We start from the raw sequence: 72,089 nt of genomic DNA on the forward strand, positions 1-72,089 counted from the left end.
ACTAAGCTTAATACAAACTATGTGCAAGCCCTAAGAACATGAAAAACCACCTAAACAACAAAAACAACAAATTAATCTAAAAATTAAGCAAAAAGCATTCTTTTCAAAAACAAAAAAGAAAGCTATTCTACATCAAATCTCACACAAATCACCATCAAATACACATCTTTTTCATGGAAAACCACTAATCAAGATAATGGACAATGGGTTATGCGTAGATTAGAGACAAAACGATAAAAAAAGCCAAGGAATGGCTCTCCGACAGTGGCGCTAAAAATGTTATAACTCACTCTAACCCTCCTTGAAACATATCCAAAAAGAGATTACCTGGTGAACCGCAACTGTCGTTGGAGGATCTTTCCAATGGCCGAGCTTGTAACCCTTGAGGTCTCCAAGCTCTACAACTCCTTGAGAAGCAACTCCATCGCGTCTCCCGTGAGCATTGTCACACCACCGCGTTGCACTACGGGTCCTCGTCCTCCTCTCACCTCACTTTACTCACACACACTCACTAGCATGCATTAGGGAGAGAGATTAGCAAGAGGATTAGTAAGAGCAAGACTCAATTGCACAATGGGAGAGTATGTTGTATTATGAGAGAAATTCACTTATATACATGGCCATAAGTGTTCACACTCACTTAAACTATGACCGATCGGGCACTTTAGGCTCATAAGAGACCTAATGCTATTATAATGACTACTCTCATAATATATCCATGAAGTACATCACTTAGGACTTTATCCTAACTTGCTACCACATGCTCTTGAAGCGAGAATCGTCTCATAAATACTCCGTCACACCATTACGGATGCCCGTCCAAGTTGTAGCTTTGGACACTATTGCTTTATATCTTGAATGTATGACCCTTTGGTGTATCTACCATGACTCCTTGATGTAAGATAATGGCGGTAGCTCTTGTTAATCCTAGAATTGGATTAACAGTGAGTCAACGATTTGTAAGTATATGGGTATAATTGTGGATTTCTTGTGTCCACAAAAAATGTTCATCGAGAGACATGGTATTAGTGTACAAAATGGTGACCATCTTAGAACCTATCATATCAAATTTTGAAGCATTGACATATTTGCCTAACACGTGTGGTGTTGTAGATGGTTCTTACATCAAGCTTTAACGGAAGCCTCCAAAAAGGTATTTCTCTACCCAATATATGTGGACATGGATTCACTAAGGTATTGTGGTCTCTAGAAAGGCATTCTAGAGTATCGTATGCAATGCTCCGGGGGGAATGCATAACTCAACACACTTTAAAGAGTATAGGCTATATGAAAGAAGAGAGGTACTTATGTCCCTATGTTGCAATCACATGGAGAATCCATATGGCCATATATTATAGCAGATGCTACATATAAGCCCACTACTTTCTTGGTCAAACCTTTTAGGTCAAAGGCAGTAGAACCCTTTAAAGAAGAAAATAATTTTTAATAAACATTTGTTAAAGGGTAGAGTTAAATGATTTTTTTTCTGAGCAACACCCCTGCCCCCCCTCCCCCCCACCCTTCCTTTCATTCTCATTGTAAGAAGCTTCTCTAGCAGAGCATGGCACGGGCTTCCTTTTCTTTTTCCAAGAATAGATCCTTCTATTAGTAAAAAACAAAGCTTCACTCAACCTTAAATAGCAAAGATTTGAGCAAGACTAGGAAATAGTGAGTATTCAATCCTTTTTTATATCCTTCACTGATAATAGCATCCTTGCTTCACGCTATTCTCAAATTATATGTGACATCTTCGCCACAAGTAACAAGACGCTTGTTGATACAAGCATACAACTGCATCTTTCTTATTCATGGATCCATGTGTTTATGTGACTTATGTTCATGTGGGATTCTAGTATGCTTCAAAAAGTATGTCTACGTATCGATACTCATCTACTTTGCCCCTTTTTCATGAGTTTGCAACATTGACTAGATACATGCTTGTTATTAGTTGCCTTACAATGTTTTCCATAATCATAGTGTACTTAGAGGAGGAGGGTTGAAGGTATGGGCCGGAGAGTGGTGGTGAGACCTTTTGGCGAGCTATCCACTCTAACATTTGGTCCGAGGCACGATTAGAGAATCAGCACAAGTTCTTCTATGCATATAGAAAGCCATACGAGTCGTTTCATGTTTTGCATACATTGATAGAGCCTCATTTGCCTTGTTCTAATAATTAAAAGACCGTTCGAGATCCCATATCAAGCGAGCTCCAATAAGCAACACTATGGAGATAAGCACATGGACATTCATCCTCTAGTTTGTCCCAACTGTTTGGTGTGGGTAAGTTAACAATTCGTAAGTATATGGATATAATTGTGGATTTCTTGTGTACATCGAGAGACATGGTATTAGTGTACAACATGGTATTAGTATACAACATTGACATATTTGCCTAACATGTGTGGTGTTGTAGATAGTTCTAACATCAAGCTTTAACGAAAGCCACCAAAAAGGTATTTCTCTGCCCAGTATATGTGTAGACATGGATTTGCTAATGTTATACTACAAGGTATTGTGGTCTCTAAAAAGACATTCTAGAGTATCGTATATGCAATGCTCCAGGGGAGGGATGCATGACTCAACACACTTTAAAGAGTGTAGGCTATATGAACGCTTAAAGAGGAGAGCTACTTATGTTCCTAGGCTGCCATAACATGGAGAATCCACGCAAGATCAACAAGATCCTCATGCAAATGGGAGAGACGACGGAAGGACTAGCATGGGGCATCAACAAAACATGGGCATGAGGATGCAAGGCACGTTGTTCCACGACTTCCGTTTGAGAATGCAACGTGATCGTAGACTAAGCGGTTGAGTTTCTTATTTCTGGTTTCAATCTTTTTGTTTACTTTCTTCAAACAATTACTGACTTGGGAGTGGGTGGTTGGAAAGCCTCTTGGTCGCAGAGTAGCAAACATGTTACTTTGAGGCTCGAATCCCCATACGCTAGAATGGTTGGTGTTTGAGTGAAAATCCTTATATGGAAGTGAAGGTCTCTTGTAAGAAGTCGGTGGTGATAAAAGGTAATTCTAGTAATTGTTTATTTTACAACTGAACTTTTTCGAGGACTGATCAAATCTTTCCTTTCACGTGCAAGAAAGGCCTTTGTTCCACTAACTCCGGCCAAGTCACTTGTGGGCGGAGATAGTCATGTGCACAAGCGCTCGCTCTCTCTCTCTCTCTCTCTCTCTCTCACACACACACACACACACACACACACCCACCCACCCACATGCACAAACAATCCTACCCAAAACTCTTTTCTTCTCATATGCCTTGCTCTGGTAGTAAGAAGGTAGCGTTGCTCATAATCAAAGATGTCACCTTCAACCATCTCTTCAGAGTCCATGTTGATCTCTCTAAACTCCAACCATACTCTCTCCCCCTCTCTCCCTCCTTCCCAAAACTCATTTTCTCTTGTAGGACTTGTTTACTCTTGTAGTGAGAAGAAGGCTCCTAATCGTAACCAAACAAGTCACTTTCAACCATCAAAATTTATGTTCTTTTCTCTAAGGCAGATAGCTAGATATAGTGATTTTATTGCTCATACACTACATAAGCTTTAGCATCTTGCTAATCTCTTTTGCAATGCCCTAAAAAAATCAGTGCATTCAAAAAGCTAACCACCACTCTTATGATGATGGAGCTATTGTCATGATTGTCGCTTCTATTTGTGTTTACAATACACAACTACTGCCTTACCCGACATGGAAGCTTTAGATAAGACAAAGGGGTAAATATGGAATATGGCCAAGCTAGGTGCTTAGAAGAACAGAGTAAAAAAACTATTTGAGGGCATGGTAGGAAAGATTATCAACAAGGACATGGTTAAAGAATAAAAATTGCAAATTGAGAGAGAGAGAGAGAGAGAGAGAGAGAGAGAGAATGAGAGAGAGGAAACACATTTCATGATTTTCTGTTGGTATTTCCAATGTGAAAAACTACAACCCATGAACAACAATATATCATATATATATATACCTAGATGAATCCAAGAACATGCCCAAATTCACCTTTTAGGAACGTGCATGTTATATACTCATGGTAGTCAACCCACAAGACTATACAACTATCAACTCCATTATGCATAGTATAGACTAGATACTACGACATCCCCACTAACTTCATCAGTGCCCAATAGTGGGTATAGAACTCTGTATCAAGATATGCTCTCTCTCTCTCTCACACACACACACACACACACATACACACGAGCATATATTCAAACAAAGCCCTCCATACTGAGTTTCTGTCAAACCTCCGGAGATGCAGGGCAGACTCAACCATAATGAAGCCTAGCACTAAGGGAAGCAGCAAATAAAAAGAATTAGTACAGCAAATAAGTAGTTGATAGGGCAAATGCACCGCTAAAGATAGAAAGAATAAGCACAATATCAACTGGCCGCAACTCGGACGAAAACTTCACAATGTGAAATCTGCATGTCCGCTAATACTTCATACAACTTGTTTGGCAGCCAAGTTGAGCCTCCTTTCTTCATATACACTCCAAGTACAACTTATTAAGTAGATAACTACATTGGCAATTAAATGAAGAAATTTTGAAATGGAAGCTGACTTTGTAACTCCTTGACGAATGAATTTACTCGACGCAACTCTTGGACATGGGGTTCATCCGCTTCCACAGGAATGATCCTAGCTAGATCTCCTTCCCCAAAGTACTCGACTACTCGATTGGCAGCCTCCAAGCCCGTGACATAAGCCTTTTCCTGCAGCAAAGCATGCTTGTTTGAGTGATGTTTTATATAAGGTCTTCCTTACGCTCTTGCAATTTAGTCACTAAAACCAACGATGTGTCTTTCAACACCAAGAAACTCAGTAGCTCTCAGGGCAATGCAACCTGAGACCATGATCCATGACGATTGACGATCCAATCCCCTGACATAAAGACGTTTGGAAAGCTTGTTGTTCCACGCATAAGGTACTCGTAAGAACCTGCACAAAGAAAATTGTCATAATTAATTAATCACAATGCTTCTCTTGCAGATAAACCGGTGAATTTCATGCAATGAATCTTTTCTTCCATTGAAACATGACGACTGGGCAAAAATTAGAGGCATTGAAGTGCATGGCCTGTACTACAGGCCGCCTCCTTACTCCGTTATCCGCTTCATTCGCCATGGATGGCACCTCACATCCCAGCATACTCCATGTTAAGGCTCCATGCGATCAAGAAGCCGACTCGGCAACTCGTACTTGTACTGTCGAGGACAACAACATAGTTGGCCTGGGATGATGACTATTAGCACATGGTGAGGAGTACTGTTCTGAAAGGAGGAGCAAGTAGTGCTCAAAAAGATGTTTCTCCCAACCAATAAAAAGTGTCGACATTTAGCACTTAAATTGGCAGGACAAATAACTAAGATGTATGATTTTTCCTGTAGGGTTTACGTCTCCCCATCCACACTGTTGGGGAGCTCCTTGACCTAGAGCTTGTGGATACTACAACATCCTACTATGGAGGGATGGGGAAAACTAAGGAGATTTGCAGCTGCCGTTGAGGTCTTCTGCTTCGCCTTAACAGCAAAGACAGACTGAAACAAGTCTGGTGATTTTGGATAAGTAGGAATCCCACTTCTACTTGGGCAGGGGATGTGGGGTTTTGGTTGATCCCTAGAGGCATCTTGATCCACTATCTTGGATACTATGTGGTGCTGTGAGAAACAAAACGCAGAAGTGTAGAGAGAGAGCTGCTGTATAAACTCTGCTATATAAAAAGATCCGGTACAAAAAGGAGTGTGGGGGCAAGGCCCTATGGTGCTGGTTAGCCACCCAAAAACAGCCGACAGCATCACATCATGTCCACGACTGGGAAATAGCCAGTCGGCCAGCAAATACACAGTCCGCCAAGGCAAAAAAACCAAGTCGGTCAAGAGAGGAGTCGTCGGCCAGCAACAGAGGGCCCCCACGACCAAAAATATTGGGAAAAAGACATGGAAAAATGGGGAAAAAATGGAGAGAACTCCTAGGTGGGCACACCTACAACAAAGGCCCTCACTGAGTAATATGGTACACCGTACAGACAAGAGATGACTGCTAACACCCCCTCTGAGCTCCTGGATGTGGAACCAACCCCAGTGAGCTAGAGTGTTGCCGAGCATTGCCTAAGGTAGAGACTTCGTGAAGAGGTCCACCACATTGTCCTCCGTCGAACAATAAACAAGCAAGATGTCACCAGCCAAAATCTTCTCACGAACAAAGTGATATTGTATCTCTATCTTGCGCCTTTGTGTTTAGGGAAACTTACCTTTGCCTTGCCTTGGCAAGACCCCATAGCTCAACAGCCTCTCTCAAATCTCCCCTTTTATGGCCACTCCACCAACTTTGGGCACCAGATGCTGCGTTCAAAAGCCATCATCCTCTGCACCTAGGAGCACTAGCAGGCACAGGGCATGACAGTTCCATCACCTCTAACTTTTCCAAATCCCCCAACTTTTCCAAATCCCCTCTAACTTCTCCAACTGTATTTGGGACAGTTTCCATCCCTGCAAGATCTCCTAGATTTTTATGTGCACTGCTCATTATGGGCTTGCAGTGGTGGGACATGGCTCTAAACCATGCCCAAACCAGTTGGCCACTGTAATTGCAAAGCACCATGGCAGTCCTAGCAATATTGTCTCTGGGATTGTTGCTAAGCTGCTCAGCGATTTTGGCGACGTAACGTAGGCCTCTTCAGCTAGGGCACAACGATCACCTCATCACATGGATGATGGGGTGCAATGGCATGATATAGGTGAGGCCAGCCATTCACCATGAGGATGGCACTGATTTGGCACTCCATGTCTTAACCCCAGATAATCATGGCAGCTCACCAAGCATCCATGATTCATAGGGTTGCAAAAGATGGCCCCTGATCCTGACTTAGAGCTGATCAGCAGCCTAGCAGCATGGCAGATTTGGCCAGTACAGTGTCACGAGACCATTAAGGGCTCAGTGACCCCTACTGTGTACATCTGACTATATGGACTGCCTCATCCCCACTCTTGGGAACACCTCCAAGGTGCTTTAGGGCTGTGCAAGAGAGGGGGGCATCTTTTCTGTGCATCTGAAGCCCTCTGGCCCTTCCTTGACAACATGCCAGAGTGACATCATTTGGCATTATTACTGTGGCTCTTCCCCACTCCCACTTAATGTATTATTCTTCCTACAGTGGCCAGCCATAGAGGGAGATCCCCCCCTTAATTGAATACTTTACCTATTTCTCAGGGTGGTTGTCTGTCTTCTTTTAGAGTGTAGTTTGTGTTTAGTGATGGAAGGATCTTGCTTTTGGCAGAAAGGAAAAAAAGACCGCCCCCATAGTAGTTTCATTTCCTAGCCCAAGGAGATTCTACCAGGATTATGCTATGAGGATAGCACAGACATGGTGCTACCCTGGTGGAGCTCCTCCCTCTTCCACTCCTTCAACCCATATGATGCCCTGAGATTCCTCACGTTACGGAATTGCAGGTGGGAGACAATCAACAGCCTCACTCCTTGTGTGCTTGCTGCAAGGAGGCTATCAAGGGGAACATACCCCTCCCTCCCAAAAAAAAAAAAAACACCTTCCCCCTGCAGCCAGATGTCTGATGCCTTGAGATCCCTACATGCCTTGGAACTGCAAGTGGGAGGCGCACCTCTCTCCTAACAGTGTTCAAACTGCAAAATATGTAAATTCCAGGTGTCTAGACACGGAATGCAGGCAGGCTACCGCTGTCAGGAGTGGGGTGCCCAAGGTCAAAGAATTTGGAGTGTATTCACACTTGTATGCAGGCTCCTCCAGGTCATGTGCACTTTGCAAGCATGTCCACACCCTTCCAGGCAGCATGGGAAAGCCAATCAGCCAACGGACAGGTCGGGACAGGGTACAGCAGCCAAGCAGGCACTGTGGGCGGCATCCAGGTCAATGCCGGCAGGTGAGGGCACCCAGTTGCAGGTTCTGCTGGTCGCGAGCACCCAGTTGCAGGTTCCGCTGGTCATGAGCAAGCCAACCATGCTCTGAGAGCCCTATCAAAAGGTCTTCCCGTCTCCCCTTTCCAGCATACTTTTTGTGCACTTTCACCTCTTGCTGTCCACACTCCATCCTTCAGTTTGTGAGAGGCCTGCAGCAGCAGTAAATCTGTTACAAAGAAGTGTCTCCTGATGACAGACATTCTCGCTCGACTTGGGCTGTACTTTGAGTTGTTTCATAAGTGAATTGTAGAATTTTCAGGTTTCAGCCTTTTAGCCAGATATTGAGCACAATTCTAAAAATTGAGCTTGGACTATCAAATGTATTACTGTTTGGCAGCATTTTCAGGTGTTTGTGTGTGTGTTCTTTCAATTGCTTCACTCTCTTTTTCATTCACTAGCACTTGGACAACCAGCCTTATGAAGTCCATCCAAAGCCTTAGTGCTTGGCATTTTCAGTGTGCCCAATGCAAGGCGGCCAGTGAGGGGAATCCCCTCCTTCCAGTGTTTCACTCTCTTTTTCATTCACTGGCACTTGGACAACCAGCCTTATGAAGTCCATCCAAAACCTTAGTGCTTGGCATTTTCAGTGTGCCCAATGCAAGGCGGCCAGTGAGGTGACCCCCTCCCCTTGCTTGGGCCCCGCGGAGGCCATCACCTGTTCACACTTCATGCCCCCTTCGTGATTTAATAGAGAATGAGAAGCTAGAGTGGCCATGTCACTTGATCTTTGCATCGTTCAAAACCGTGAGAGCAGCAAGGAGGTTTATGGAGAACCATCTACAAGGTTGTGTGCCCAAGTCAAAAAGTGAGAGGTCCATAGAAGACATGGGGTTCCTCAAGCAGTCCTCTTAGTGTGTCCCTCTATCTGGAAGTATCAGCAAGGCTAAGCTTTTACACATTCAGGATTTTCCCCTGCTTGCCAGATAGACCACCAGCTTACACAATCTCTCTATGCAACCGACCAACAACTACATGAAATGTGCCTAATACTGCATCCAGAGCACCTAACACATGCACACATGTGCAAAGGACCACCCCCAACCATAAAAGAGTAAGAGCCAATTTAAAGGGGGAATACACTTGAGAGCAAGGCCTCAGGATCATAGCCCAATTGCAAACGGAAGACTGCCAGTCCTGTCCCATACCAGGGTCAGCAGCCACAAGGAGTTTCGCAGTCCTATATCTGCCTTACAGGACTCGATTGAGACTCACACACTTTTGGTTTAACACACAGTCATGTGCACACCCACTCACTTATATAAGCCACAGGCTCTCCTAAAAAACCTGCTTTATTAACTGACACCTAACATCACCTGTGGAGTATTTACCTTATCCCTTAGCCACTCCATGCAAAAGTTGTACCAGAATGTCTGGAGTCGTCAAGATGATATGACAAATCATAGACTAACAGAGAATTCTTGGTTTAAGAACTACAAGACTAATTAAAATTTAGATTAAACCAACATCAGGAGCTAATGCAAAGTTCTTGACCTGGGGAGAAGTGAGTGACTGCTTTTGGAAACCTAACAACCGCATAATCGATAACTTGAGCATCTCCAAATTCTGCAATGCAGGTGGTAAGGTAGCCTTTGACCTTCTCCACAATATCCTCATCTGGGAGTGGTATAAACTGGTTTGCATGATACTGTGGAGCAACCAAGATTAGTGTGAGCCCAAGAAAACAACTGCTAGTAGTATTTGCCATTATTGGACCATTTATAAGTATGATCAGTCAAGGTCCACTTACAAAGTCTGCCTCCACAACCGTGCCGACTTCATCTTTGTACTCATCATGCAAAGAGTTTAGATCAAAAAAGGTCCATCCCGTAGTATCATCAAAGCCAAAGCAAGCATTGCTCGGTTTTGGTACTTTCACCTATGCAGGCTCTTTTAATTTAATCATTGAAATCCCCTGGTAAGGGTTGAGCACAATCTTGGCACACTTAAATTATTAATACCAATAAACAATGTGAGATGGCACAACACCAAGACAAGATAGCAATGCTGAAATTCAAATAACACACACAATAGGGTTGATCCCCCTTGTAATATAGATGTATTATCAATGGTTTCTTGAGATAGAAGCTTCATGGGCAATACATACCAGATTTCCAATGACATTTATGCAATGAAAGTAGATACCAAACATGTTTTGTCAACGCCAGATTCGAATTCCAAAGCTTTAGGCACACAAAGCACTCACCAATCCCTAGTGACTTGTCACAAGCAGCTATGCTCCACTGGTATCCATACACTAAGTGTGTGCCAGGCCGAGACATAGGAGACCTTAATGACCAAGCACATGGATGTAGAGTGGGTTTATCCTATTAGTCCTTCTCCCATCGGCCACAGCCACATTTGCAAGCTCCAATGTGCAGTAGAAAACTGAAAAATGTTATGTTATGGTTGCACAAATGTACTTGCAGAGCAGAAGCTTTAGTAAGGTAATGAGGAGGAGCGGGCAATAGTACGACTGTACTTGATTGATGATCAGTCAATACCACAAACTTGGAGCCATATAATAATGCCTCCAAACCTTGAGAGCGTAAATGATAGCGTAAAGCTCCTTCTCAAGGATTGGCCAACGAGATTGAGTGTCGTCCAGCTTTCAACTCTCGAAAGTAACAGGTCTACCATCTTGGAATAGAGCATCCCCCATCACATAGTCACTCGCATCAGTCTCAAGAACATAAGGCCCCGACTAGGATCGGATAGTGCTAAGGTAGGTGCTTCCTTGACTTTATCTTTCAAAAGTCTAAAGGCCATATCCAAATCGTTATTCCAAGGGATAGGCTGATTCAACTTACGTCCACGACCTTTCAACAAGTCGGTCATCGGTAGTGTGAGCTGAGAGTACTCTCGCACAAATTTCCAAAGAAAAACAACAAAACCGAGAAAAGAACGAAGTTGTTTCTGTTAGAAGTCATCTCCTATCCAGTTTTATACACCAAGGCCTTTGTTGTGGGTGTGCCTGCCCTTATGAGGTGTTTTATCATTTTTCCCCACTCTCCGCATTTTTTTCCTATTTTTTCCATTTTTTTCGTGGCTTGGAAGGCAGTCTTGAGGCGGCTGGAGGACCAGTAGCTGGCCGACTGCCCAGACATCAGTCGTGGACCTCTGTGATGCTAGCCGACTGGATGTATGTAGTCGTGGGCCTCATCTAATGCTGGCCGACTGTTGATGCAGTCGTGGAGGCCCTTTTCAGCAGGCCGACTGCCCATTTGGGGGCATATAAATAGGGCCCCAGTCCCCATACCACACTTGTATCATATTCAGGATCTTCTTGTGTATATCAGAGCAGAGTTACACGCCTACTTCTCTCTCTCTCTCTCTCTCGTGCTGTTTTTTTGCCTGCGTTTTTTGCTCTTGTGTTCCTAGATCTGGTCATCATCTTCGCTGCGTATTCTGACATGGTATCAGAGCCCTAGGCTCTAGATAGGTCTTGGGATTTGTGTGAGCAAGAGGGGGACTGTTTTGTGGCTAATTGGTGGATTGTTTTGGGCTGATTGGGAAGAGAAGGTGCAAGAGGAAGGCGGGCTGATTTGCTGGACAGCCACTGGCAGGTTTTAGTTCTTCTTTGTTCCCACCCACCCACCCTTTTCAGAGTACATCCCCGCAATGGCAGATCTGTTTGAGATGGCCGAGAGACATGTGAAGATCCCGACACTCCCCACGTTCCCGGTGTAACGCAGGTGTACCCCAAGGTGATTTACTTGGACGGATCTGACCCATTCTCAAGTAATCTGCGAGGTTTGGTCAACTCATCTTCCTCAGCCTGGCTCATCATGTAAGGCGGAATGCTAATAGGTTGAGCACCAAGGACTAGATCAATATTATGATTCACTACCCTTCCGGGTGGTAAACCCGATGCAACTCCTTAGGAAATACATCTTGAAACGAGTCAATTTACTTCTTTAGTTCTTTGCTTTCAAACACACTTAATTCATTAACATCCATAGTAGATATGAGAAATAAAGAAAGTGGAATCAAGACACATTGGAAAGCAATATACAAAGAAGAATCCATTATGTTTCCAAAATCAACTGTATTTACAAGAGATCCCTGAGAGGAATGTATACAATCACCTTGAATGCAAAACTGGGTGTTTCTATGTTCAAAAGAAAAAGAATAACTAGACCAATCTATTTGGACCTTAAGGGTCTTAAACCACTCAATCCCTAATAGCAAGTCTACATGCTCTAGGTGCATACCATAGCACTCCAGAATATCTCTGTAGTCCTGAATCCGGATTGGTAGCTTCTCCACCTTTCAATCCCATACTTGCCGACCCACATGTAGGCGTACCTCGTAGGTATGTTAGCTAGGCGTCGTGTCCAGACCCAATTTCTGCACAAGTTTATAATTGACAAAGTTGTGTGAGCTTCCGGGGCCCAAAAGAATGTGGATTCTATGGCCATTCACTTCTCCATAAACTCAGAGAAGATCATGCAAGCCGAAAACCTTTTGAACAGACAATCAAAACATAAACTAGGGTGAGAAAGCACATTGACTGAAGTACCTGTCAAAGACCACTAGTTGGTTGCCTTCGTCTTGGGTCCCGCATTTGTCTTAGCACCCTTCTCCTTCAGGCACTTGTTACGCATGTGTCCGTTTTCTTCGCAGATGAAGCAACGTCCCTCCTCCTTGAGCTTCAAAGCCTTGAGAAGACGGTTTTTCTTCGCTAGAGTCAAAGTAGAATTCTTTAAAGGTTGGTCCAAAGACTTTCCTTCTATCGTGCTAGTCATCAACGTGGAGAACTTTCTTTTGTGCTTGTTCCCCTGCTCGGTTACGGTCTTGGTTTTGGAAGAGACCATCGTATCATTATAAATACGTGCAGAGTGAATGGCCTCATCCAAAGTTTTGCACTCGTTATTCTTTACCTGTAAACGGTACGAGTCGGGTAATCCTGCTTCAAAGAAACCCAAAAGAGTAGTAGAATCCATCTTCGTAGCTTTCATCTGCAAGTCTCTACATTTTTTGAGGTAGACCTCATAAGTGAGGTTCTATGAGGTCATAGTCAAACTGGCAAACTGAGTAACTATGTCATAGTCATCCTCCTTCTTGAGGAACTCTTTCTTTGAAGACTTCTTCAAACTGTGCCTGGTTTATTGATTTAGGTTTGAGTTCCTTCCACCACAGCAAAGCTTTGCCCGAAACCTGTTGCCAACTGAATCTTTTTGTCATCGCCATATAGATGAAACTGGAAGTGGACTTGCCACTTATGTAGCCACGTGTCCACAATCTCCTGGGTACGCTGCTTTTGCTCGCCCCCAAACTGCTCCGGAGTGATGTTGGGACCTAAAGCAGACGCCAAGGTATCCATGCCCGAAAGAGTAAACAGGGTAGTGGTCAATAAAGAGGTGGAATTTTGCAAAGTCTGCATCTGCGCGAAAACCTGTGCCTAATGCTCTGTGAAAAAGCCTCGAAAGTAACTTTAAACTCCCAAAAGTTAGCCTCAGGAGCCGGCAAGTCTTTGTGTTCGGGAATGGGCTCCATCTCAGATTACTCAGTCGACATTCCGGAAGAGAGTCGAGGAGCAACTAAGTCTTCGAGAAACAAAAGCTCCCGAAAGCTAAGAAATAACCCGCTCACAAAAGATTCAGGTAGCGCGAAGGAGAGCTGGCTGCCAAAGGAAGAGAGAAAACAAGGTGCTGCGAATCCAAGACGGGCAAGAGAACTCGAAAAGAACTCCCGTGCTGAATCTGAGAAGGCCACGCTGGTTTTATATAAGCCCACGATAGCTTTTTGTTTTTTTTTTTAAATAAAAAACTTCACGTTGGATAGCTTTTGTTTTTGCTTTACTGTGTTTTTGTTTTTTGTTTTTTTTACAACCACGCTGAATGCGTGTTGTAAAAGCCAGGTTTAAAAAACAACACCGTCGTGGTGCGTTTTTCTTTGTAAAAGCCTCGTGCATGCGTTTCGATTTTTTTTTATTTCGCTACTTTTTTTTGTTAAAAAAATGTAAAGGTCCTTAAAAAAACAGAAAGCAACTTAAGGTTTTTTTTTAAACGTGGGGCTTAAAAAAGCAACGCCACCTGTCGACTGCAACAGGAAAAAAAGCTCGCCGCCCAACTGCTCGCCACCCGCCGACAAGCTTGGCTTCCTTTTTCTAACGTTGTCCCAGCCAACTGCCGGCTGGTCTGTGGGCTGCCCCAACCAGCCATATGCTGGCTCTCATGCGGCTGGCCACTAAATGCCCTACACACCCTTGCAAGCGGTCTTCGCCATGCTTCAGGTGGATACAGGAAAAATTTAGCCTGTCCTCAGCCACTTGCTTCCCTTCATAGTCTGGGACTCTATATTCTCTCGTCCTCCCTCTCAAAACTGCCATGAAACCTCTCTCCTTTCGCACATGCTAAACCTCTTTCAATTTCCACTCTCACATCACGCTATCTACTCAGATTCTTAGCGATAACATAAAGAAAAACATCCAAAACGAATAATAAACAGCAATCATCTCGAACTCTTACCTCTTTCTTCTCTACCTACCAACTTGCTCGCTCTTATACCCTGTCAAATCCCCAAGGGTCTCTGCCGTGGGCAAAACCCACAAGACCTAGCTGTCCCCACTGAGCAAGAACCGAGCTAACTAACAAGATGCACCAACCAATCTCTACCCCGTGACGTCCCATCCCGTCACGGAGCTACCCTCGCGGGCCTCGAGACTGCTGCCGACCTCGGCTACATGAAGCAGGTGCACGTCTGCACTAAATCCAGATTCTTGACCGAAGAGCTCTCGCATAACTCTATCTAACTGACTGACCTTGGCCACCCTTTTATAGGCTTTTGGCCGGTCACCGGGCATCCACACTTGGGCACCCGCCCGTCAATCCATCCCTAGCCCAGCTCGCCAATCAGCCTGCCTAGCTCCAAGCTACCCCAAGCCTCGAAGCTAGTCTTGTGTGCGTGCTGCACACGGAAGATACACTCTGTGCACATGACAGAGACTATGTTCACTGGTACATGCATGAAGAAAAACAGAGGATCCATAATGCAAAAGAAACTTGTCAGGCTCTAGAGGAGCTTGCTTATACGAGGAATCTTTCGGTGTTTGAAAAGGAGAATTTATACAATGCAAAACATGTTCTTGCTGAAAATCACAGACGTAAGCTAGAAAAATGGCAAGTCAAAGCCAGGCAATGGCCATTCAAGGATAAGGGATGCTCTTCCAAGGATTTCTTTAAAAGCTTGCACTTTGAACGGCAAAAAGACACCATTAAATGCATCAAGACCTCCACATAAACTTGGACATGTTCCAAACAACAACTGGTTGATGAATGTGTGTCCGACTATGCACATGTCTTTGCTACTACATGCCCTACAAATGCACAAGTTCGAGCAGCCAGGGATCAGTTGCTCTCTCATTGTGTAACGTCCCTCCCAAGCCATGTATGTATGTGTCTCTTTTAATATAGATTTCAATAAGAAAAGAGAGTGTAATTAGAAAGAGTGAGACAATAAGGCTAGAAACATTAGAAAAGTGTTAGAATAAAAATATTAGCTCCAAAAATCCTAAAAGAAATAAGAACATAAGAATAGTTCTATTAAGAGATAAGTATCTCCAAAAATAGAATTTCGATTTTAGGTGATAAGAGGTCATATTTCGAGTACTTTTACACATTTAGAGTCCATGCATACTAAAAATGTGGAAAAACAACGCGTTTCTAAAGATAGTGCGTTTGCGGCTATATACAGACGTTTTTGCCTATTCTGCCCACGCTGGCTTGTAGACCAGATGCCTTCCCGTTCTTTTGACTGGTTACATGACTATATTCTGAGTTTTTATCAGAGAGTTATGGCCAAAACAGTTTGCTGTTTCTGTCAGGGTCTCTACATAGAGAAAACTGTGAGAAGGCAGCAAGTAGCCTCAAGGTAATCCTAGAGTTTGAGATGCATTTATCCCTTCATTCTTATCTAATATCTCAGAAAATAAGCTTAGATTGCTATAGTCTTTCGGAGGAAGAGACCAAAACTCCATAGCTTTTCTTTTAGAGAAAGAATAGTATGCCGTAGCCCTGTAAGAGAAGGTTATTTTGCCATAGATCTTAGAAAGAGAGAAGAGTCACAGTATGAGTAAGAGGAGATAAAGCCTGGAGATGATTGGATGATTTCAATCATAAGAGAAGGTATTAGAAGACTCTATATTCTAAAGCTCTTGTTAATAACGAGCAAAGGCAACGATAAACGACAAATTTCTATAAGGTATATACATATTTTGTTTTTCAATTATATATCATTCTTAGGGGTTGAGGTATGGCCCCGGCTTCTCTATTGATTGTTACAGTGATCTATTTGATTGATTTACCATTTAAAGTTTGTATTCTTTTAAGCAATAGCATATGCCTGAATAAAGAATGTCTTATCGCAATCTCAAGTTGAAATGCTAAAATCTTTGTGAAAAGGATTGTTTTCTTGAGAAGGTAACATGGATTCTAGTACTATGGTTTAGTTGAATAAATGGATTGCTATCTTGGTTAAATTAAGGTACAGGTATAACTTCTCCCTGCCTTGACGCTGCCCCGTTCTTGTGCTTGTATAGCCGGACGGCGGAGACGTTAGTAAGGCCCAGAGTTGGCCCATGGTATCCCTCATACCATTGGGAGAATGAGGTTTGCCGATTGAGGCAAGTGATTGTGATGATGCTGCCTAGTTCTGAGGGCCCAGGCTAGTGCGGTGAATTAGCCCACCCTAGTGCGCAGACATCCCTCTGAGGGGCGGGAGGATCGAGCGATGGAGCCTGAGAGGGCGACAGGCCGGCTTGAGTCCTCGCCAGCGGCCGACGATGAGGTGTATGGTCCCGTAGGGTTTTGCCCAGCATGTGGAGGCTGGAAGGCCGAATTCTAGATCATCGGCGGTATAAAGGAAAAGAATAAGAGAGCCAGTTTGGCTTGTATGAAATTGATTCATGTTTAAACTTTGTTTTTATAAATCTTATCTTTGGCATTATTGTATTGTGGAAAAAGGCAAAGGCTGTTTTAATAAACCTTGTGAAAGGGCCTTAATTAAGGAACATGTTTGTTTATGTCAAACAGTGTGGTAGGATTAATTAGAAAACAAATTGACGCGTGAGTAGGGTGGAAAGTGGGAGGATGGAATGCCCCGACGGCACCATCCTACGGACGGGTGGACCCGATTAGTCGGGTAGCTTTCCAACATACTAAGTGAAAGCCCTACGTTAGATAAATAGGTTCTCGAGCAATTCTATTCTAGAAGACTAGGCCAACGGCTGTGCCTTGCATGGATGAGGAAAAAAGCGTTGTCTCTAGGAATCAAGACTAGTAGTTACCCAATTTATGTGATCAATTACCCTATGGGTGATTTGATTTTAGAAGACCACGCTGCGGGATAGAACTAGGTCTTACCTATGAATCGTATCCTTGAATCTCTGTATGGTCAAGGTGTCGATGAGTAGGAAATTTTCTCTAAGATAAGACTTAGCGGACTATCTTAAGTGTTTCCCCTGTTTGTGGAAGGGGGGGAACCTTACAAGTGGTATCAGAGCCGATCTTAGTTCCTAGGATTTGTTTTTCAAAGGTTAACTATCAAGGGATTAAAACAAGTGATTGGTTATCATATGAGGACGAATCAATCATCTCTACTGGCCATAGAAGTGATTTGAATATCCTCACATGTTGAGACAATCATCTTATGAAATTGTGCTTGTATCTTGGGGGTGCACACGCAAGATATTTGTACAATAAATTTGAGAAATTAGATTGGGGAGAAAACCTTTTGTGAGGAAAACATAGGGTGATCAAATTAAGAAACTAGTGAGAGACTAAATGACTAGAAGGATAGACCAAAACTTTGTTTAGAGAAATTTTCAAGATATCTCATTAATTTGTGTATTATAAATTATTAAGATTATAACTCCATTAAGGTTTGAATAGTTGACGTGTGAATGCCATCCATTGGATACTTTACACTAGGACGATCATCCAAGATCTTGAACCCATCTCAGACAAACATGAGTCTAACTTCGGATGTGTAATTCCCAGAGGATCATGCTCTTAGATGTGTCAATCCTGATAATATTTGGATGTGTTAATCCCAAGATACCAGATGTGTAATTCTTAAAAAAAAATAGGATCTCAAATGTATTAATCCTGACTGCCTTCAAATGTGGTGCTATGATAAGTATTTGATAGTTTTGAACTTTTAATGGATATAATGAAAGAAGCAAGCTCATCCTTGCTTGCGTCTAAAAATCGTAAGAAATGCCAAATTAGTTGGAAGCATTGTTGTGAATCTAACCATTGGAGCTAAAAAGTTAGAAGCATTGTTGTCAATCTACTGGAGCTAAAATCAGTTATATGAGATGCCATGAAAGTACACCTTCGTGAAAGGTTTTGCCCTCTAGGATTTTGAGAGGATAAAATGAATGAATTTTTGGAGAGCTAACCCAAGAAAGGAAGACCCTAAAAGAATACCACCAAACTTTTGTTAAACTTCTCCGATTTGCTCCAGAGATGGATGAGGTAACTCTTCTCCATCGATTCATTTGGAAGCTTAATCTACCTTTGAATAACCTCATCAAGAATGTAAAACCATCCTCTATTTTAGAAGCCATAATTATAGCCAGAGACTGTGATAAAGTTTTATATATATATATATAGAAAGTGTCGAGAAGAACATGAGTCCTTCCATGTTAATCAAGAAGAGGTCCCCTAATTCAAGAGGAACGTCAAGCCCACCCTTGGCTACAAGGAATCATGAGCTAGAGCAAAAATTAGGTCAAGAAATAGGGATAGTAGGGATAAAGTTAACCGAATTCAACAAGTATTTCTGTGAGTAAATAGAAGAGGATTGGTGCAAGATTCATGTGAAGTATTGTGCATGATGAATAGAGGTATTCTACAAGACGATACTAAGATTATGAAATTGTTATCATAGGTTAGATTACGTAATAGATTGATTTCCTTACGTTTTTCTATGATAATTTATTAAGTACCATATTACATGGAGGTATAGAATAAGGATTTCGAAGGTTCATATCATATGAGAGGTATATGATGCATGAAATTAGGATAATAAGGCCAATTAATTTTAGAATAATAAAGACCTTTTGGAGGCACAACAAAACGAGCCAAGCACATGAAATAAAAGACTCTTTAAGAACAATGTTTAGATAAAAGAGAATTTTTACCTAGTGGGGACACCACTTTTGAAGAGAGCGGAGGATTTACTTAGATACTACCCCAGCTCGCGAGATGAGGACATCTCGAATCTTTTAAGTGGGGGAGATTGTAACGTCCCTCCCAAGCCATGTATGTATGTGTCTCTTTTAATATAGATTTCAATAAGAAAAGAGAGTGTAATTAGAAAGAGTGAGACAATAAGGCTAGAAACATTAGAAAAGTGTTAGAATAAAAATATTAGCTCCAAAAATCCTAAAAGAAATAAGAACATAAGAATAGTTCTATTAAGAGATAAGTATCTCCAAAAATAGAATTTCGATTTTAGGTGATAAGAGGTCATATTTCGAGTACTTTTACACATTTAGAGTCCATGCATACTAAAAATGTGGAAAAACAACGCGTTTCTAAAGATAGTGCGTTTGCGGCTATATACAGACGTTTTTGCCTATTCTGCCCACGCTGGCTTGTAGACCAGATACCTTCCCGTTCTTTTGACTGGTTACATGACTATATTCTGAGTTTTTATCAGAGAGTTATGGCCAAAATAGTTTGCTGTTTCTGTCAGGGTCTCTACATAGAGAAAACTGTGAGAAGGCAGCAAGTAGCCTCAAGGTAATCCTAGAGTTTGAGATGCATTTATCCCTTCATTCTTATCTAATATCTCCGAAAATAAGCTTAGATTGCTATAGTCTTTCGGAGGAAGAGACCAAAACTCCATAGCTTTTCTTTTAGAGAAAGAATAGTATGCCGTAGCCCTGTAAGAGAAGGTTATTTTGCCATAGATCTTAGAAAGAGAGAAGAGTCACAGTATGAGTAAGAGGAGATAAAGCCTGGAGATGATTGGATGATTTCAATCATAAGAGAAGGTATTAGAAGACTCTATATTCTAAAGCTCTTGTTAATAACGAGCAAAGGCAACGATAAACGACAAATTTCTATAAGGTATATACATATTTTGTTTTTCAATTATATATCATTCTTAGGGGTTGAGGTATGGCCCCGGCTTCTCTATTGATTGTTACAGTGATCTATTTGATTGATTTACCATTTAAAGTTTGTATTCTTTTAAGCAATAGCATATGCCTGAATAAAGAATGTCTTATCGCAATCTCAAGTTGAAATGCTAAAATCTTTGTGAAAAGGATTGTTTTCTTGAGAAGGTAACATGGATTCTAGTACTATGGTTTAGTTGAATAAATGGATTGCTATCTTGGTTAAATTAAGGTACAGGTATAACTTCTCCCTGCCTTGACGCTGCCCCGTTCTTGTGCTTGTATAGCCGGACGGCGGAGACGTTAGTAAGGCCCAGAGTTGGCCCATGGTATCCCTCATACCATTGGGAGAATGAGGTTTGCCGATTGAGGCAAGTGATTGTGATGATGCTGCCTAGTTCTGAGGGCCCAGGCTAGTGCGGTGAATTAGCCCACCCTAGTGCGCAGACATCCCTCTGAGGGACGGGAGGATCGAGCGATGGAGCCTGAGAGGGCGACAGGCCGGCTTGAGTCCTCGCCAGCGGCCGACGATGAGGTGTATGGTCCCGTAGGGTTTTGCCCAGCATGTGGAGGCTGGAAGGCCGAATTCTAGATCATCGGCGGTATAAAGGAAAAGAATAAGAGAGCCAGTTTGGCTTGTATGAAATTGATTCATGTTTAAACTTTGTTTTTATAAATCTTATCTTTGGCATTATTGTATTGTGGAAAAAGGCAAAGGCTGTTTTAATAAACCTTGTGAAAGGGCCTTAATTAAGGAACATGTTTGTTTATGTCAAACAGTGTGGTAGGATTAATTAGAAAACAAATTGACGCGTGAGTAGGGTGGAAAGTGGGAGGATGGAATGCCCCGACGGCACCATCCTACGGACGGGTGGACCCGATTAGTCGGGTAGCTTTCCAACATACTAAGTGAAAGCCCTACGTTAGATAAATAGGTTCTCGAGCAATTCTATTCTAGAAGACTAGGCCAACGGCTGTGCCTTGCATGGATGAGGAAAAAAGCGTTGTCTCTAGGAATCAAGACTAGTAGTTACCCAATTTATGTGATCAATTACCCTATGGGTGATTTGATTTTAGAAGACCACGCTGCGGGATAGAACTAGGTCTTACCTATGAATCGTATCCTTGAATCTCTGTATGGTCAAGGTGTCGATGAGTAGGAAATTTTCTCTAAGATAAGACTTAGCGGACTATCTTAAGTGTTTCCCCTGTTTGTGGAAGGGGGGGAACCTTACAAGTGGTATCAGAGCCGATCTTAGTTCCTAGGATTTGTTTTTCAAAGGTTAACTATCAAGGGATTAAAACAAGTGATTGGTTATCATATGAGGACGAATCAATCATCTCTACTGGCCATAGAAGTGATTTGAATATCCTCACATGTTGAGACAATCATCTTATGAAATTGTGCTTGTATCTTGGGGGTGCACACGCAAGATATTTGTACAATAAATTTGAGAAATTAGATTGGGGAGAAAACCTTTTGTGAGGAAAACATAGGGTGATCAAATTAAGAAACTAGTGAGAGACTAAATGACTAGAAGGATAGACCAAAACTTTGTTTAGAGAAATTTTCAAGATATCTCATTAATTTGTGTATTATAAATTATTAAGATTATAACTCCATTAAGGTTTGAATAGTTGACGTGTGAATGCCATCCATTGGATACTTTACACTAGGACGATCATCCAAGATCTTGAACCCATCTCAGACAAACATGAGTCTAACTTCGGATGTGTAATTCCCAGAGGATCATGCTCTTAGATGTGTCAATCCTGATAATATTTGGATGTGTTAATCCCAAGATACCAGATGTGTAATTCTTAAAAAAAAATAGGATCTCAAATGTATTAATCCTGACTGCCTTCAAATGTGGTGCTATGATAAGTATTTGATAGTTTTGAACTTTTAATGGATATAATGAAAGAAGCAAGCTCATCCTTGCTTGCGTCTAAAAATCGTAAGAAATGCCAAATTAGTTGGAAGCATTGTTGTGAATCTAACCATTGGAGCTAAAAAGTTAGAAGCATTGTTGTCAATCTACTGGAGCTAAAATCAGTTATATGAGATGCCATGAAAGTACACCTTCGTGAAAGGTTTTGCCCTCTAGGATTTTGAGAGGATAAAATGAATGAATTTTTGGAGAGCTAACCCAAGAAAGGAAGACCCTAAAAGAATACCACCAAACTTTTGTTAAACTTCTCCGATTTGCTCCAGAGATGGATGAGGTAACTCTTCTCCATCGATTCATTTGGAAGCTTAATCTACCTTTGAATAACCTCATCAAGAATGTAAAACCATCCTCTATTTTAGAAGCCATAATAATAGCCAGAGTCTGTGATAAAGTTTTATATATATATATATAGAAAGTGTCGAGAAGAACATGAGTCCTTCCATGTTAATCAAGAAGAGGTCCCCTAATTCAAGAGGAACGTCAAGCCCACCCTTGGCTACAAGGAATCATGAGCTAGAGCAAAAATTAGGTCAAGAAATAGGGATAGTAGGGTTAAAGTTAACCGAATTCAACAAGTATTTCTGTGAGTAAATAGAAGAGGATTGGTGCAAGATTCATGTGAAGTATTGTGCATGATGAATAGAGGTATTCTACAAGACGATACTAAGATTATGAAATTGTTATCATAGGTTAGATTACGTAATAGATTGATTTCCTTACGTTTTTCTATGATAATTTATTAAGTACCATATTACATGGAGGTATAGAATAAGGATTTCGAAGGTTCATATCATATGAGAGGTATATGATGCATGAAATTAGGATAATAAGGCCAATTAATTTTAGAATAATAAAGACCTTTTGGAGGCACAACAAAACGAGCCAAGCACATGAAATAAAAGACTCTTTAAGAACAATGTTTAGATAAAAGAGAATTTTTACCTAGTGGGGACACCACTTTTGAAGAGACCGGAGGATTTACTTAGATACTACCCCAGCTCGCGAGATGAGGACATCTCGAATCTTTTAAGTGGGGGAGATTGTAACGTCCCTCCCAAGCCATGTATGTATGTGTCTCTTTTAATATAGATTTCAATAAGAAAAGAGAGTGTAATTAGAAAGAGTGAGACAATAAGGCTAGAAACATTAGAAAAGTGTTAGAATAAAAATATTAGCTCCAAAAATCCTAAAAGAAATAAGAACATAAGAATAGTTCTATTAAGAGATAAGTATCTCCAAAAATAGAATTTCGATTTTAGGTGATAAGAGGTCATATTTCGAGTACTTTTACACATTTAGAGTCCATGCATACTAAAAATGTGGAAAAACAACGCGTTTCTAAAGATAGTGCGTTTGCAGCTATATACAGACGTTTTTGCCTATTCTGCCCACGCTGGCTTGTAGACCAGATGCCTTCCCGTTCTTTTGACTGGTTACATGACTATATTCTGAGTTTTTATCAGAGAGTTATGGCCAAAATAGTTTGCTGTTTCTGTCAGGGTCTCTACATAGAGAAAACTGTGAGAAGGCAGCAAGTAGCCTCAAGGTAATCCTAGAGTTTGAGATGCATTTATCCCTTCATTCTTATCTAATATCTCAGAAAATAAGCTTAGATTGCTATAGTCTTTCGGAGGAAGAGACCAAAACTCCATAGCTTTTCTTTTAGAGAAAGAATAGTATGCCGTAGCCCTGTAAGAGAAGGTTATTTTGCCATAGATCTTAGAAAGAGAGAAGAGTCACAGTATGAGTAAGAGGAGATAAAGCCTGGAGATGATTGGATGATTTCAATCATAAGAGAAGGTATTAGAAGACTCTATATTCTAAAGCTCTTGTTAATAACGAGCAAAGGCAACGATAAACGACAAATTTCTATAAGGTATATACATATTTTGTTTTTCAATTATATATCATTCTTAGGGGTTGAGGTATGGCCCCGGCTTCTCTATTGATTGTTACAGTGATCTATTTGATTGATTTACCATTTAAAGTTTGTATTCTTTTAAGCAATAGCATATGCCTGAATAAAGAATGTCTTATCGCAATCTCAAGTTGAAATGCTAAAATCTTTGTGAAAAGGATTGTTTTCTTGAGAAGGTAACATGGATTCTAGTACTATGGTTTAGTTGAATAAATGGATTGCTATCTTGGTTAAATTAAGGTACAGGTATAACTTCTCCCTGCCTTGACGCTGCCCCGTTCTTGTGCTTGTATAGCCGGACGGCGGAGACGTTAGTAAGGCCCAGAGTTGGCCCATGGTATCCCTCATACCATTGGGAGAATGAGGTTTGCCGATTGAGGCAAGTGATTGTGATGATGCTGCCTAGTTCTGAGGGCCCAGGCTAGTGCGGTGAATTAGCCCACCCTAGTGCGCAGACATCCCTCTGAGGGACGGGAGGATCGAGCGATGGAGCCTGAGAGGGCGACAGGCCGGCTTGAGTCCTCGCCAGCGGCCGACGATGAGGTGTATGGTCCCGTAGGGTTTTGCCCAGCATGTGGAGGCTGGAAGGCCGAATTCTAGATCATCGGCGGTATAAAGGAAAAGAATAAGAGAGCCAGTTTGGCTTGTATGAAATTGATTCATGTTTAAACTTTGTTTTTATAAATCTTATCTTTGGCATTATTGTATTGTGGAAAAAGGCAAAGGCTGTTTTAATAAACCTTGTGAAAGGGCCTTAATTAAGGAACATGTTTGTTTATGTCAAACAGTGTGGTAGGATTAATTAGAAAACAAATTGACGCGTGAGTAGGGTGAAAAGTGGGAGGATGGAATGCCCCGACGGCACCATCCTACGGACGGGTGGACCCGATTAGTCGGGTAGCTTTCCAACATACTAAGTGAAAGCCCTACGTTAGATAAATAGGTTCTCGAGCAATTCTATTCTAGAAGACTAGGCCAACGGCTGTGCCTTGCATGGATGAGGAAAAAAGCGTTGTCTCTAGGAATCAAGACTAGTAGTTACCCAATTTATGTGATCAATTACCCTATGGGTGATTTGATTTTAGAAGACCACGCTGCGGGATAGAACTAGGTCTTACCTATGAATCGTATCCTTGAATCTCTGTATGGTCAAGGTGTCGATGAGTAGGAAATTTTCTCTAAGATAAGACTTAGCGGACTATCTTAAGTGTTTCCCCTGTTTGTGGAAGGGGGGGAACCTTACAAGTGGTATCAGAGCCGATCTTAGTTCCTAGGATTTGTTTTTCAAAGGTTAACTATCAAGGGATTAAAACAAGTGATTGGTTATCATATGAGGACGAATCAATCATCTCTACTGGCCATAGAAGTGATTTGAATATCCTCACATGTTGAGACAATCATCTTATGAAATTGTGCTTGTATCTTGGGGGTGCACACGCAAGATATTTGTACAATAAATTTGAGAAATTAGATTGGGGAGAAAACCTTTTGTGAGGAAAACATAGGGTGATCAAATTAAGAAACTAGTGAGAGACTAAATGACTAGAAGGATAGACCAAAACTTTGTTTAGAGAAATTTTCAAGATATCTCATTAATTTGTGTATTATAAATTATTAAGATTATAACTCCATTAAGGTTTGAATAGTTGACGTGTGAATGCCATCCATTGGATACTTTACACTAGGACGATCATCCAAGATCTTGAACCCATCTCAGACAAACATGAGTCTAACTTCGGATGTGTAATTCCCAGAGGATCATGCTCTTAGATGTGTCAATCCTGATAATATTTGGATGTGTTAATCCCAAGATACCAGATGTGTAATTCTTAAAAAAAAATAGGATCTCAAATGTATTAATCCTGACTGCCTTCAAATGTGGTGCTATGATAAGTATTTGATAGTTTTGAACTTTTAATGGATATAATGAAAGAAGCAAGCTCATCCTTGCTTGCGTCTAAAAATCGTAAGAAATGCCAAATTAGTTGGAAGCATTGTTGTGAATCTAACCATTGGAGCTAAAAAGTTAGAAGCATTGTTGTCAATCTACTGGAGCTAAAATCAGTTATATGAGATGCCATGAAAGTACACCTTCGTGAAAGGTTTTGCCCTCTAGGATTTTGAGAGGATAAAATGAATGAATTTTTGGAGAGCTAACCCAAGAAAGGAAGACCCTAAAAGAATACCACCAAACTTTTGTTAAACTTCTCCGATTTGCTCCAAAGATGGATGAGGTAACTCTTCTCCATCGATTCATTTGGAAGCTTAATCTACCTTTGAACAACCTCATCAAGAATGTAAAACCATCCTCTATTTTAGAAGCCATAATTATAGCCAGAGACTGTGATAAAGTTTTATATATAATTTCAATCATAAGAGAAGGTATTAGAAGACTCTATATTCTAAAGCTCTTGTTAATAACGAGCAAAGGCAACGATAAACGACAAATTTCTATAAGGTATATACATATTTTGTTTTTCAATTATATATCATTCTTAGGGGTTGAGGTATGGCCCCGGCTTCTCTATTGATTGTTACAGTGATCTATTTGATTGATTTACCATTTAAAGTTTGTATTCTTTTAAGCAATAGCATATGCCTGAATAAAGAATGTCTTATCGCAATCTCAAGTTGAAATGCTAAAATCTTTGTGAAAAGGATTGTTTTCTTGAGAAGGTAACATGGATTCTAGTACTATGGTTTAGTTGAATAAATGGATTGCTATCTTGGTTAAATTAAGGTACATGTATAACTTCTCCCTGCCTTGACGCTGCCCCGTTCTTGTGCTTGTATAGCCGGACGGCGGAGACGTTAGTAAGGCCCAGAGTTGGCCCATGGTATCCCTCATACCATTGGGAGAATGAGGTTTGCCGATTGAGGCAAGTGATTGTGATAATGCTGCCTAGTTCTGAGGGCCCAGGCTAGTGCGGTGAATTAGCCCACCCTAGTGCGCAGACATCCCTCTGAGGGGCGGGAGGATCGAGCGATGGAGCCTGAGAGGGCGACAGGCCGGCTTGAGTCCTCGCCAGCGGCCGACGATGAGGTGTATGGTCCCGTAGGGTTTTGCCCAGTATGTGGAGGCTGGAAGGCCGAATTCTAGATCATCGGCGGTATAAAGGAAAAGAATAAGAGAGCCAGTTTGGCTTGTATGAAATTGATTCATGTTTAAACTTTGTTTTTATAAATCTTATCTTTGGCATTATTGTATTGTGGAAAAAGGCAAAGGCTGTTTTAATAAACCTTGTGAAAGGGCCTTAATTAAGGAACATGTTTGTTTATGTCAAACAGTGTGGTAGGATTAATTAGAAAACAAATTGACGCGTGAGTAGGGTGGAAAGTGGGAGGATGGAATGCCCCGACGGCACCATCCTACGGACGGGTGGACCCGATTAGTCGGGTAGCTTTCCAACATACTAAGTGAAAGCCCTACGTTAGATAAATAGGTTCTCGAGCAATTCTATTCTAGAAGACTAGGCCAACGGCTGTGCCTTGCATGGATGAGGAAAAAAGCGTTGTCTCTAGGAATCAAGACTAGTAGTTACCCAATTTATGTGATCAATTACCCTATGGGTGATTTGATTTTAGAAGACCACGCTGCGGGATAGAACTAGGTCTTACCTATGAATCGTATCCTTGAATCTCTGTATGGTCAAGGTGTCGATGAGTAGGAAATTTTCTCTAAGATAAGACTTAGCGGACTATCTTAAGTGTTTCCCCTGTTTGTGGAAGGGGGGGAACCTTACACATTGTAACACGCAGAAGCTCTAAGAGTCTTCTTTCAGCCTTAAACACCACTTAGAACATGCTGATGCAAAAACGCAGACAGAAGGGAGAGTAGAGAGAGAGAGAGAGAGCGTTGGAAATTCAGTATATTCATATGGTACAAAAAGGTACTCTAAATCTACAGCCATGGGCTGCCTTCCTGAAAAGGTGTAAACACCCAAAATCTTCCTAATACTGGACCCACTCCCTAGTGGAATGAATGATAATAACTAGGAGCAAACACGCCTATTTATAGGCCCTTGAACCATTGGAGTGCTGGCCAACTGCTGGTCGGCCAGCCGACTGGGCATCTTTCTCCATAAATCAACGCCCACCAAACTTCATGTTGTCGCAGTTTTCTTGCAGCCGACAGCATCATACGCAGCCGACGGGTCCTTCAATGTCTTCCATGTCCTGCTCCAAGTCCAACACTGGCCACTACTGCACCTCATGCTCCAAAACCTGGTCATCCTCTACTTCTATACATGGATCATCTTACTCATCAAGCTGCACTTCATGGTCTTCAATTGCCATCTGGCAAGCATTTTGTGACACAAGCTTTTGCAGATGATTCCTTCTTCATGCCACAAGATGATCCTCGCGAGTCGCGATCTCAACGTAGTGATGGATGCCTTGGCTATGTTTGGTCCAGCTACAAAACTACGAATTAATTTTCCGTAAATCCAAGCTTACCCTCTCAAGCCACAAGCTTGGCACAATGTCTTGTGGCAAGGAGCTCTTGTTCCCTCCAATCAGCTGGTTAGACATTTGGGTTACCCATTTGCATGGCACACGTCGTTCAAACTCCAGGCTGATTGGGTTCTGCAAAAAATAAATGCTAAATTGCAATACTGGAAGTTGGCCACATGGCCTTTACATGTTAGACTCCATATCGTGCAGTCCATTCTCATTGCATACATTCAATTCTTGTTGCCGCTTCTTGCTTGGCCAAAGAAGCACTTGGATGAGTACATGTTTGCTATACTAGAGATACTTTGGAAAACTAAGCACAATACTAAGGCCTCACATTGCTCCAAAAGGACAAGCTATGTACACCAAGAAATCATGAGAGCGTCAACATTCTCAACCTTTGTACTCATGTTATTGCAAGGAAAGCCACTTTGCTCACTCATTTTGCGGCTCAAAAACAGCCATGGGCACATATGTTAGTATGTGCACCACTTTGCAGTCCGCCACATTTGGTGCATGGACCACAGATTACTGGAAGGTAGTTTTCGGGCACTTTAGAGAGAAAATTCCAGGCTGCCCTTACAGCTCTACGCTACTCATGGACTGGAAATTACTGACAAAGAAACTAGAATGGCATGGGATTGGAAACACCATACGGGTGGAAAGCATACATTGGAGTAGGTTGTTTCGTGCTTCATTAGGCCGTCTTGAGCCACGGAAAGCTTTCTTCCGGTCACAAGAGGGTGTACATTTCGTGGCGGACATGGTCAATGATAAAGGCTATGTTATCTCCTTCCCAGCAGCATGCCGAAGATATGGGTTAGGCATGCGCTACAAGCCTCCATGGCATCTCATACGCTTACAGCCTCTTCAGCCAATGCCTCCGCTATATCATGAGGAGCGTTTGAAGGACTTTTAGTACAGTCTGGATTGTCCATTTTTGGATCTCACCCGCTCAGAGCAAAACCGCGTGATCAAGATGGATGTCATCAGAGTGAACACAAAGCGGACATGGACTAGCCCCCTTGAGCCCTTAGGCACAAAAATGGCTCTTGTAGCCCCCTTGAGCCCTTAGGCACAAAAATGGCTCATTACAAGAGCCATTTTCTACACCTCTCACCAGATGATTTTATCACCCGCCCGTCATACATGGATGTACACCTATCACATGGGATACGTTGTGCCATTGGACAAATCCGGACCTCATCACGCCAGCTGCGGATTGAGACAGGGTGATATGTGCATCAGATCTTGGATGACTGCATTTGTCAGCTATGCTACCAGGAGGTAGAGACAGAGGAACACTACATTTGCCGATGTACAGTCTATTATGAGATCCGAGGGAGATATCACTGCCTCTTCCGAGAGGGTTTTGGGCCGTTACGCAGGGTCATGGAGTTTGAGGATCAGAGATGCCTGGGATTGTTTCTACTTGAGCTCAGGAGAAACAGAGAGACCCTCTTGGCAGACAGGAGGCCGAGCCATGATGTACCTAGACAGAGGACCCTGACAGATTTCTTCAGCACCAGCACCAGCACCAGCACCAGCAACCCAGCCCACACAGCTCCTGATACCTCCTCCATTGGGCCATCAGGGCACCGACCACGCTCCCAAGGAGTCACCACTGATAGAGCAATTATCTTATGTTGTGCTCGTCGGCCACGCCCACCAGGATCCCGACCACGGCATCCTCACCATCGCCAGATCAAAGCCATTATTGCTCGGCATCGGAGGCGCCTACCTCGCTTCTACGACCTCTCCATTCTAGACAGCCCCATGGCGGAGATACTTGATCTAAGGAGAGGGCAACACTTCAACTGATTAGCATACATGGATCTACCTGATATACATTTTTCAGTATTTTCTAGTATTTTCTACTCAGTATCATCTCGGAGTCTTACAATTCTGTTCTTATAACTATAGGACAATCAGTTTATTGTACTTTTTAGTCTCATTTAGTTGTTCTCTTTGATGAGACACCAACTTCAGATGTACTCTCACTTTTGGTCTCATAGGCCATTATGGCCTCTTAGAGACGTTAATATATCATTTCATTTCTATAGGAGTTTTCAATAAGTATGATTGAGAGAGAGAGAGAGAGAGAGAGAGAGAGAGTCGTGAGGCTCATGTTGGAAGGTGGTGCCACATTGAGCCACTTCACATGAGGCCACCCCTCTCCCATAAGTGGAGAGGGTACCCACACCTTTTTAAAGGTGTTCACACTTCTATTAATAAAAGAGGGCGCATGTTTAATGTTTGGCTGGCCGGATGAAGTAAAACGCACAAACTCACTTACAATCTGTCTGCCCACACTTTAATGAAGTGTTCATCTGCAAAACACAAAAATGAGCAATAAATCTTATACAAATAAACAAAGAGTTTAGGGTCACACCTACCACACGTTCACAGCCCCAAGCAACATCAGAATACAATTTCACGTGAACCGTTTAGAGGAGGGCATCCCCTGCTCTTAAACTAAACATACAAATCTTACAGGCACTAAAACATTTCACATGAAAACAATTGCCATGCAATGCACAAAATGTATTGGACAATCTCCCTTTCATTTAGCTTGTAATTGGCAATCATTCCAAGCATAGACATAACGACTCCTTGCAAACTGGAATACCATACTCTCGATCTGGGCGCAAACCGAAGTCCCCAAGCCTACCAAATCTAGCCTACTGGCCCTTGGCATAGACATAAGTCCCTTGCCACGAGGTACCAATCCACATGACTCCTGGTGTAGACATAAGTCCCTCCCATTCTGAGGTGTCGCGTCCACACTATGGAGCCCGTTCATAGGTCGAAAGCTCGTCTAGAGGTCAGAAGCATGGATGATGCCCAAATGATGACAGTCATGACCAAGAATATATATCTCATATTTAAGATGCAATACCCAAGGTGATTAAGGTTAAGGAGCACTGCATGTAGCGAAAAAAATGGTAATTTTACAGGTCCATATGCTTTACCTTACGGTCAAGCCAGAGTCGCACTGCAAGGACATCAATGGCCCCAAGGTTTGCAACATTCAAAAACTCTTCCCGAGTTTTAAGAGTGGAACTGGTGGCCATATGCAACATAAAAAATAAAACATAGGATAAATTAATTCTTCTATGTAACATGTTGAGAAAATTGATGATTTTCCTTTCAAAGACAATGCTTCAGATCAACTACCCAAAACTGCTACCTGTTTGCAACAAGACGTTGCAGTCCTGTTATGCCTACGGAGAAGACAACAGCATCGGCAGGTATTGTCTCATTTCCACATACCACACCCTTGATGCTGCCACTTGTCTCATCTAGAAGCAAGTCGGTAACTCTTCTTTTAGAAAGAAAACTGCACCCACGTTTCTCTATGGCATCCACCCAAGGCTTGAATATCTTTTCTCCAACAGTTCCTCTACACCAAACCACATCAAAGTCTTGCTAGAAAGCAAGATAATGATAAGTGAGTTTTGTGCTTCAAAAAGCGTACATACATACATAAAATACATAAACACATGCATGCATGCATGTGTGCATATACATCCACACACACGCACACACACGCACACATACAAACATACATAGTCAAGGCCATCAAAAACAGAAATAAGTGACATCTATGATATTTTGTTGTTGTTAGAGCTACCACCTGGTGAGCAAGAATGAAGAAGTAAAGCATGCCAAGTGCTGCCGCTGCACTACATTGTTCCCCTGGGGCAAAAAGGCCGACTAACAGCATAGGATTGAATGCATCCGTGTATAGCCGTTCTGAGCATCCAAATTCCTTAAATAACTCTCGTGCAGTTCCTATGACAATAGAACATCTAGAGGCATTAATATAATATTTCAAATACACGTGTGTGTGTGCATGTGTTTCTGCTCACTTTTATCATAATTTCAAATACATGTGTGTGCATGTGTTTCTGCTCACTTTTGTCATAATTTCTCCATGCAGCATCACTGTTGTCAAAATCAATCACTGGAAAAGTAGAAACACTGCATTAGCAGTATTTACTTTCACTTTGTTTTTTCAAAAATGAAACCATTGCCCACTTTGATGTAAATGTGGCTTTCACCTGCATACATGAGCGGAAGGGCAGTCAGACGATCCACTAGAGAAAGCCTTTTGAACTGATATTAAAACCCATTCCATGTACCATCAGTATGGGGTTTGATACAAGATGGATCATTATGCTGGAAAGTAAAGATATCAACCAATTGGGAGTCTGCAGTTGGTTGCATCACAAACCTGAGTGTAAACAAAGGTCCCTAAAGGAGTAGGCAATCGTGGCTGAGTCTGGAAAATCGGAGACTCAACCTGTTGATTTTCCATAAAAATACAAAAGTCAAGGTCAACTTACAGCACAACAACAAAGGATGGGGGAGACTCCCCCCTTAACAATCCCAACTCCATGAGGTCTAGGCGTTGCTAGGGGAAGGGTCTTCCAGTGCTGGCAGGGCCTGCGTAGGCAGCTTACACACATGTTCATTGGCATGAGTCAAACTTCAGGTGAAAGTTGAAACAAAGGATACTTGAATGTAGGTCTTAGGAATACCTCTAAACCATTGGGTGAATACTGAGAAGACTGAGTCCATTGTGTAAAAGGTTGTATTCCGAGCTCATCTACCAGAGCGAAAATGTTTTGGTATGGATACCAAAAGCCTGCCATTCCAAGGATATAGAGTAAGCATAACAGAAATTTGACCCCAAAAAAAAAAGGAGCAGCGTCATGTCATCACAATGTCGCATCCATGTACTCTGAAAATTCACAATGATCACCGATGCAAAGCCACCTCCATAATGCACAATGAAAAAAAACATGGCCCTCAGTGGCTGCTTGCAAGGGAGGCTACATCAACTGGAGGAGGGCATTGTGTGTGTTGTTGTTGTTGCTGTTGTATGTGTCAGTGCCAAGAGATCTGTACCTAGTGCCAATGGGAAACATAATGAAATGCCAGTCCTGTCGCTGTTGCCCAAGAAAGAAAGACACCTTCAGAGGAGGAATCTGCCCATGAGACCAATGATGATACAGTTTGTGTGAGTACTGTGGTAGGAGATGCATAGGGCATCCCCTATATAACCTCAACAATGCATAATGTAAGTGACAAATAGATAGAAACTGCCAAGTATTGAACTGGTGCACTTGCACTTTCGCCTCGTCATATGGCTCTCGAGATCAGCGTTCCAATTCTAAACCAGTAGCACTAGGGTTAGAGTGCATAGCTATGGTGGCTTGAAGATAGCCATTGGTGAAACTTAGAGAGACAAGGAGAGAGAGGGCTAGAGAGAGAAACACAAGCTCAAGTGAGAGGATTTGCACGATTCCATGAGGATTGTATTGAATAATAAAACCTCCACCAAATACATGCTTTTATAGGCATAAAGCCTTTTCTTTTGACTCACATCAAACTTGGATTAGTTCTTCCCAAAGAAGCATCCTACACACTTGCACACTTGCATAATATCTAATATATCCTAAGAGATTGTTCACACGTAAACACACAAATACACTCATAAGGAGTGTTCACACGTAGTTACACACTACGGCTACATATTTGCCCTTTGACATTGGAGCCCATACAATGATAAATAGCAAGAGAACATGTGTTGTCTCCAACACAATGTCATGAAAGAAAGATGTGAGGAGTGTTTGACACTGGCTAAGATGTGAGGAGTGTTTGACTCTGGCTGGGTTCTTCTTGCCGCCGTTTGTGTCCTTTTCCTCCCTTTTTTTTTTTGCTTGACTAGATAGTCTCTCTAATCCTCCAAGGGAACTTATCAAATAATCTTTATGATACTACCTCAAAATGCATTACCTTGAAACAGTTTCGAGCAACTCTTCTCCATGATGCCATCACTAGCGGTCATAGCAGCTTGATCTCAAGGTTCGAGAAGATAGAGAGGCAATTCTATTGGCCTAGAATGAGGCCGGAGATGTTCACTTATGTGCAACATTGTCCAATTTGTCAAAAGGTGAAAGCATCGCATGGGAAGAAAGCAAGTTTGTTACAACCATTGTCGATTCCCGAAAGACCTTTCCTAGATATATCTATGTAATTTGTGACAAATTTGCCTCCTAGTCCAGGCAACCATAACATGCATTGTTTGATGATTGTTGATCATTTAAGCTAATTTGTTATTCTTATTCCTTGCAAGGCTAATGTTACTGCCGAAGATGCTGCAAAGCTATTTATCTGGCATTGGTACCCAATTGGTGGCATACCTAGGACTATTGTATCAAATCACAATGCCAAGTTTACCAATCATTTTTGGAGGTCATTGTTTGATAATTTTGATACTAAGTTGAATTTTCTAGTGCATCCCACCCACAAATCCCACCCACAAACGGACGGTCAAACATAGATTTACAATCAATCGGCGTTCGACATGCTGAAGTGTTATGTTCGTGATTAACTAGGTAAGTGTGAACAGTATTCACCTTTGGTTCGAGCAGTTTTTAATGACTCTCTTTCTTTAGCTATTGACAGGACTCTCTTTCTTTAGCTATTGACAGGACTCCATATGAAGTGGCGTTTGGAAGACCGTTCCAGTCATTGTTGCCCGAAGCTAACCGATTGGTGACAAAACCTTACCAGGAGATCTTAGAGTCTATGAAGGATAGCTTGGCCAAAGCACAAGAGGCCTATACTCGGTAGACCAACAAGGACAGAAGGGATGTGAAATTCTCCGAAGTGGCTTGGGTATTTCTAAGGATTATATAACAAAGGTTGAAACATGTGAACAAGTGATGCCCAAAGTTGTCGTTTCAGAGTTTCAGACCTTTTCCCATTCTAAAAAAGATCAACGAGGTGCCTATGAAGTTGAAGTTACCTTCCAATTGGACCATGCATGAAGTGTTTCATGTCACTTGGGCTAAAGCAGTATGCCAAATCTCCACCCTTTAAGCTAAGCAAATGGGGGGAACTTGGTGAAGCACCTTTGATACAATGTCTATGAGTTGAGATATTTTTAGAGATGAAGTTTTGTTTGGATTTGAAGTCGTCGTGCGTGTCCACAATGTGTAAGTGTATAGGTGTGAACACCTCTTATAAGTGTAAGTGTGCTTATATGTGTGTACCTACTCTTATGTGAGTATATAAGTGTGTGTGACCTAGGCAGTGATGTCACCTCAAGTGACATGTGTCATTGACTTATGGTTTGTGTGAGGCCAAGAGATAAGGCTTCTTGCCTACAAAAGCATGTACTTGGTGCAAGTTATTATATTAATCGATCAACATTATTGTACGTGCAAATATTCTCTCTCTCTCTAGTGGTCTCTCTCTCTCTCTCTCTCTCTCTCTCTCTCTCTCTCTACTTAATAGAAGTCTCTTACTTGGAAAATGCTGGTCAAATGGTTAGCTGCTGGTCAGCCTGCTGCCCGATCTCTGCCCAACCTCCCTGCCAGAATCATTCCTGAGACACCATGGGCATCCCATCCCTGATGAAGGCTGCCTAAACACGGACAGGGCTGTCCTAGTTTGATCGTACTCTGCAGGTGCGTCACAGTGGCACTGAGGGCTTGATCCTGGAGGACATAATCTGCAACCTCTCAATCTTGGCCAATCCTCTTGATCAAGGTCAAACGCTTACGAGTGTTGATCCATATGTAGCTGCTGAAAGAACTATGGAGTCAAACACTAAGCTCTTTGTCCATGGAACGTGAAAATGGACATGCAAGGGAACCATCTCTTTCACTATATCATGCCTTTAAAGTCTCCGAAAGGTACTACCCTGGTCATGTATAGAAGTCCCACCACTTAGTGAAACAGTGTGGATCAAAATCAAAAGCCCTTTGAGTCTACAAAACACAAATAGAATTCTGAAATGTGGCATGTACCTCTTCAATAACCGCCCTCGACGTGAAAATGTGATTTAAAGGAGAGAAACTAAGTCTAAAAACTACCTTTTCTTTCACCTAGCCCACAGAAGTCCAAGCTATGATCACGCATATGAGGCAAAATTTGAAGTAAGGATGATGATCTCCCCCACCAGTGGACTATGGATAATAAGATCGATGATGTTTGAGGCAACAATCTAGGCATATCCGTTGGATATACTCAGGAGAAAGGGATAGCGATCCAATACAAAACCATCATTTCTGACCTCTCAATGCTGCTCCAGAAAGTAACAAGAAGACCACCCCTACAGAGAGGCATATGTACAGATTTTGAAGAGTATTTTTTAGAAAACTTCATCTTTTAACTTTCAAAAACAGTCCCTCAAGTAAACGCATACTACAAACTTGTTTTCAGGCTAGCATACCGAATGCAGTACATTGAATCAACAATTTCAGCAGCTTAATTTAAAGTTTGAGCTAAGAAAACGTTGATATTTACCATGGATTCCAACCTCTACTGATTTTCCTGATGCAGTCTTCCATCCGGCCACAAGCCCTCCTGGCTGAGCACCAGCTTCTAATAGTGTGACATCAAAGCCCTGTATTGAACGAACAGTGGGTCGTATTTTGCAGATGTAATAAGAATGGAGATGTTTGAAGAGGGGTGTGGGTGTGTGTGAGAGAGAGAGAGAGAGAGAGTGTGTGTGTGTGTGTGTGTTTTGGGGGCCCGGAAGAGGGTGGGGGTGTACCTGTTTGGAGAGATGATGGGCGGCTCCTAAGCCAGCCCAGCCTGCTCCCACTACTACCACTTTCTTTGAAGGGGGAGAGTTGCCTTCGACGGTAGTACTTGAGAACTCTTGCAAGCATCGGAGAGAAAATGCTGATGGGGGAGTCCATGCTCTTGTTCTGATGTTTCTGTTGTTGTTGAAGAGGCGGCAGTGGAGCTCAGAGCTGGCACCACGCACCAGCACCACCCATGGTTGGTTGCAACCCACGAGGCCCCCCGAGTCCATCACCCAGTCCCTTTAGGCGATAAGGCCGATAAGAGAAGGGCAGAAATGTGGTAGTTACTTTTCATGCTTCCATGAAGGTCCCCCACATCTTGGTGGAGCCCATGTTCTACCGTGTGTGTCCACCCAACAGGGGTTCTGGAATGGTGTTTTCCTCCTCACAAAGAAATAAAGTGTTTTATTGTGTTTTCCTCCTCACAAATAAATAATTATCCACCTTATTATGTACACTAGTTTTGGAAGGTCGTTTTAATTTTTTCTACTTTTAGTGGAATCCCAATCTCTCTCTCTCTCTCTCTCTCTCTCTCTCTCTCTCTCATTCATATATATATATATACACTTGTGTACATAAATATATGTATATATTTATGTACACATGTGTATATATATACACACACGTGTGTGTGCGTGTGTCTGTGTGTGTCTGTGCACACACACACACACACGCACACATGTATATGTGTGTGTGTGCGCGTGTGTGTAAGTATATATACACATGTATATATATATGTATACACACACATATATATTTATATATGAATATGTGTGTGTGTGTGTGTGTGCATATGTGTGTGTAATATACACTCTCACTATTTTGCCCTTACCATAGCATTCACCCACTTGTCACTCTACCATGTGTAAGAAGGGAGAGTTTAAGAGTGAAAGACTCAAATTTAAATTTTAGCGTAAAGAGGGGGTAGTGATGTAGGGAGGTAAGAGGGGGTAGTGATGTAGGGAGGTAGTATCTCTCTTTCTCTCTATCATCATTATTTAAAAATGGAACACCCTATATATGTAAGTTGCATTTATTTGAGGATATAATAAGTGAGCACACCTCACCACACATCTCCACCAATGAAAAAAAAGTAAAAGCAATAACCATCATTTTTTTTTTCTTAACAAAAATTTTATGTACATGCACACGTGTACCCACACATAGACACACATATGCACACACACTCTTGCACATGTACACACACACTCGCATGCACTCATATAACATTCACACACGCAAGCATACATGCACATAGTCATACACTTGCATATGTGCATGCACACACACACGACTACGCATGTACACAATCACACACACTCACATACATGCACATAGAATCGACATAGACCCAATCACCCACATGCACGTGCATACACATACACTCACACACGTGCTTGCACATATACACACTCGCTCAAACACGTGAGTGCACACCCTTAGACATGACCTCACACACCTATGCATGCCACTACATATGCACTACCACATGCACAGGTGCATTCCTTGAGGCAACATACCACATTATTTATATGCATATACACATGCTTTCACATACACATCCTATAATGTGCCACCACATATAATTTAATGCTCAACCCCCACCCTCAACCCCCTTTATTTTGCATATTCTTGAATGTCCTTTTTACATGTGAAATGCAGCATAATGGAGCTTGGTGAATTCGCATTCCCTTCATCACATGGGATCTTGTGTAGCTTATTTGAGAGACGACTAGAGCTCGCCTTGTGGTTTGACTTGGATACCAAAAACACCTCACAATCCAGGTTCTTTCTTTCCCTTTTTCTATTTCCTTGATGATGATAACCCCCATTGGTACGGTGACTTTCTCTTTTTGTTCGTCCAAGACCACCGTTCGTGGTGAATTTTGGATCATCCTACATGATTGCCTTTATATTGCACACATACGTCCATGGGTCGCAAGCCCAAAATTTCCTTTATTCCCAAACCCTTAACCATTGAGGAGTATCCTTTACTATTACGTGATACATCCTTTGGGTGTGCTGGCCTACATGACTTTTTGCATGGGGATTTTTCTAAGATTAATCTTGCACATTGCATGCCATTCTTTAAGCATTATAAAGATGGAAAGAATGTGTGTGTGACTGTTGAGATGATTGAAAGAGTAGTAGGACTTCCTAGTAAGGGCAATCCAATTGTGGGTGGTGTTTCTGTGTTGTCTCTGAGTCCAAACTCCTCCATATCCTTAGTGTCCCTAATGGATCCCTTAAGAGTGTTTATTCCAAATCAAAACGCATTATCATGAGTCAAGTGTGCCAGATATGTCTCTTTTTGATGCATCGTTTTCTTAGTAGTGATGGGACCTCTTTCATCAATCAGGAACACCCTTAGATTGGGCGAGATATTTAGCTACAAAGATGGTTGACCATTTTGGTAGGGTAGCTTTGAGTAATTTAAAAGTTGCCTATTATTATCCCTACTTGAGTGCCCTTTTATTACACATGCATTGTTAGGATCACCACTTTACATTGGTATCTATTCTTCCCCCGTGCATGTTGATCATAAATATGTATAAGAGCCTATATGTCGCATCCATAAGCACCAAAAACCCATGTAACACCCTATATGCCGCATCTATAAGTGTAACAACCTGTATGGCTCACCCATAAGTGCCAAAGTATATGTATGTATCATAAAACCAAAAATTTCAGTAAGCTAATGGACTATTTTAATGGAAATCAGCCATTTGGAGAGTGCAAGATGGAGTAGAATAGTGAGAATCACCTTCCCGAAGCTAGACATGGCTATGGTGGGCTTGTAGATAAAGAAAAATGGTGAAGAACTAGAGTTTTCAGCCTCCAAAAATGTGCTTGAAGCTCATAAACGCCCAAGAGATGACTCTCTTGTGGGGCAAGAAAATGCTACAATGCCATGTCTAAGAAAACTTGTCTCACTTTTATGACCTTATCTGCCGCATGTCGCAAATCCAAAGGCCATAAATTCCACAATCTTCAACTCTAAAAAATATCCTACATGGTGGCTAATTTCACAATGGCGCTTTGACAATCTTCAATCTCTGTCAAATTCTAGAGATAATGACGTAAACAAAAGTTCCATCAAAGATTGCAAAAAATAGCAACTTCCTCTAAAATTTAGGAGTCGAATCCATTATCTTGTTCTTGATGAGAATAACATGTGAACATCAAATAAAACCTTGAATCGGTGCTAGATAGTCCTGGAATAGTGAATAATCCCCCATTCCCAAAGCTTGTACCTTCATATAAAAGTGAGTATCCAGGCTTTTGTAACAATGTCCCGGCTGGTGACATGTGGTGTCTCAATGAGTTGTTCACTGGGCTAAGGTAGACATAATAGCCATAGATAGGACCGTATTGGGTTTCCATCCGGTATGAGTCACTCAGTCAAGCTTATGGTTTCAAGAGCTTTGCTCAACATAAAGAAAAATAAGTTTGTTAGGGATTTCATAGTTGCACCTTTAGTGGGGGCAGATGTTATCTTGGGATGCTAATTAATGCAAGGTCTTGTAATGGACTTTGTGGTTACGTTGAGTTCTTACAGGATAGTTCGTACAGGATAGTTCATACGTACTAAGTATTTTGTCAGTGCAGGAAATCACTTTGCAAGATTATCCAGATGTTTAGGGAAGTTCTTTTCCTACCTTTAGCACTAGCATTTGTTGTTAGTTTTGTGCATGATGTCAATGATGATAAGGATTAGATATCTCATGATCTGGTATGTGCGGCAAGAAAGAAAAAGTAGACATGGAGATGGAAGTGAAAGGCTAAAGAAAAAAGCATCAGTTGTGGCAGAGCATACAAGCCAAGAGAACCACATGTTTACTGATTGGATCTTATTAAAATTTTAGAAGATGTAGCAGTGTCACGGGAGTGAGATTTTTGAAATATTTTACTATCCAATTTTTGTAAAAAGGAAAGCTTGTAGAGCAAGCTTGGGCTAAAATAGCCATGCATCCTATTTTTTGTAAAAAGGAAGCTTATAGAAAAAGCTTGGGCTAAAATAGCCATGTACCCGATTTTTGATGAAATAAAAATACTCAAGCGGGGATGCTTTGAGCACATGCTTGGGGGGGCAGTTGCGACCGAATTTGGTATTATCTTTCTGATTTTTTGTGCGTGCGCTTACCGAGGTCTCGGTCTTCTCATTTTACTGGTATCAAAGCCTTAGCTACGCTCCTGCAAAAAGATGTGTGTTTTCGGGCACTCAGACGGCCTGGGATAATCAGGTCCTTTGTGTGAAGGTGAGGAACGGTAGCACGAAGCCTAGTGCAGCATGGCGGCATGTCAAAGTGACGGTAAAGAGGTTAGCCCACGCAGCACCGACAAAGCAGCGAACATCGTGAGACAGGCACAGGGTGCAAACACTAGGGTGGGAGACCCCCACACTGCCTGCAAACGAATGCCGCCGGCAAACAAATACTAGAACTGGCAAAGGCTGCGTGGCAACGTGAGATGAGCCGCGAGAAAAAAAGAACAGAGGAAAGAAAAGGAAGAAGGAGAAGAAGAGAAGAGAAGAAAGAGAAGAAGAAGAGGAGAGGAGAGGAAGAAGAAGAGGAGAGGAGAGGAAGAAGAAGAAAGAGAATGAGGAAAAGAAGAAGAAGAGAAGAAGAAGAAGAAGAAGAAGAAGAAGAAGAGGAAGAGAGAGAGAGAGAGAGAGAGAGAGAGAGAGAGAGAGAAGAGAGAGAAGAGAAAAAGAAGAAGGAGAAGAAGAGAAGAGAAGAAAGAGAAGAAGAAGAGGAGAGGAGAGGAGAGGAAGAAGAAGAAAGAGAAGGAGGAAAAGGAGAAGAAAAGAAGGAGAGAGGAGAAGAAGAAGAAGAAGAGAGAGAGAGAGAGAGAGAGAGAGAGAGAGAGAGAGAGAAGAAAAACAAAGAGAAGGAAGAAAAAGTGCCTATCAAGCGTCGATTACGTATTCTAGCCCTCTCATTTAATATTCATATGGATCACTTTAATGGCGTCATGAGTAGATTGACTCGAGCGTTATTGTTATACGTTTATGATCGTTGTTATACATTTTTGACTAGTCGTTTGATTCCATGGTTTTAGACATTTTATAAGCTCTGTAGGGACTCGTGAATTAGGGCAAAATTTCAGATTATGCACCTAACTCGGGCCAATGCTATTCTAGGATGTGTGATTATTTCTTACGCAGTTATGTCTTTATTATGAAAATAATAGTCTTGAGTTTTGTACGTAGGAGGGTTATTATGTGTGGTATAATAGTCTTGAGTTTTGTACATAGGAGGATTATTATGTAAGGTGTAAGCATGATGTGCAGGTTATACCAATGATCTCTACCAAGGAGCCATTTCCAACAATTATCATCTCGACTTATACACATTAAGTCCTCATCTTTACCAAATATTTACGTTTTCAGTTACTCACAAACTATTTTAAATTCTCTATTTTTCTTAACTTTTCGTTTTGTAGCCAACAATACATCAAGGTAAGACTCTCTTGCTTTTGCATTTTACGTCATCAAGTTTTCTTTAATATTTGTTATTTAAGTTTATTTCACTTGGACTCAATATGATCGACGATGGATGAAGAACAAGACTACCATGACGACTACTCCGACACTTACGGTAACATATTCATTTGATAATCTCGACAACAAATTTTATTCAAGACTTTTTGCAAATTTCAAAAGAGAGTTCTTATGCATCAAAAGTAGAACTTCTTGGAGGGGCTGGCCTTTCCACCTTGAACTATACTTTATGAATTTTTCACTACGTATTAATCTTGTGGTATGGGAAACGAGATTAATCCTGTGTGAAGCATTTCGATGCATACTTATCTCTAGATTTGTGTGGCATAATTTTTGGTGGCATGGGACACTAGAATTTATTACACATAGAAGTCTTTGATACAATGTCTCTTTTACATGTCTATGATGAGTAATTAGTGATATTTATCTATGACGGATAACTTATCACAAATTAAGAGTTGGTTGTGAGTGAATCCAACCAGCTCTGTGACATGCGAAATGTGTAATGTACTTTATGAATACGTGTGACGTGTATGAAAACATTGTGAGTGAATCCAATGTAGGTGTTTGATTGTGAGTAAATCCAATGTAGGTGTTTGATTGTGAGTAAATCTGATTTAACTTTTCTGAATTAATTCTTGATAAGGGTGACCCAGTGTGGTATAAGAATCGAGAGTGAATCTGATTCTTTTGTGAGTGAATCTGATTCTTTAAAGGGTGACCCTAGTTGGTTGTGAGTGAATCCAACCAACTATGAGATGTGTTACACTATGAATACGTGTAACGCATATGAAAACATTGTGAGTGAATCCAATCAAACTCTAAGACATATGTGACACATGTAAAGGTTCTGTGAGAGTTTGACTGTGAGTGAATCTGATCAACTATGAGACACGTGTGACGGGTGTGAGGATATTGGGAGTGAATCCAATTAATTCTTGTGAGTTAATCCAATGTGGGAGTGAATCCAATGTGAATGATTAATGTGTGCTGATAGTTGGTTGTCTCCTATTCCAGGAGGACTGTCACATGGGAGTGAGATTTTTGACATATTTTACTATCCAATTTTTGTAAAAAGGAAAGCTTGTAGAGCAAGCTTGGGCTAAAATAGCCATGCATCCTATTTTTTGTAAAAAGGAAGCTTGTAGAGCAAGCTTGGGCTCAAATAGCCATGTACCCTATTTTTGATGGAATAAAAATCCATAAAAATACTCAAGCGGGGATGCTTTGAGCACATGTTTGGGGGCCAATTTGGTGTTATCTTTCTCGTTTTCTGTATATTTTTGTGCGCACACTTCTCAAGGTCTTGGTCTTCTCATTTAAGCAGCGACATAGAGATCAAAAAGTCAAAGAGTGGTGTAGCCAAAATAGAACCCTCAGATCATTGATGGTTAGCTCTTTAGTAAAGATCCTCCATTGTTGACGGTTTTGTCAACCATAGTTCCATCCCCATCAACAATTTAAGCAAGGAGAGGATGTCACGTGTGCACATCGTATTGGAGTGACACATGGACGTGCTACTAGGCGAGGATAGTAGAAGATAGTAGTAGTCTAAGCCTAGGAAATTATTTTTGGCACATTTGTGAGCCTTTATGAAGGACTTGCACGCTTGGAATATTCCAAAAGTTATTTTTGCATTGATGCATAACCCTCTACCCTAGTATGTGCAGCATGTGCACGTAAGAAACTCATGTTAGTTTTTGCATTTTGCAAGTACTTAAGTTGAGGCCTAAGTTGGAGAGCCCCATTATACTAGGGGAGATTAGGTCATATAAAAGGAGACTTAGGGGTCATAGGAAGAAAGGGTGCCATTAGAGACAACCTTGTCATAGCATTATGCAACCAAGGAGGGAGCAACTGAGGAGCAACTTTAGGGCAGTGTTTTGAGCAGTGGGAGTGACCTGTCTTCATTCAATGTTTTGGGTCAACCCATAGGAGCAAGGTCAGAACCAAGAAAGAGCAAGCTTTACGGGTAGCAATCTACCACCCAAGAGTTATCTACTTGAGCCATCTCCCTAGCATTTTTAGACTGCAAATCAAGACTGTTGAGTAGGCTGAAAATTAGCAAATATCATCAATGTTCTAGGGTCTAGAGCAAGGGGAGACAAGCGAGGATCTTGGGGGGTGCATTGTAAGAATTACTACATGCAGCAAAAAATTGAATCTTTAACAAACAAAAGTTACATAGAGAATATGAAGAATCAAACAATTCTAATTACCTGACCCCCACAGAGGGGGATCCCCCCCCTCCGCACCTACCCCAAGTAGGTTGATGTGAAACCGTGCGCTGAAATAGGTCTATTTTTATAACTTTGTTGTTTGGTAGGTGAGATTTAACCCACCTCATATGCATGTAGCCTAGCTGGCTATGTGCCATCTTTCTCTAGAATCGTCTCTAGCCATTTGGCCACACTTGGCCACCATCATCTAGTGTTTAAATCGGGATCTTCCAAGCAACCGTGCTCCTCATAAATGCCTTCTTCTCATATGGGGGGCTATAAGATAGAGTGAGTCAGTATTTGCGTAGTTACATGAGGTGAAGCTTTGATATCCAACACCCCCTCCTCAATGTTGACCCCAAAGGTGAACTACTATTTGAGCCAATGCATAGTTGATAAAGATGTTGCTCCAAGGACTTCCTCCAAGAGCTTTGGTGATGATATCTGCACAATTTTCCTCCATGGGACAATAGACTAGATTTGCCTCTCCATCAATGATAAGCTCATGCACAAAGTGATACTGAACCTCAATGTGCTTCATGATGCGAGCATGAAACACATGATTTTTGGCAATCGCCATACAACTCTCGTTGTCACATTGTAACTTTGTAGGCTACTCCTGAATTGAACCCATGTCTCTCAAAAGGCTCCTCAACCAAAGTGCCACACAAGAGGCAAAGCATGCCGCTTTGTACTTAGCCTCAGTAGAAGATAGAGAAACTATAGGTTTCTTTTTGCTAATCCTTGAGATAACTTGAGATCCAAGTGAGAAGCAATAACATGTCACACTGATCTCTTATCATCTATGTATCTTGCCCAATTTGAGTCACAAAACCCAAGCAATGTACTATCACCACCCCTTGTATATATAACGCCATAGTCCAAGGTCCCACTGATTTACCTCAGAACTCACTTACCTTCTTTCCAATTCCTTTCTCGAGGCTTGTTAGAAAACCTGCTCAAAACATATGTGGCCTCACAAATATCTGGACGAGTGTTACACAATTAGATGAGGCCTCCCACACACATTTTATGCACCTTTCATTGTCTACTAATGCAGATGCATCCTCCTTTGAAAGCTTCAAATGTACTTCAAAACGAGTGCACTAATTTGCACTCAGACATACCAAGTGCTTTAAGCAGTTCACGAGCATACTTTCCATGTGAGATGAAGATCTTGTCTCACTCTTGCCAGACTTCTATTCCCAAACAAAAATGCATAAGTCCGAGATCTATCACTCAAACTCTATACATAGTGCTTCCTTTGTCTAAGCAATATTCTCATCATCATGATCTCCAGAGAGAGTAAGATCATCCACATAAATAGCAACCAGCATACACCTACCATCCTCTTTAAATATGTACAAACTTGCATCACAAAGACTTCTTCTTACACCAATACTTAACAAGTACATGTCAATCCGTTGATTTTACACACATGGGGATTGCTTTAGCCCATATAACGCCTTTCTTCGGAGTCTACAAACCTTGCCTTCTGAACTTGCAACCTCAAAACCTGGTGGTTGTTTTCACGTAAACCTCCTCTTTGAGATACACATTCAAAAAAGCTAACTTCACATCCATTTGCATCACCGATCACCCTTTCTATGCTACAAGGGTTAGAATCATGTGGATTGTAGTCAATCTTGCTATGGGAGAAAACATGTCTTTGTAATCAAAACCTTCTATCTGTGCAAACCCTTTTGCTACAAGCCATGCATTGTACTTATCCACCAATGAACCATCGGAATTGTCCTTGGCTTTGTAAAACCACTTGGGGTTGATAACCTTGCATTTCTTTGGGTGATCAACAAGTTCCCAAGTTTGGTTTCACATGATGGAAGCATACTCTACTTGCATGGCTTCCATCCATCTTGAATCTGTTTTAGCCTCCTTAAGGCTACTAGGCTCTTGCACCTTTTGTAATCCTACCGTAAGTGCATAATTAACAATATTCTCTTGAGCCCGTCTCTACTCCTCTATCCTTTTAGAATGCTATAAATTGCAGGTGCATCATCAATGGCTAGTGGCTCCTTACCATCTAAAAGCTGACTCACCCACTTAGGCAATGACTTCCTTCTATTGGGCTCATCAAGATCTTTGTCTTCGTCCTCATCTTCTTCTTGAACTTCTTCTTGCTTTCTACTCACCATAGGGGCTGGTTGACCTGCTGGCTAGTGGGTGTGGCTTATGGGCAGGGGTTTCTTGGTTGATTGAAGAAGGGCCCTCTTCCTCCACTTGATGTGGCTGCTCTACAAACACCACATCTTGACTTATGATGACCTTCCTTTGAATAGGGTTGTAGACTCGGTAACCCTTCACACTGTACCGAAGAATGATACATTTTTGGCTCTTTGCATCCCACTTGGTTCTAAAAGCATCTAGCACATGTACAAAACATCACTTCCAAAAATTCTAAAATGAGCAACTGAAGGTTTCTTACCAGAAAAAGCTTAGGAGTCATTCCTTTCACTGCTTTTGTGTAGCTTTGATTGAGCATGTACACATTATCGCTCAAAAAGTGTTAAGAATATCTTTCCCTTTAATTATACTCCTCACCATCTCAACAATGATGCAGTTCCAATGACGTGGTTCTTGCATTCTGCTATGCCATTTTGCTGTGGTGTATGGGCTGTGGGGTAAGCTAATGCTTTATTCCATGACTCTTGGAGTACTCTACAAATTCACCAAAAGTGAACTCATCTCCTCTATCTAATCTGAGTTTCTTCAATTTGTTGTTGCCAAACTCCTTCTCTACCATGACATACCATTCTTTGAATTTTGCAAAGACTTTGTCTTTACTCTTGCAACCGGAATCTTATTCTAGGAATTGATTGTGGAAGAGTAGAGAATTAATTCAATCATAAAAACCATTGCTTGTAAGCTTCAACTAAATCAAATCAATTGAAATTTAAACACTTAAACAAAATTAAAAATACTTAGCTCATAGACCATATTGGGTGCAATCTTCCCCCCTCTTGTGCGTGGTCTCTCCCCACACAAGAGTATTTCTTTATTAGCTTTCTTTTCCACCAAAATTAGGCCATAGCCCCCAAAATATACAAGATGTGCTTTTTAGAGAGCACGGCACTCTTCTTTTACAAAAATAGAGTGTCAAATTGGGACTAGGGTAAAGCCATAGGCTTTAATAAATTCCACATAAATAAATGTATCTTTCTTAAAGTTCAAAATGGAAAAATCATTTGATAAGGTTACAAGCTACTATGCTTGCCAAAAATGAAATGTGATGAACCAAGACATTTCTTCCAAAGTAAACTCTTCAATTTCCATAGTCTTCATCACCTGAAAATATAAGCCCAATTAATTATTAAATTAATTTCACAAATATTAAACAGGCACAAATCATCACCAACTCATGACTACCAGGCGTAAGTACCCCAGGAATCACCCTGCCACCCATACAAACCTAACTGAAATAATCATAGGTGGCCTCAAACATACGTCATATACCGCACGTATTAATATTTATAGTGGTATCACCCACCCACGATATTAACCTAGCCGGCATGATGCAAGAGTAATCTAGGCGTCCCCAAATTACTCAAGAGGGGATAAATAATATTTTTTTAGAGGACTTAAAATATATTCTCATGACATCCCTCTTGCTTGAGTTTGCAATTGTCCTCAATTGCGGATTCAATTGCGGATTTGTTGGGTTTGAAAAGAATGAAGAATTTCAGGGTAAACTCGGAAAAATTTCTCAGGCATCCATTTAGCATCTTCTTGTGGTTGGATGATTCTTAAAAGTCAAAAGATACTTGAAGTATTGATTACCTGTTCTTGTTGTTGTTATCTCTTGGTCAATGATAGCATCAGGTACTAGTACTTCTTCCTCTCCTTCAATAAGAGGTGGTTCCTCATATGTTGGGTGAGTAGGAAGTGTTCCTCGAAAAGGTTTCAAGAGATGGATATGAAAAGAATTGTGGATATTCCAATTAGATGGAAGCTCTAGTCTATAGGCCACATCATTAATCTTTTGAAGGATTTTAAATGGCCCATAATATCTAGGCGTTAGCTTCACTGCAGGGAATTTTTCCACACTCTTTAATCGACGTTTTTCAATTCTCAAAAGTACATAATCACCTTCTTGAAATGAAAAATCTTTGTGCTTCCTATTTGCTTGAGATGTATACTTCTCTTGAGCTCTTGTAATATAATCACGCACTTCAGATAAAATGCGATCAAAGTCTCTAACATATTGGTCGGCAGCTTCAATCTTATGAGAGAGTCTAGTAGCCGGAATAGGCAATGCTCTTCCACAGATAATCTCAAATGGTGCTCGACCAGTAGTAGCAGTATGAGGAGTATTATTATAAGCAAATTGGAGTAGGTGTGTGTACTTATCCCATGCACTAGGTTGTTGGGAAACATAGGCTCTAAGCATATCTAAGATAGTGCTATTTGTAACTTCGGTTTGCTCATTCGATTCTGGATGGAAAGCCGTGGAAAAATCTAACTTAGTGCCTAAGTTTGAGAAAAGAGCAACTCAAAAGTGACTACAAAATTTAGAATCTCTATCAAAAACTATCACTTTGGGTAGTCCATGATGAACAAAAATTTGCTTGACAAATATGTTCGCGGCTTGCTGAGAAGTTAGTGTCTTTTTACATGGAATGAAATAGGCTTGCTTACTAAATCTGTCACTATTGTCCAAATCATGTCATGGTGACTGGAAGTAGTAGGAAAGCCAGTAATGAAATCCATAGACACTTGTTCCCATGGTCTATCAGGAATAGGTAGAGGCATAAGCAATCCTAAAGCTTTGCCTTTGTAGCTTTTGATTGTTTGACAAATGTTACATTCAGCTACAAATTTAGCTACATCATTCTTCAAATGAGGCCAATAGAATTCTCAAGAAACTACTTGAAGTGTTGCGAAAACTCTTCTATGTCCCACAACAAATGGTGGTTGGTGCATCTCTTCCAAGACAAGTTGTCTATAAGGTTGAGTAACACACAATCTTTTCTCAAACAAAAGATAGCCATCATTATGAGAATAACTTCCGTGAGGTGTCCAATTGTTTTCACGCAATTTGATCCATATTTGAGAAAAATTTGGATTAACTTCATAAGTTTCTTTCATAAGGACAAATGGTTCACTTTCAATAATGGAAATGTTGTTGATATTTGGTCTTCGACTCAAAGCATCGGCAACAACATTTTCTTTTCCAGGTTGGTATTGAATCATAGGTTGGAAACTTTGAATGAAAGCTGCCCATTTGATATGCCTATCTGAAATAAGAGGTTGCGTAAGCAAATGCCTAATGCTTTGTTGGTCTGTCTTGATGAGAAAATCAGAGCCCATTAGGTAATGCTTCCAGATTTTCAAAGCATGCACTACTGCTACTAATTCCTTGTCATATGTGCTATAATTTTGCTCTGCAGGCTTAAGCTTTCTACTTTGATAAGCAATAGGATGGTTGTCTTGCATAAGAACAGCTCCAAATCCTTTGCCCCACTAGCATCACTCACTACTATAAAGAATGGTCTTTGAAAATCAGGTAGTGTTAGAACTGGTGCTTGTGTTAAAGCATTCTTGAGTGTTGCAAAAGATTTATCTTGCTTTTCAGTCCAATTGAAATTTGTAGCTTTCTTAAGGAGTTCAGTCAAAGGATGAGCAATACAAGCAAAATTCTTGACGAACTTCCTATAATAACTACATAAGCCAAGAAAAGATCTAAGATCATGTATGTTTCTAGGCGTAGGCCAAGAAGCAATACACTCAATTTTCTTAGGATCTACACGAATCCCTTCAGCCGACACTATATGACCTAAGTATTCAATCTCTTCTTGAAAGAAAGAACTCTTTTCAGGATTGACATATAATTCATTTTCTCTCAAAAGATTGAACACTTGTTCCAAGCGTTGTTCATGCTCTTGTCGATCCTTGATGAAAACAAGAATGTCATCAAAGAACACTATAACAAAACTTTGAAACTTAAGGAATATGCGATTCATCATACGGCTGAAAGTAGCTGGAGCATTGGTCAAACCAAATGGCATAACCAAAAACTCATAATGACCAGTTTGGGTTCTAAAAGCTGTCTTGAAAATGTCAGATTGAGTCATACGAACTTGATGATACCCAGACTTTAGGTCAATCTTGCTAAAGACCTTTGATCCTCTAAGCTTGTCAAGAAGATCATCTACCCTAGGAATAGGATATCTGTTCTTGACAGTAATCTTATTCAATGCACGTAGTCTACACACATTCAGTAAGTTCCGTTCTTCTTCTTAACAAGAAGTACTGGAGCTCCAAAAGGTGAACTACTAGGTGGAATAAGGCCTCTCTCTAGCAAGTATTCTATTTGGCTTTGGATTTCTTTTTGCTCTAAATTGTTGACTCTATAGGGAGCTTTACAAGGCGGAGAATTTCCAGGCAATAAGTTAATACTATGATCCTCAGGCCTAGACTTAGGTAATCCTGGAGACAGATCTTCCATGAAACAGTCACTAAATTTGGAGATAAAAAGATCAAACTTTGGTCTTTTGGATGTGTCAAACTCAGCATCAAGCTGGTTAACCCATACCATATAAGTCTTGTCTCTTTTTCTTAGAGCTCTCTTTGCTTGAGTGTGACTCAACAAAGGACTCATTTCTCCTTTGACTTGACACTGGAGGATAATATTTTCATTGTCCTTCCTTAGAGAAATGCTATGAGTGTCATAGTCTATAATAGGATTGTATTTGTCTCCAAGGCATACCCAAAATTATATCTACCCCTTGTAAAGGTGCAACTAAGAAATCCCTCTTTTCTGTTAAAGGCTTGATGCATAAATCCAAACCTTTCACCTCTTGCATGCAATTATACTTTGTTCCAGTAAATGTTGCTTTGACTTTATAGTGCGTAGGTGAAGAATGAAGATTTAATGCTCTAAGTACCTTTTCAGAAATGAAATCATGTGTACTACCATCATCATGCAAAATAAGAACTTCATGTCCATTTATCGTTCCTTTTATTTTAAGCAAAGAATGAACATGAGGTTTACCTTCTTGTTCTGAGTAATCTGGATCGGAATTATCCTCTTGCTTGAATGATTCTTCTTCATTGTCGTCTTCTTCAATCATATTGACTCGAGCTGCTGCTGCTAGTGTCAAATTCTTGGTATGCTCTGGACAATTCGGTGCTATGTGACCTTCTTTGTGGCACTTGAAACATTTGATAGTAGATGTCTTCGGTTTGCCACCATTGACTTTCTTATTGGTACTCATGTTGCCTTTAGCCTCGTCCTTGCCTTTGTCATAACCTGGTTTATACATCTTCTTTGAAGCATAAAAAGATTTAGTAAATGGTTTAGAAGAAGTACCCTCATGTGCTTTAATCTCTTTAGGAAAACCATTTTTACGTTCTGAATTAGTTGCCAAAGATATTGCAGAAGATAGTGAATGAGGTCTAAACATATTCACATCGGCCCTAATGGTAGATCTAAGGCCCGAAATGAACTTCCTCTTTTGGTCCTTCTCGCTGACTCTATCCACAACCTGCACCTATAATAAAGTATTCCAGAACTTTTCTACATACTGTGACATAGTTTCCTTTTCCAATTGATGCAAAGTGTCCCATTGGTACCTAACTTTGGACTTGAATTGTGAGGGTAAAAAGTGCTTTTTAACCAGCCGCCGTTGAAATCTTTTCCAAGAATCTGGCTTGTCACGACCTTGCTTTATTACACTCCACCATAAAGCTGCACTGTCTACCAAATGATTGATTGCACATTTAATCTTATCACTCTCTGAAAATTTTTCTCCAGAAAAATAGTCATCTAGTTGACTAAGCCAAGCTAAAATGACCCTAGCATCCTTCTTTCCATCATAATTTTGAAATGTGAAAGCTTTCCGACTAATCTTGGATTCTTTTTGTGACCTTTGTGCTTGCAATGTAGCATTTATAGCCCTTTGAATAGAGTCATCTTTGTCATCAAAAGATAGCGAAGAGTCACGCTTGCGTCTACGACTCGTGAGCTGTCTTTCCAATTCAATACGCTTCTCTCTTTCTTCTACAATTTGATGTTGTAAAGAAAGGAGTTGCTCTTGAATTGATGGCGAGATAGGCAAATCTGCCATAGTGCTTGTGCAAATGATGTAGATAAATAAAATTTTACTTTATTTCACTATGGCAAATCTGCCATAGTGCTTGTGCAAATGATGTAGATAAATAAAATTTTACTTTATTTGATGTAAATAAATAAAGCAAAAATAAGTACTTATCTTGTTTTTCTCCCGCAATTTGATCTTGGTTGAAGCTGAACAAAGACATTGTTCAATGGCTGAATTGAATTCTCGTCGCCTCAAACAAATCCCGAACGATTCCGCGTGATTCAAGAGTCTTGGGCTAGTCGAATTATTGATGAAATAATTTTTCTGCACTTTGAAACCTACTGAAACAGTCCTGTAAACCTTTCCCAATCTCTCTAATATTTTTTGAAATTTTTCAGAATTTTTCAGAAGCGATTTCGGAATTTTTTGGCCTTTTCTAGGCAATTTTCAAGCCTTTTAAAACCTGTAAATCACTTTTCTGCACCCAGAAATTTTCAGAATTGGAAACCTTTGAATTTCTCTTCAAATATGAAAATAGGAGAAGTAAAGGTTCAAAAAGGTGATGTGACTTGTATGGGGATTGGGAAAAGTAAGCTTGATTAAGAAGTGATTAGCTTATGGAGATTAGAGCTTATGGACTTAAGCTTGGATTTTTTTTTTTCTACTCCAATCGCCGATTTGCGCCGGCAGGATGCGCCGTGCGCTTCTTCTTCATGAATTTTTTTGTGTGATTTTTTTGAATGGCTTTTACACTGATTTACCTCCTCCGTCCATTATAGATTTGCTCATGCTTGAAGCTTTCTGATTTCTGAGAGATACCCGTGAGGTTTTTGGCTATGAGGATTTCATCCATACGGTCAGATTTTGATTTCACTGAGTATTTGGAAAAACCACTTTTTGATAGATAGGGATGGTTTTGCAGGGTGGTGAGTGGGTTTGAGAGTAGATCTAGTTTTGAATCTTTGACCTTTGGGTAAAGACCTACGAAACACCCTTCTGTCCACTGGATAAATTCCTGCACTTTCTTGATTTTTGAGAAGTTGAAGCCCTTTCCTACCTTCTCCACAAATCTCCTAGCCCAAGCTCTGATACCACTGCAACCGGAATCTTATTCTAGGAATTGATTGTGGAAGAGTAGAGAATTAATTCAATCATAAAAACCATTGCTTGTAAGCTTCAACTAAATCAAATCAATTGAAATTTAAACACAAACAAAATTAAAAATACTTAGCTCATAGACCATATTGGGTGCAATCTTCCCCCCTCTTTGCGTGGCCTCTCCCCACACAAGAGTATTTCTTTATTAGCTTTCTTTTCCACCAAAATTAGGCCATAGCCCCCAAAATATACAAGATGTGCTTTTTAGAGAGCACAGCACTCTTCTTTTACAAAAATAGAGTGTCAAATTGGGACTAGGGTAAAGCCATAGGCTTTAATAAGTTCCACATAAATAAATGTATCTTTCCTAAAGTTCAAAATGGAAAAATCATTTGATAAGGTTACAAGCTACTATGCTTGCCAAAAATGAAATGTGATGAACCAAGACATTTCTTCCAAAGTAAACTCTTCAATTTCCATAGTCTTCATCACCTGAAAATATAAGCCCAATTAATTATTAAATTAATTTCACAAATATTAAACAGGCACAAATCATCACCAACTCATGACTACCAGGCGTAAGTACCCCAGGAATCACCCTGCCATACAAACCTAACTGAAATAATCATAGGTGGCCTCAAACATACGTCATATACCACACGTATTAATATTTATAGTGGTATCACCCACGATATTAACCTAGCCGGCATGACGCAAGAGTAATCTAGGCGTCCCCAAATTACTCAAGAGGGGATAAATAATATTTTTCTAGAGGACTTAAAATATATTCTCATGATAACTCTTTAAGAAATATACCCACATCCTCCTACTGTAGTCATGACAACTCTTTAAGAAATATACCCACATCAATGTCAAAGTAAGAGGAACCACCCAAAGCTGTCATGTTCATCTTTCCATAGAGATCTGTATGAACAACCTGAAGAGGACCTTGTGCTCTGCTTTCTTCTTGTGGAAAAGATTGCTGATGTTGCTTACCTGTCATGCAAGCTTCACATGTATTTGGCAAATTTGTTTAAAGCCGGCAAATCTGTTTAAAGCCGGCAAATCTGCCACCATCCCAGATTTATACATCTCTTTCAAGACCGAGGATAATATGACCAAACCATTCGGACCATAGTTTGCTTGTACTAACTCCAACATTTGTAGTATAAGTTGTAAGTTGATACAAATTGTTACTTCTAGTTGCCCTCCCACAACAACTCCATCATAATTCAAGAATTCAGCACCAGTCTTGTCAAAGTGAACCTTCAAGTCATGATTAGTGATTGTTGCCAAAAATGATAGCAAATTCCGCTTTATATTCGGTTCATAAAGCACATTTGATAGATTTTTAGTAACATCATCATTTGACACAAAGGAAATAGTACTCGAGCCTTTGGCATCATTTCCCATGGCTACTATGATGTCATCTCCTACAAGATGTAGTGAGGAATACCAATCTTTATGACTAGTCATGTGCCGAAGAGTAGCACTATTGTCAGTGACTTGCAATAAGGAGAAAAAGTCCTCAAAAGTGAGCGGGGGACTCTTACCTGAGTGTTCAGAGTAGGGACCAAACTATCATACCCTGATGGAAGAATCTGAATACATCTCCTTGCAAGGTATTCACTTGGAATAGAAAATCCGATTGCCGCCATCTGGTCTCTTAAGTCCTTCACTCTTGTGATGAACTTCTCCACAGATTCCATCTCGAACATCCTCTAGTTGGCTAGTTGAGTCTCAAGGTTTTGCTTCCTTATCTCATTTGTTGTCTCGTACTAGGCCTTGAGAGTTTACCATGCTTCTGCAGCAGCAGCAGCCGTGTGTCAACATGTTGAATTAATGTCAACATAGAATCTTTGACACTAGTGACAATCGAACATAGAGTGTATGCATCCCTTCTAGTCCATTGTAACATAGCAGTCGCATTAGGCTAAATGGTTATGTTGGGGTTGTTAGGGTCTTGCGTTAGTACATGCTTTCTATATGTACCAATTGTAGTATCCCATAGTTTGTATGCACTCAAGATGGCCTTCATCTTGAACCTCCACAGAGTGTAATTAGTGTCGTCTAGTTTTCCTTTAGTAGCCCATACTAGAAGTCGAACACGCGAAGGTTTGTTTGCAGCGGGCTGAGCCATCTCTCCATTGTTTAGAGTCTATGCTCTGATACCATGTAAGCATTAGAGTCTATGCTCTGATACCATGTAAGCATTAGATAATTTTTCTCTCTTCTTGGTGGCTACCTTGCCCTAAATCTTTTGTGATCTTCCCACACGACCCTCGTTCTCTTCTCTCTTTTGGGTGGACGATCTCCGCACCCTTCACTTAAAAATCCTCCCCTCGCTCACTCTGCCACCGCATGGTGTCTCTCTCCTCTGGCTAATTATCTTCAGCATCTCCCTTCTCTTCCACATTGATCGTCATGCTACCATCGAGGAGTTGTGCACACCGCTCTCCTGGCCCAACTTCTCGCTCATCCTCTTCAGGCACACATAGAGGCGGATTAGCTCTGCCAACGGTAAGCGAGCCTCGCTTGGTTCTCCATGTGCTCCATCTACAAGCCTTGGTAGTCGAGATCCCATCATGACCATAACCTGATTTTTTTTAAAAAATAATCAATAAAGTCCATAACAATACTTTCCCATGGAGCATTGGGAATAGGCCATGGCTATGATAATCCTCCGTGCTTACATCAATCAAATTTTACCTTTGGAGAAACCAAGCATTCTCAAACATAATGCTCAACAGCAAGCCATATACTTGGGCAAACGAAAAATTGTTCCAAAGCTTGAGTGGTAGTAAAAATACTTCAATGTCTCATATATCAAGGTGGAGCATGACATTCTTCCATAACTGTTGGCCGAAGTTTTTCGACTACATTACCATTTTCGCATTTAAAAAATCAGTCCTTGATGACATAAGAAGTCACCAAGTGATCATGCTGTAATCTACAAGTGAAAATCAATATCATTGGCAAACATCTCTCTCATAGCGATGAAGTCTGTGTGATACACCCCTCACTTTATAATTATGAGCCCCATGAATATTTACCACCCACATCCTCTCCCCATCTATTTGGACCTCAACTACCAAAATCCTACCATTCGGATGATTCGCTATGATGCACGGATTTAAATTCTTTTTAACGATAGTCAATAACCCATTATAGCCTGAGCCCACCCCTGCATACAAAACCATCCAATCCCCAAATCTATCCCTCCTATAGGTCTTCTGGCCAAAAAGATTGTGCTCCTAAATAGCCATAATCGATAACCTCCATTCCTTGATTGGACCCCAAAAAGCAACATTCTTCCTCTTATCTCTAAGCCCCTTCACATTCCAGGTACAACCTTTAAAATCCTTGTTCCTATTCACTATGATGCACGGATTTAAATTCTTTTTAATGATAGTCAATAACCCACTATGGCTTGAGTCCACCCCTCCATACAAAACCATCCAGTCCCCAAATCTATCCCTCCTATAGGTCTTCTGGCCATAAAGATTGTGCTCCTGAATAGCCATAATCGATAACCTCCATTCCTTGATTGGACCCCAAAAAGCAACATTCTTCCTCTTATCTCTAAGTCCCTTCACATTCCAGGTACAACCTTTAAAATCCTTATTCCTATTCATCCTAAGGCAGTCTTAGGGACCATATCCACCTCCTCTTCCCTTTTAATCTCTGAGGTTCTGTGCTGAATTTCCTTCCAGGGTGTTTCCACTTACCAGTTGAATTTTCCCATACAAGAAGTTTCACTATCATCCCCTCTTAAAGGACTGAAAGGGTTTGAATATAGCAAAGGGCTTGAGTTACCTGAGACTTTCTACCCTCAATTGCTTTGGATATAGGCTCGCTTTGAGTCTTTCTGGCTTCCTCTTTGATTTGTCTAAAGCTAGCTTTCGCCTTTGCTTTATCAACCACTCCAATCTCCTGCCACTTGCCCCCCTCCCTCAAGTTCTAGAATTTCCTTCCCTTTCCCTTCATTCTTCTCATTCCCATAATTCTCCCTATCCCTCACTTTATTGCCCCCATTGGACTCCCCTTTCTTCCTCTCCTCTCACAATCAAATTTCGTATGCTTTACTCCATCACATTTTTTTTTTGGCTATATGTCCAAAACCACCACACCTAAAGCATGCTCCGGGGAATATGCGGAACTTCAGATTTAGTTCCATCTTCCCAAGCTTACCCACCTTTACTTCCAAAGTTCGAGGGGTCTCACTTAACCAAAGTATTCCACGTGACGGCCACTATCCTCTTTCTTCGTGACATACAGAATAGGACCAAGCATGCTGGCTGGCTCTCCCAACGCCGGCCTTAGCCAAGGCAGTAGACCTAAGATCTCCACCCAAATAGGGCAGGCCTCTTGCAGGATCTTATGCAAATCAACAAGAAGAGGATCAAAGGGCATTGCATGTACCAGGATCTTTCGCAAAGAGATCAGAAACATATTGACCTTTCGTAAACAAGATGTTTAAAAAACCTTTGCCAAGATAAAATATTAGAGAGATCACCTTCTCATGAAAGATATCCTCTTGTAACCATTTCCCTAGGTCTGCCTTATTGGGCGGTTTCCCAGGGCAAAACAGAATGGCATTGCACATTGAGAAAAGACCAACGTGTCTCCTTACCAGCTTAGAGGAGACTCTTGCACATACCTTACTCTGATCAGCCAACCTCCTCTGTGTCTGAGCGTTCAACTGGCATTGATATCCAGTCCGGGTGTAATTTCTTTGCATCCCTCTCCCCGCCTTCAACCTTGCGAGAATGCTTCATAACATCATCAGGCTCCCAATCCCCCCAATCATCATCGCCCTCTTCAACTCCTTGAGCCCATGCATCATCCATCCCTCAGGCCAGCTCGCCAACAAAATGTATGTCTATGTTAACATGTTTGCGTGTATATTTTCCTTTGGTCTCAAACTCTACATATATTCATTTCCACTTTTCAACGAAGCCTAAACATATATTTACATTGGGTGAAACTAACTTCACAAATGGTGTTTACGCTAGGTTAGCACCTTAAAATCCACATTCTCATACTCGCGCTTTGAAAATTAAACATATATTTATTTTGCATTTAAACAACATTTTGAGCTTGTGATGTATAGTAGGGTTGGGGAAATATTTTTAATTGAGTCGGTCCAAAAACCTTTTTATTCATAATCGAGAAGGAAACTATGATGATTGAGAAGGTATTTTTGTACATAAATTAAAAATATAACTAGAACTTGAAATTTTTGAAAGGGCTTTTTCTCCTTTTTTTTCACACCATTTTGAAAAGGCTTTTCGAACCATCGATAAATAATGACGAGAATAAACCTTGAGGGGTATGTCATATGGGTTCAGTTTAATGCAATTGGTGGAGACTGCAAGCTGCTTTGCTAATTCTTGACATTTGATTATGTGTGGCTCATTTCTTTCTTGATCACTCTCATATTTCTTCTTTAAGTATTATGATTCTTAGATTTTCTTATTTAACTCTTATGTTAGTAATTTCTGCTAAGACTCATTCTTATGTCCTTTGGTCAGGATGACAACTAATGAGTATTTGCCCGATGATTTGATGGACACGGTTCAATCTACTTCTTTGTCCATTCCAACACCAAGATATCTTCAGTCTGTAAGCTTGAAAAATTATTCGGCTGAATTTTTATCCTTTTTGGAGTTTTTCTGAGTCAAAATCAATTGATTTTGCATTTTTTGATTAGCCAAAATAGTAATCAAAGCTTGATTGCTCTGGTTCAATTGTTGGAGTAGAAGATAATAAATTTGATCTCAGTAGGTGTTTTGAAAATATCCCAACTAACTATGAATGGACAGATCAACAAAAGACCATTGAAGCTCGTATGGTTTTAAAAGGTTAATTAATGATTAAGATGTGGCGAAAAGCACTTTGTTACAATTGAATGAATGTAGACATCTGGAACATGAGCCTGTGGCTCAATTTGTTGTTTTACATTGAAGCAAAATCTTCTCCAAATTGATCCAAGGATGTCTGAGGATATGAAGTTATATTTCTTATGGCCCCGACTACAGATAATCGATACAAAATCAAGGTTTGACTGGGTGGACTGCGGAGACGGGGACAGGCGAGGTGGGGCGACATGCTCCCCACACCCCTCTTGTGACATTGGGAAGCAATCCTCCCCTCGGGCAAGTGCCTTGACTACCCCGCTGAGACGGGCTTGGCTTCTTTCAGGCCGTTTTCGAGTCTCATGGGACTGGGCGCGCTTGGGGTGGCTGTGGAGCTTATCACAGCCTTGAAACACTGGAAGACTTTTCTTTATGGAAGGGAATTTATTGTGAAGACAGATCACTAGGCCTTGAAGTGTTTATAGACTATGCCAAGTGCCCAGTGGAGCGATAGACAACACTTGTGGAGTTAATTGTTCCAACAGTTTGGTGAAATGATTGAATACGTATTGGGTAAGAACAACCCTGTAGCATATGCTCTTAGTCGGAAAGGTAGTATTCAGGCAATACAGGACCCCACTATGTTGGAGATACAAGGAAAGGACTTAGATAGTATGAAGACATAGTATGCAGATTGCCCAGAATCCGAGACTCCTTAAAGTATGGTCCTTTATTCACAGAACCGGGTCATTATACCATTCAGGATGGTTGGCTCTTTTACAAGAGTCAACTATGTGTTCTCAGCGAGAAGAGACCGACACTCCTCAATGATGCCATGATTCACTTGGTGGTCATCGTGCAAGATCAACAATACTTTAGAGAAGTTAGAAAGATCATTTTATTGGCCAAAGATGCGCAGGGATGTATACAATCATGTTTTTGCATGTCCCATATGTCAAAGAGTGAAAGACTTCACACCAAATAGGCAAGGTTGCTTCAGCCATTGCTCGCCTTAGGGTCCTTGTCACGACATTTCGATGGATTTTGTTGGACCACTTTCCGCCATTTCTGCCCGTTTTTTTGGCCGCATTAGGAACTCAATGGAGTCTTTTTGGGCCCTTTAATTTGCCATTGCCTAATGGAGGTGATTAAGAAATAGACAAATAGGGAGATTACATGTGGACTGAAACCAATGGTTTGTAAGAGCCTAGAAGGTAGTGGTCAAACTTAGAATAATAGGCTAAATAGGCTCTTTTTAAATTTTCAAAATCAACTAAAACCCAAAAATTTAAAACGTATATGCATTTTTCCCCTATTTTATATAGAAAAGGATAGCTGCAGCCTGCCAGCAGCCTGCAGCCATCATTAACTAAGGTCTCTAAAGTGATAGAGGCCCAAAAACGAGTTCCCATGCATTCAATGCACATTCCCCTTCACTTTCCACTATCCCTCTCTCCCACATTCCCTCCAAAACGCTCTCTCTTCCCCCTTTCTCATAGCAAGGCATTTTTCACTCTCTAGACTACTTCTTTTAGCTATCTACCTCTTGATCTACCTCTCTCTTCACTCAGAAACCTAGATCTATAGCTATGGAAGCTTGATCTGCAACCTCCTCTTAGAAGCTATGGAAGTTTGATCCTCACTTACATTTCCTTCCTTCATCCTTCTTCCTTGTCCAACCTCCTTTTACAGAGTGTAACAGCAGAGCTTAGCTATGGAAGCTTGATCTGCAACCTCCTCTCAGAGGCTATAGAAGTTTGATCCTCACTTACATTTCCTTACTTCATCCATCTTCCTTGTCCAACCTCCTTTTACAGAGTGTAACAGCAGAGCTTAGCTATGGAAGCTTGATCTGCAACCTCCTCTCAGAAGCTAGGGAAGTTTGATCCTCACTTACATCCTTCTACCTTGTCCAACCTCCTTTTACAGAGTGTAACAGTGGAGCCAAGCTATGGAATCTTGAGTTGCAAATGCTTTGGCTCTCATAATCTTACTCATTGTCTCCTCTCATCCCCTCCAATATCCTCTTTCAAAGTGCAGTAATAGCACAGCCAAGCCCTTGGAACTTGCTCTACAACTCCTTCTCTTTTTTACATCTCCCTAGTCTAAGTTTTTTTCTCACCATTCTATTTTTCTTTGCCATCAAGGTTTATAATCTCTCTAATATATACATCTGATGTCTTCTTCTAGAGCTCGAAGGCCTCCGATCAGTATTCAATCTCTCTCTTGTAGCAGTGGTCAAGATGAGGATGGGCACTGGAACATCAAACAGTACGAGAAGTGGAATTGGATTACGATGCAGCCTACTACAAGAGGAAGCCACAAGGTGTCAAAGCGATACGTTGATATACAAAGTCACCATTGGAAAGGGCGGATATTGGAGCTCAAACAAGATCGTGATGGAAAAAAGCTAGCCAAGGTCCAACATGTTTACAAGGCAACAGAGCTGAAACTAGCAGACCATGACCAACGTCAATGATTTCCTGCAAACTGTAAGTTATTTCACCACTTTATATTCTTGTTTTTAAATCAATTGTGTGCTAATAATGGTATACTGAGCACTGCTTCGATTGTTCTTGGGTTCCTGTGCGTAGATATTTTTCTCTCAAACTATAGTGAATGGGAGCCTATGGAGGCAATTTCAGGAACCTTTGAAGCATACCATGTGGAGCTTGGTAGTTTAATCTTTGCAGCTGCACAACTTCTTGCACGAAACATCTTCTTCTATGAGGATACATATGTGGTTCCCACGACAGCAAATGGTACTGGAAAATTAGTTCCAAAACTTACGCCAACTCTCACATCTATTGAATGGCCAATTCCAGACAATGCTTCAGTGGCCATGGCTTGTTTGCAGATCGAAAGCAAGGTGCAAAATGCTATGAAGTGCACATATGGATCTCACAAAGCAACCATAACCTGCTTCATACCTCTACACCTCTTTGTGTACCTGTTCCGTACAAGTGACACACATCGTACCCCAACTTTATGGATTGCAAAGGGGGAGAGAGCTCTGACTTGTTTCTTATCACCTGCATGGGATAAAAAAGTTGTTCAACACAATGGAGACACCATCAGATGCGGAGTAATTGTTGAGAAGGTTGTGATGCGCTATCATATTGCCAAGCAACAGTTGTCCATTGCGTTTCCTTATAGGCGATGGAAGCTTACAAATGGAGAATGGGAGGCGTTAGACTCCGACACAACCTCTACAGAACAGGGTGTGCTACATATATCCATGCAAGGTGGGGATGTAGAAGATGTTACTGTGAATGATGATTGGTCCCTTGCCAACTTACGTGACTACTTAGTTCTTCGATTCTCACTCAGTGGTGATTTTGCTTTGATAATCAATGGTAGAGTAGTGCGCAAAAGGCAGGAACGATCTTTTCTTTGTAGAGAAATTACTTTCCCTGGCTGTGTAGCTAACCACTGGATATGTAATCTTGAATTGAAGTAAATACAATTTCAATTTTTTTGCCTCACTGTCTTATTAAGGTTTTTCAATTGTCTTGTGCAGTTTTTTTTTTTGTGATAGTGTAAGGTTGGTCACACAAGCATCTGTGGCATGAGCCACTAGTAAATTGGAAATGACCTTGCGATGGAAGGATACGTTCTTGCTTTCGCATACCATTTTTTAAAATTTTTTTGGTACTTACAAATTTTAAAAGTTTTTAAAAATTTTATAACAAGGTCGCCCATTTATAAACGATACTTTACTCATTTACATCAATTGACAATTATCGTTCTCTCCTAACACTTGCTCTCAATTTTGCACACCTTTCTGTATCACACACTCTCTATTTCCTCCAATCACTCATAGACATGGCACCTCTACTTGACGCACTTATTGCATAGCTAGGAAAGCTTGAGTTACTTCATAGGGTTGATGAGATCGTCCCTATGTTTGAGGGAGCAATTGATGTACGTGCAACAATGCATCTACACGCGGATGCTTTTACAGATGTCATTCAGTATATGGATGAACACATGTGGCGAAAGAAAGTGGCAAGGAAAAAGAAAAGGGCAAAGTAAAGCTAATGGAGCAGGTCCAAGAGGCCCATGCTGAGGAAGAGAATGTTACAGAACAATGGGAGGCCTCAATGGCATTGGTGGCTCTACAAGATAATGTCCCCGAGGAGGTTCCGGACCTAGTTCTAGAGGGCGATGAAGTACTCGAGGAGGTCCCAGACCTTGTTATCATGTCTTTGCATCCAATCATTATTGATGGGAAAGAGTTTTTGTTTTTGGATGACATTGCCAAGACACTCGGGTTTCGTGAGGATGAGGCACTTTCTATTATTGCCGTGAATGCTGGGGGTCAAGACAAAGGAAAAGTGAAAATCTCTTTTGAAGATGACAACCTCACAAAAGCGCTTGCATATGATATTGGTAGCAGTACCTTGGAAGTTGTAGTGGCCAAAGCGCTCGTTGAAATAAAGCAAGAAGTGCAATTCTATGAGAGCGTAGCTGCCTTTGAACCACACATGCCCTTGGTTGCTGGCGATGCTCAAGACCAAGGAAGCATAAACTTAACGAATGAGCAACTAGTTGCAAGTGACGATGCAACTGAGGTATGTCCTTACTTCTTAGTTGTAAAGCAAATTATTTTTTGTATCATTTCACGCTTCCTAACTTCTATATTGACATGTTGACAGACTGCTTTTGAAGTGGACAAGTTTGCTATGCGCGTAGGAGGAACGCGGCCAAAGTCAGAGGGTCGAGATGCATCCCTTTGGCACTACATACCTGCCCTCAGAGCCGACATAGTGCGGGTTTTTCATTTAGAATATGCAGAGATCGCCTATGCCGAGCTCCTAAAATGTAAAGCACTTAGTGCAGTCTTGTCGGAGAACCCCTTAGCCTCGAACATAAATAAATGTATTTTGGTAGCTAGGGAAGCTGCCTTGTATTGCTTCACGGGCAACCATCCCGGCTCAGTTTTAGGCCATTGTGCCCTTTCTCAGGCTCAAGCAATCAATGAGCCGAGTGATGTATTCCAAAGCTTAGGCCAGAAACCAGCCTCTAGAACTCTCTCTCTTGAGCTCTTCCAAGAGCTTATTAAAAAGATGTAATGCAAACTTCTCTTCCAAGTTTAATAAAATTTTTTTGTTGTGCATTGTAAGTTGTGATTTTTCCTGGCGTACTTGTGATATACCATTTCAAGCCTCGCAATTTTAAGATTTTGTTCATGTGTTCATAGAAAAAATTGTTTAGGATTTATTTTAATTGAGATCGTGATTAAAAAAAGTAATCGAGATTGGGTTAGAGCGGTATGAAAAAATATTGTATTTATAGATGTAAACACACTCACATATATGTATATATATATGTACATATATGTATATATATACATATATATATGTGTGTGTGTGTGTACCTATATATATATATATAAGATTCTGGGGCTATTGAATGATATATATATACATATATATACATATATATATATAAAAGATGTATAGGATATATATATATATAAGACATAAGATATTATAAGATTTTAAGGCTATTATCAGATATATATACATATATATAATATTTTATATAAATATATAAGATTTTGGGGCTGTTAGGGCACCTAAAGGGTCTTATGAGCCTCACCAGACCAAAGACATCAAAAAAATAAAAAAAATACCATGTGCGCTACGGCGCGTAAATCGACATTTTGACCTGGTCAAAGTACCGATTAACGCGCCGTAGCGCACATGGCAATTTTTTTTATTTTTTTTATTTTTTTTGGCCTTGAGGCTCATAAGGCACTCTATAAGGGTCTCTAGGTGCATTTATAGGATCTACCTTTTTTGTATATATAAATAAACATATATATATATGTGTATATGTATATATATTTGCATATGTATATATATGTGTGTATATATGTTTGTGTGTGTATATATATATATGTGTGTGTGTGTGTGCACCTATATATATATATATATAAGATTCTGGGGCTATTGAAAGATATATATATATATATATAATATATATATATATATAAAAGATATATAGGATATATATACATAAGACATAAGATATTATAAGATTTTAAGGCTATTATAAGATATATATAAATATAAATAATATCTTATATAAATATATAAGATTTGGGGCTGTTAGGGTACCTAAATGGTCTTATGAGCCTCACCAGACCAAAGATATCAAAAAAATAATAAAAAAAATACCATGTGCGCTACGGCGCGTAAATCTCCATTTTGACCTGGTCAAACTAGCGATTATCGCGCCGTAGCGCACATGGCATTTTTTTTATTTTTTTTTATTTTTTTTGCCTTGAGGCTCATAAGGCACTCTATAAGTTTCTCTAGTTGACTTTATAGGATCTACATTTTTTGTATATATAAATATTCATATATATGTGTGTGTGTGTGTGTACATATATATATATATGTGCATATGTATATATATTTGTATATGTATATATATGTGTGTGTATATATGTTTGTGTGTGTATATATATATGTGTGTGTGTGTGTGTGTGTTTGTGTGTGTTTTTTCCTGTGTGTATAGTGCTTTTATATTTTTTAAATGAAATGTTCATTGGCACTGAGCATACAAAAAAAATGGACTCAACAAAGAATGTAACACAACTCACAAAGTTTTCATTAATGTGTGAAAAAGCTACAAAGGAATTTGGGAACATTACAAAATTTTGTAGGGAGAATTACAAAATGGGTTAGCCTATTGAGGTAGAAGGCTACGCTCTAAACGTAGACGTAGGGCTAGGGACATATCTACAGGCTTCAAAGTAACTCTCTTGGCATGTACCATAGCCAGCACTGAGTCTTCAAAAACAGAAACTACAATATCTTCAGCAGCTTCTTGAAGAGCTTCAAGAGCTGTGCTCTGTATGCGGTCAACCCTGTCAGAATATTTTTCCATTGTTTCTCTCACCAGTCGAGAGAATGGTGCCTTGGGGATGAGAAGATCTATGCTTTTCTGATATTTCCTAATCTCTCGTAGCGCGACTGTCCCTGGCCTCCATTTTCTCTTCTTCTTTGTAACTGGTGGAGGCGGTGGTGGTCTTTGATTCTCCCACGGTGGTCGTTCAGACCTGAACTTCTTTTTCTTTTGTGCACGCTCTTCCTCTTCTTGTTGGTCCCGAAACTTGCCCTCCATTCTTTTACCACACTTCTTGACTGGCCGTCTGGATGTTGTGGCTGCTTGTGGCAGTGCTTGGCTTGCCCTCCTTGCGTCCTCTTTGGGCTGCTGTCTCTTTTGCATTTCTGTCTCCCAAGCTGCCCTCACAAGAGCAAACTCTTTGTCAATGGTATCTTTCGTGATGCCGTAGGACAAGAGCTCGACCTCCCTGTTCTGTAAGATAACCTCTAGCTGTTCTAGGGTGTCGGCCTCAATAACAATCTCCGGTGGCTGCCCTTGACCTTCCTCGGCCTCTTTTCGACGCCGCTCTTCTTCTGCTTCTCTACTAGGCTCTGCTTCTTCAGCTTCCTTCCTGCGTTGCGCCTCTTCGGCCTCCTTCCTGCGCTCTTCATCTCTCATCTCCTTTGCCTCTTGCTCTGTTACGATAGGTAGACTTGTCCTTTTTGCTGTAGCAGGTAGTGGGCCGAGTTGATCGAAAAACCGCAAGTCTTGCTCCTGTTCTTCTGGCATGGCCTAGGTATGTACGAGTGCAAGAGATAGTGGGAGGGCAAGAGAGAGAGTAGAGCACAAAGAAGAAATTGAAATGTGGTGGCTATAAATGAAAAATGACTTAAATATGTCTATAAATATAATTTTTTAAAACTTTTAGAAAATTTAAAAACACAAAAAGATTATAATCAGAGAGTTTAAGCCCATGAGGAACCACACCGACGCTTGCTTGCTACCCACTGCCGTAGTCTCTCCCTAGCATTTGATCTGTTGTATCCTTCAGTTCTTCTTGCATTAACAGTTTTCATTATTTGACGCCTAAGAGACAAATTACCGCGACTTTTCTGCCTTTTTTTGCCAACCAGAACGCGATAGAACCAGTTGAACATTTCATGGAGTGCATTACTCTTGACTTTGCCACCACCATGGCGAGTGCCCTTAAAATACACGGCCTTTGCTTGGTAATGTGATTTCTCCATGCCTTGATTGCTCCAAAGTGCTAAAGAGCCATATCTATCGAGAAAGTATGGCCCATGTGCATACAATATATGCTGCATAGAAAATTACAAAAAGTCAACAAACAGTATGAAGAACATACTACAAGGACACAAGAAATACAACATTACCATGTAGTGAGTAATGTGTGTTTCTCCCCATGCCTCGACCATTTCTTCTGTGAATCTACAAGTGGCTTGTTTAAGTGCCTCAATACCATGGTCATCCAGGTGAGGTCGCTCTAGAAGATCGACCATTTTATTACACACCTCCCATACATGTGCACGTTTTAGGCCAAGCCTGGCATCATTTCCTCGATAAGTTGTGACATCACATATCTTCTTCCAAATTTCAAAGTCAGTGTGGCTATGAGAACCCAAGTGGTTTGATAGCAAGTGTCTTGCCTTTGATCCACCCATGCAAATTTTATTAGGGTTGTCTTGTGTAGGGTTTGATTTTCTGTCCTTTGTCAAGACCACTGCTCCAGCATGTAATCCCATAGAGGAAAGTACACCCTCTAGTGCACGTATTGACTCTTCTCGTCGATCTTCAGGCTCCATGTTCTAGACATAGTTTATGTGGAGCATCAATAGCTTATCCAAAATCCTGAGTCTTGCATGTAATGTGCACACATGCACTTGACATAGTGGAATTTCCAAGATTGGGTTCCAAGCATTGTCCTCCTGGTCACGACTAGGTGGCTTGCTCTGGTCACAACTTAATATGCCATTATGCCATACCTTTGATCCTTTCCTCTGTTCAGCATAAAAAACGATTGCTTTTTTTGCACCCACCTGTTTTTGACTTTTGCCTTTGCTAGGTTGTTTCCCTTTTACTCTTGAGTCTACTGCTGTCTTGGAATGACAACAGTAAACACATGAGAATATAGTATTCGCACCTGTTTTACAACCCAACATACACTTTAAGGTTTTTAGATCGCCACCCAAGTGCCATTCAACGTTAAAGCAACCTATTCCGGGAACATCAAGCTTCTGACCATTGACCTGACAAGAGACGACATGTTGAATGCCAGACCGTTCAAAATACCACCTCAAGGTATCATGGTTCTCTTTTGGGAGAACCCATGCTGCTTGCCACCAGATGTTCTTCTCTGATTGAATGCCGTAGTAGTCTTGCTTATGCCCTTGACCCCTATTGTTGCTGTCTTCAGTTGCATCCAACTCTTGGGTCTCTAAAGGCCTTCCTCTAAGTGCTCGGCTCATCAAGGTTAAACTAACACGCTCCAGTCTTTGACCTTTAACCACTTGACATTCATCTAGCTTCAAGACAAACACGGCATTTCCACCTGTCTCTTCAAGTGTGAGGCCATAGTACTGAATCATTGCTTTTTGTAGCACTTCCATGTCAATGTAGACATTGTTATATGCATTGTATTCAAAGGGTTTGATTGTTGGCATTGGCATAATATCCTCCACCCACTTGTACCCACCCTCGAACATGGATGCAATATCACCATTAGCACACTTCTTTGCCATCTGTAAGCTATAAAGTGTTGGAAGCAAGGACCCTTTGCTCGCAACCCTAAAGTGATTGACCTGTACATTGCTCTGTAACCTTTCTGGCTAATACCTGCTGAGTCACATATATCAAGCATCTCTTTGGGGGTGACAATTTCTTTGATTTCCTTCAAGAAATGTTGACGAAGGGTCTCCCGCAGCTTATCATTACCAGAACCTGTTATCATTTCCATAATATCCTTCTCCTAAAGGACATGCTGAAGAAGGGAGGCATTAACATTGTCCTCAACGTTGTTACATCCTAGTATAGCTGTTGCACAAGCCCTACAATCACAATGGTCAACCATGAGAGATGCTTTATTCATTAATTGCTTCTCAAAGCTGCTATAATTTCTACAAAAATTTTTACCTGGTTGTTTGTTTACGCCTCTTGCATGCGCCTGCTGTCTTTGAAAGCAACCCAACAGCTTTACGTTTTCTTTGCCTTGCGTGATATCCCATGGGAAGGTGAGTGAAATGGTGAACACGACGCCGAAGATTACGAGTGGAGTGTTGAAGACGAACATAATTATCGGTAAATTGATTTATTGTGCGCACACGATCCGCTAGATTATTCTTCTGCACCTCAAGCTCCTCTGAGAGCTCTTTAATCCTCTGCATCAAACCATTGATCTGCTTAGTCGATGCCGCTTGCCGCTTGAAGCTGGTCGAAGACAAATTGTGTTTGCCTCTTTTCAGCTGCCTCATCTAGCCACAACATGTGTAATCTCCTACAATAGCCAAGAAGCCCATTGAAACCATCACCAACAAACATAAGAAAACTTGTAATGCTTTTGAATGGTGGAGGGGCACCAGATATTGGATCTGGTGGATAAAGATTTCCATCAATCCAAAGATCAATGGCCTTTGCTCCTTGCATTCGAAGCTGATCGTATGAAATATTGGGTGCAACATGCCTACTGCGTAGGGTTGCGTATTCTGTCTCCAAATCAACCTGAAGGCGGATCTTAGAAGGCTTATTGGTGATGTCTTGTAGTGCCATCTACAAGAAAGTAGGCTTGTAAGCTTGGGTTGAATAGGAGTGGAAGGAGCAGGATATGGTATCAAAAAATAATGGGAAGAATGGAGATGAGGGTTGCTTCTCTAGAGCTGCATTGTGGATAGAGAAAGAAGCCAGAAAGGGAGCCAAAGAAACATAGAGAGGGTTGGCAATGGTGAGACGAAAATGCAAAGGAGACAATGCATCATGGGAAGCTTCTTTAGTGCAAGCTATGGCTGCTAAGCAATATAGAGAGAGAATACTTCATGAAAAGGTTCTTCTGTGCTACTACTGTGGGTTTGGAGAGAGAACCAAGTATTGTAGAAAGAATGCTCCTGGTAAGCTTCTTCCTTGAAAGCCATGGCTACTACTGTGGGTTTGGAGAGAGAAGGCTCATTTAGGAGTACAGACCTGCTAGCTATGGAGAGAGGACCAAGTACTGTAGAGAGAATGCTCATGGTAAGCTTCTTCCCTGCAAGCCATGGCTACTACTGTGGGTTTGGAGAGAGAAGGCTCATTTAGTAGTACAGATCTGTTAGCTATGGCTTTTGGAGTAGAGAAAGACGCTTTTTTCCATGGAGAAGGAGTGCAGGGCGTTTTAGAGAGAAGATTTAGAGAGAGAAAGAGATCTGGTGTACACACAAAAAAGGGGGGAAGAAAGTGACGAATTTTTGGAATGTTTGGAGTTCGAAAAGGTTGCTGCAGGCTATGATTACTGACTGACAGTCCATTACAAAGCTTTAAAGTCACCTAGGTGGCCAGATCTAGGAATATCTCCTTTTTTTTATTTTTTTTTGTTTTTGTGAAAAATCAAATATATGCTTTTAGGACTAGGCCTCTAGGCTTGGTCAAAGATGGATTAGCATTTTAAGCATTTCACTAAACGTCCAAATTAAAGGGCCCAAGAAGACTCCATTGAGTTCCTAATGTTTAGAGAGCCGTTTGATGGGCGTTTTTTGGGGCTCTTGCTTGCTTGCCTTGAGGCTTGAGGCTTGAGGCTTGAGGCTTGGTAAGTTGGCCCTTTGGTTGCCAACTTGCCTTTGCTTGAGGCTTGAGGCTCTTGCTTGCTTGCCTTGAGGCTTGAGGCTTGAGGCTTGGTAAGTTGGCCCTTTGGTTGCCAACTTGCCTTTGCTTGAGGCTTGACAAGAGCCTTGAGCCTCTAGGCTCTCCCTATTATCTATATAATAGGCCCTCCCCTAACCCCATCCTCACAAGTTCTCATTGCTCAACCCTCCCCTCAAAAGTGCTCAAGTCTGTCCTCTAGTCCCCTCTAGGCTCTCTCCCTCTTCCTCAACTTTCAAGCCTCTAGGCTCTCCCTCTAGTCTTGAGTCTTCCTCAAGCCTCCCCCGCTTCCTCAAGCCTCTCCCTCCCTCTCCCTCCCTTTCCCTCTTCCTCAAGCCTCTCCCTTTCCTTCTCCCGGGACCCTTCTCTCCTCTTTCACCATGAGAGAAAAGCATGAAGCATTTACTTTTTGCATGCCATTACCCACATGAGAAGAACGAGGGGAAGTCGAGGGCATGGAAGTGGACTTGCAAGTATTGTGGCAAGGACTACACTTGTAGTGCCACTAGGCTTCTTGCACATCTCTAAAAGATGGGGGGCAAATTGCACCTTGCAAGATGATCCCTCAAGACATTTCCGCCGATGGCATTGTGAAGTACTCTTTACTTGGCAAGATGATCCCTCAAGACATTTCTGATGGCATTGTGAAGAAGTACTCTTTACT

At 41.0% G+C, this 72,089-nt stretch overlaps 1 protein-coding gene across 1 annotated transcript; it reads right to left on the reverse strand.

Annotated features, from left to right (window-relative positions):
* Positions 1 to 4,344: 4,344 nt before the first annotated feature.
* LOC147632204 (uncharacterized) lies at positions 4,345 to 37,368 on the reverse strand. Its single transcript, XM_086808849.1, has 13 exons — positions 36,975 to 37,368; positions 36,725 to 36,824; positions 32,944 to 33,050; positions 32,637 to 32,705; positions 32,464 to 32,518; positions 32,319 to 32,366; positions 32,037 to 32,194; positions 31,590 to 31,828; positions 31,372 to 31,462; positions 9,695 to 9,823; positions 9,439 to 9,592; positions 4,859 to 4,953; positions 4,345 to 4,727 (listed from the first exon to the last, which is right to left on the reverse strand). The coding sequence occupies exons 1-13, from the start codon at positions 37,236 to 37,238 to the stop codon at positions 4,545 to 4,547; spliced, it is 1,692 nt and encodes a 563-aa protein (XP_086664975.1). The 5' UTR covers positions 37,239 to 37,368; the 3' UTR covers positions 4,345 to 4,544.
* Between the last annotated feature and the right edge of the window lie 34,721 nt (positions 37,369 to 72,089).

The sequence above is a fragment of the Cibotium barometz genome, chromosome 14 (assembly GCF_041138505.1).
Source record: "Cibotium barometz isolate CiBa-2024 chromosome 14, ASM4113850v1, whole genome shotgun sequence".
Classification (NCBI taxonomy): domain Eukaryota; kingdom Viridiplantae; phylum Streptophyta; class Polypodiopsida; order Cyatheales; family Cibotiaceae; genus Cibotium; species Cibotium barometz.

Coding starts and splice junctions, on each gene's coding strand:
- LOC147632204 (XM_086808849.1), bottom strand. CDS start 37,238: ATGGACTCGGGGGGCCTCGTGGGTTGCAACCAACCATGGGTGGTGCTG. Junction 32,195..32,318: donor ATGGAGAAATTATGACAAAA/GTGAGCAGAAAC, acceptor CTATTGTCATAG/GAACTGCACGAGAGTTATTT. Junction 9,824..31,371: donor GACTCTGGCTTGACCGTAAG/GTAAAGCATATG, acceptor GAGCCTGCATAG/GTGAAAGTACCAAAACCGAG.